At 40.4% G+C, this 72,089-nt stretch overlaps 2 protein-coding genes across 4 annotated transcripts; one reads left to right on the top strand and one right to left on the bottom strand.

Annotated features, from left to right (window-relative positions):
* Window positions 1–15,471: 15,471 nt before the first annotated feature.
* On the top strand, window positions 15,472–22,808 carry LOC147905110 (RING/FYVE/PHD zinc finger superfamily protein). The gene is made up of 8 exons (XM_087390217.1): window positions 15,472–16,855; window positions 17,225–17,727; window positions 19,058–20,350; window positions 20,513–20,698; window positions 20,911–21,226; window positions 21,323–21,396; window positions 21,639–21,761; window positions 21,916–22,808. Exons 1-8 carry the CDS (start codon window positions 15,832–15,834, stop codon window positions 22,405–22,407), a joined length of 4,011 nt encoding a protein of 1,336 aa, XP_087246343.1. The 5' UTR covers window positions 15,472–15,831; the 3' UTR covers window positions 22,408–22,808.
* Window positions 22,809–49,768: 26,960 nt separating this feature from the next.
* LOC147905109 (uncharacterized) lies at window positions 49,769–53,614 on the bottom strand. 3 transcript variants are annotated; one of them, XM_087390202.1, is made up of 3 exons: window positions 53,075–53,614; window positions 51,025–51,090; window positions 49,769–50,938 (listed from the first exon to the last, which is right to left on the bottom strand). In XM_087390202.1, exon 3 carries the CDS (start codon window positions 50,921–50,923, stop codon window positions 50,240–50,242), a length of 684 nt encoding a protein of 227 aa, XP_087246328.1. In that variant the 5' UTR covers window positions 50,924–50,938; window positions 51,025–51,090; window positions 53,075–53,614; the 3' UTR covers window positions 49,769–50,239. The 3 variants fall into 3 exon arrangements, with proteins under 3 accessions (XP_087246328.1, XP_087246338.1, XP_087246334.1); XM_087390212.1 differs by lacking the exon at window positions 53,075–53,614 and adding an exon at window positions 51,415–53,060; XM_087390208.1 differs by lacking the exon at window positions 53,075–53,614 and having other exon boundaries at window positions 51,025–51,397.
* Window positions 53,615–72,089: the final 18,475 nt, after the last annotated feature.

The raw sequence follows: 72,089 nt of genomic DNA, 5'->3' as shown, positions 1-72,089 counted from the left end.
TTTTGAATGAGTTGTTAGCCTTTTCATTTCATCGTGAACATCTTTATCTACTACGAGGAGATGTTATTGTTGGAGTGGCTGAAGTAAGTAAAGGTTGTCTATGTTTTTTACGCATGAAAGTGTTGTGTATGCAAGGCCATGTGTACGGATTCCTGCTGGTGAGAAAGCTAGCGTATCCATTATCAGTCCTTGTGCTCTATGTATTGTTCTAGCAGCAGGCTGCTTGGATTGGAAATTGTTGTCGAGTAAGAATACTTGTTTTAGAAAGGCCAATTTGTATTTCCCTTGTAACTCGAAATATAGGTGTCCATTTGCGATTGATGTTTGTAGTGTATGCATGATAGTTTTCTTAACGAGTTTCATTTCCAATTTTTGGATTTTGAAATCGAATCCATACAATATCATTATTGTTGTAGGCAGACATGTTCATGAAAACTCCATTTGCGCCATTGACTAATCCATCTTATTGGTTAATGTTTCTTGCATTCCTTCTTTGATTTGTATAGTCATTCATAGTCCATCTGTTGCTTTAGAGTTTTTTAAAATTTTGGACGAGATGTGGCTATCATTATTGAATGTATTGATTGCTCTGATATTATATTCTTTACCCATTACTTGCTGGAAGACTTTAAGATTAGTGTAGTAAAGGTGGGGGAAAGTATGGTCTCTAGGTGGCTCGCAAAGACATCGGTTTATGTATTGTATTTGTTCATTTGTATGTGTACATTTTCTAAAAGCGTTCAATGTCTGTATGAACTCATTATTGTGTTGACGCATTGTTTTTTTAAGCTCATAACATTGTGGCTTTGTGTGCCAATATGTATTTGCCATTATTTGTAATTGTCTTCTTCTGGTTTGAATACCCAGCTATCTCTCACTGGTTTAGCTTGATATAAATTGCCACAGCAGACGACATCGACATTTCCAAAGTATTCTGAATGGTTTCTTTTAAATGCTCTCATGCGAAGGTCTGCAAAGTCCAAAGTATGTCTTCCTACTAATGAAATTTATTAAAGACAATAAGTTGTAATTGTTTGTAAAGATGCATTAGTATGTCAAGCTTTTTCCTTGAGAGGGAGGTGAAGTTTTTTGTTTGTAATGGTAAAGGTAATGCGCCGTGTATAGTGAGGCCATTTATGTTGTAAGCTGCTTTTCCTATGTAAGCTAGCATTAATACATGTAGTAATTCATAATCTATATTTGAAATGGTTCGATTATAAACTGGAGCAAACCTTGGACTATAAGTAATAGAAGGTAATTTTTTTCTGTGCCTGCTCCACCAGTGAGAAACAAATGTATTTTTTCTGTTGGATGTATTCTTTTTCATATCATAATATCGTCAAATAGTTGTTTTTGTTCGTTGTTTAAGGAGCAAATCATCTTGAAATACTCATCATTGTGCATTAGGATTTTTTTCTTAACTGGAATAATGAAGTTGTCAGTTTTCAGTTCTTAATTTGTATTCAGCATATCAGATGCAATGTCATATGTAGGGAAGTTATTTTGTTTGAAGTCGTCATTGTTAATATTATTAGTGTTGTAGTTTTATGTTTGTGGAATGTTGTTTTTTTCTGGCTTTTAATCATCATTAATTTCTTGTGTGTATAAAGCCTTATTTTGTAGTATAATGTCATGGTTAGAATCGAAGGCTTGTTTCCAGGAACCATTAGTAGCTCATTGTTTTCATCATCTTTGAAAGGATAGTATAACAGTACTTGTTCTTGATAGTAATTTTCTGGATCCTTAACGATGTTGAATTTGATGAATCTTATAATTCTTGGTGTGCATCTTTTCCTAATGTTGCCATTGTCATAATTACATTCTGTTGCAAATGTTACGAGGCAAATGTCATCCATGTTTTTCCTTTTCGTATATTTATTGATGATAGTGTCACATGTTATGTTGGTGGATTGACTGGGGAGTTGCTGAAGTTGTTTTTTTCATTTGAGGATGAGTGATATGTTTTCTTGTTTGTTTGTATTTATAAAATAGAAGCTTCTTGTTATTCTGTGTAAAGGTAAAGATAAAGTAATAAAAGATGCCAATTGTGCACTCATTTTTTGTGCGTGTAAAAAAGTGTTTCCCATTTTTTTGTAATCTATCGTATGCAGTATTGTTCTCTTGTATGCAACTTTTAATTGTGTGTTGGAGGCTTTTTGTTATTGTATCATCCATTTTTGTAATGTATGATGTGCAGTATGTAGTGGCTGAATATGGGTCCAAGATGTATTGTATATCCATATTTGATTGCCACAAGAAACTCATTTTCGGATTAAAAGCGTTTGTGAAAATGTCCTTTGGCTGTCTTTTTAAGAATAGTGTCGGTTTCCCTATTTGTGATTGTATTGCTAGTATATATGTTGATATGTCTATTGCGATACTACCAATCCACTCAGTGAATGTAAGAGTTGTTTCGGTATCTATACAATGCAAATGTGTAGCAATTTCTATGTACATTGCTTTGTTAATATGGAGATCATTGGTGTCTAAAGGGGGTTAGAATCATTGTTTCATGTAATGGAGGCTTCAAATAATGGAATCTACAAATGTTGGTTCTATTCTTGTGGCATATACGTAGATGTGTGTTTGTGTATCTGGGTGTCCTTGATTTTTGATGGCAGCAAGTTTTTGTCACATGTTATGTAGGTATCAACAAAAGAAGTAATGGCATTATTATCGTCAATTCTGTATATTGGTGCATCTTCTATCCATATGATACCATGTTCATGTTGGCTCTCTTTGCTTTGGAATTTGTAACAAAGAAGTGATCGTGTATTTTTGCGAGTATGTCATTGTCTTTCATTATTAGTTTGAGGAATTGTTGAATTTTGTAAGTGTAATACCTTGCATAGATTGTTGGATTATACCTTATCAAGTCTCTTGTATCAGTATTTGTGTGTTGTGGTATTACATTTTGCTTGCCATTAGTTGGGTATATGTTATATAAACATTCTATCAAAGGTTCCCACAATCTTTCGGCACATGATAATGTCATAAACAAAGAAGGAGGGCCTAATTGTCTCATCGTTGAGAATGCATCTTTTCTTAGTATTTCTTTGTGATTTGGAGAGGTACGAAGGTTTTCAAAGTCTCTATAACCAATTTTGGATTTAGGATGGCTTCAATATTTGTATCATTTGAAACATCTTTAGTGCACAATACGTTGTTTTGGGGTGCACCTTTGCGCAATCGTACCCAAATGGATTGCATTACTTGATTGATGAGGACCTTAATTGATTTGAAAAATAAGTTGGGAATATTTTGTGAAAAGTTAAGGGATTTACGTGATGATTCCCATTTTGCAATGTCTTGATATGTTATTCGAGGATTTTGAATATGTCTTTTTGAGCCAAAGAAAAGCGTAGGAAAATTTAATTCTTCACTATTTTTGTCTTGAAACAGGCCCAATGGTCTATTGTTTTCACACAGAGCTACGTAGTTAATAGCAGTTTCGTAATCTATGACTTGTTCAGCTGTAATAATGTTATGTCTTATTCATCAATGTCATCTAGGTAGGATTGTTGATCATTTTCTTCTTCTTCTTCTATATTTTGATCAGAACATAGGATTTCTTGTAAATGATGTGTCCATTGTTGGTTGATTTGAATATTGTTAGATTTGTAAAGTGGTGTCTGAATAAGTGTATTTAACGCTCGCATAAGAACGGTTGGCCTAACTTTCCCAATGAAGTATGTGCTTTTATATTGAAGTTTCTTTTTAATTCTGAGTATTATTGATGAATCATTGTTAATAAATCTTGGCAAGATATGTTGAATTTTGCTTGTGTCGACCATGACATTTACAATGCTACCGTACATTCCATACTGGACACCATGTGTTAGTTCTCTTATTTGGTTGAATGCTATTCTTGGGGCAACTAAGCGTTCCTTAATGTCGTTAAGAATTACCACATTCGGCAATTCTGTATTTTGATGTATCTGGTGGGGTACAAAATACTTTGGAATGCTATTTAGTTTTATTGTTGTCTTGCATTCTATGCAAATACGCTGTTTCTTCTTTTTGAAATGAACATTTTATTATCTTTTGGCCATTATCCAAGTATGTGTGATCTGCTTTATGTATGTTGTTTGCTTTTTGAACAATAGGCGCTCATGGGACAAGCATTAATATTTTGGCGTGTCTTGAATTATAATAATGTATTTTTCTATGAACTTTGAAGAAGTTCCAAATGCTGTCAAGTATTTTTGCAATGTTATGCATTCATCTATTATGCATGTACACTTTCATTTGAGTGATGTCATTTTTGGTTGTGGGTTTGAAGTTTCTTCTAGAATAATTGTGGTTGTTGTCTCATTGGGATGTAATTGTTGGCTGTGTTGTTCAGGTTTGTGCTTATTATAGTTGTCTTTGTGTTGTGTCGTATGTTTTTTTTGCTTCTTTTTAATATCAAGAATCTTACGTTTGATAATGTCATTATGAAGAAATGCTTTTGAGAGTTTTTGTTTTGAGATATTGATTGCATCAGTAGAAGAAATGGCTGTGTTTTGATTGATTATGTTTTCTAAAATAAGATCGATGTGCTTGTTCTAGCGAGTAAACTTTGGGGTTATTATTTCCATTGTAGATGGAAAAATCAACATTTCTGGCCTTATTATGATAAGTCTTATTTTTTGTGGCTTTTGTGTAGGTTTTATTGTTTTGGAAGTGGTTGCAAGAATTTGATTCTGGGAATAATGTATTTCAAATTCAAAATCGAATGTGCAATAAAAAACATGTTGTAAGAACAAGTCTTCGATGCAATAGTAAAAATATTATGCAGCAGACCTTTACTGTATTGGGCAATGCTTTTGATTTGTAGGTATAGTTGTTGGAAGAGGTTAGACTTGAAGAATTGTAGCCCCAAATCGTTGTTTGAAATTCAGATTTTTTTGAAAGTTCTGTGTATTGTATGTACATGACTTTTTTCAATGCTTCTGGTGCGATATGGAATTCTAAAATGTAAGATACACATAGGAATATACACTTATTTTGTGGCTTAGGCCAAGGAATTCTGAGTCAATCTTTATTTGTTCAGAGAAGTCTACGCTTATAGTGTTCATTGTTTCGATTGTAGTGTGTGTGTGGTTGTTTAAAGATAGGTAGTTTAGAAGAGGAAAATATTAAATTGTCAAGAGATGTTGATAGTATTTTATTATCATAATTTGGCAATTATAATAAATAGTGATAATATATTGTTAGAAAAATGAGTGTGACATTTTAAATAGACAAGTGTTATGATAAATATAATTATGGCTGGAACATGGAGGGGTATTTAGAAGTGTAGGTTGTCCTAATAGCAGCAGCAGCTAAGCTTTGAGAAGAGTGGACCTAGTAAAAGGTTTGTGGAAGGCAAATTATTTAATGTTGAAGTTTGAAAAGTAGGTATTGTTTTTTATTTTATGAATAATAAAGGCACTGGCATTTTAAAATTTTAAATGGTGAACATCATATATTTAATAGAGCTTTGTTGTGGTTATATGTTTATTAGTAGAACTATTTGTATATGGAAAAAACTATCGTTCCCAAATCAAGTGTATATTTATTATAGAGAGTTTATGTTTATTAGGAGGCATTTTTTAATAAATGGTATTTGCGATATGCATGTATCAAATTATATATATGAAGGAATTGTACTTGCATAGTACGGTTACGAAGAATAGGGTGGTTTTAAATTTTGCAAAAAACAAGATAATACATTTATTAATTTCATGAGAAACAACAACTTGTAAGGTTACTTGGGAACTTAGAAGGAAATGTTGTTTATGAATAATATTGTGGCAATAAACTAAAGCCAGAATGAGTTTAACATTGCAAATACAATGTGTTTGTTAAAATAACAAATTTGTATTTGTGGAAAAAGAGGAACGTATTAGGATATCCTGGGTAAGGATATCTGATCTATGCATGAAGTTGTTTCTAAATTCTAAGAATGCATTAGTTATTAAATGGATTTTGTTTAGGGAGAAAAATTTAGATTTGTTGAGAAGGCGAAAAGAAATATGCAGTACGAATACTATCTTACAAAAAAATTAAAGTAAGGGTGACTTTAATATTATAAGTTCAATACTTTTATTTAAACAACAGTATCGTATTTAAAGTATGCGCACGTTACTTCTAAGTTGTCAAAATAGATTTTTTAATGAGTGAACTTCGCTTGAATAAAAAATAAATTCGAAAGTGAACACAAGTTTTTTCTATGTACAGGGTTTTTTTTTTTGGGTAGAGCAAAAGCTTTTTACAAAGTAACATGTAGCACCGAATGCTACTATGCTATGAAATAGTAATTATTAAAATTTATTAAAACTTACAAGAAATTCAAGGAAATGTTATTAAAAAAAATTTGGCATTGCAAAACTATCTAATGAATGCGTAAGAAGTTTAAATATATTCATTGCAAATAATTTTTCTTAAATGAAGACTAAATCAAAGAGCTAGAAATTACAACATTTCTTGTAAGAAAAAACTCTGTCTTAAATAAAGACTAAATAAAAGGACAAAAAATTACAACATTTGTTATAAGAAAATGCTCTGCGTTAATAGAATACTGCTATACAAATGTTTTTCCCTAAAGCTAATCATTAGAGAGTGTTCTCTCTAGAAATTAATTTAATATTGAAGATTATAGTATCTTCCATCCTTTGCTACATAATGTCTTCAAAAATGTGGGGCCTTCCATAGATAATGTCTTCCAAAGATCTTGGAAGACATAATCGTACTATACAAACGAGCACAAACAAGCTCCGAGCACAAACAAGCTCACAATAAAAAATGACAAAACACATTCTATACAGCATTAAAATCCAAATAGGTTACCACAAAGCAGGCAACTCGACTACCTAGACGTAAAAGACCAACACACAAAGGCCCATTTATGTAACCCGAAACTCAGAAAAGCCACCCATAAAAAATAGGCAATGCGTATTTGATAAGGACCCCCTTATGTAACCCAAGATCCTTCTATGAGTTCGTTGTTATCACTACACAAGATGAACTAAAGTTGGCGTAAATCTGAGTACCCCTCAGTATAATAACACTCCTAGTTACAGCACACAATTTCTGCAGATTCCACGCTCTAGCACAAAGCATTGTAGTAGTAGTGAGATTCGCCCCAATGTGCTGGTACGCAAACGTGATCTTACGATTGGTCAAACAGATAGTACAGTAATTCCCTTCCCGCAACATCCCTTTTAGGCAAAGACAAGGCATAGACGACCTATACATTGAGGAGGAAGGCTCACTCTTTTCGTAGCCCACAACAGATTCGCTTAGAGAACCCAGCAACTACAACAAACATCCGACCACAGTGCCTATTACTCCTTGCCCCAAATCCCTCCAAAGTTCCTGTAATCCTTCATATCTCATCGCTTACCTCTATGATTACTCAACGCATCATCTTGAGAGCGGCAGAATAGTATAGGAATTGAAAGATCCTCATCTTAAAACACACTCACTAGTTCGGAACAGATACACCAACCACTTCCGATTCATACCACTTTGTCAAGTGTTTTGGAAAAGAGCAAGCTTAGAAGCTAGCATATACAACTCACACAAACAGACTCACAAAATGCACTCAAAAATTCTATCGTATCCGATTCATAGAATCCTACAGTATCAACAGCGGTCCCCTGCTACAAACCGAAATAAAATCCATTGAGAAAAGCACACAAAAAAGTTGCAAAATACCTGCTACAACACACTCAGCTATCTCCATTTCACAAGTGCTCCCCATCAGAATTCAAGAACCTTCCTTCGACATTACGATTGAGTAGCTTTCTTTCGAACTCTCCCAAGGGAACCACAGTAGTGCAAGCTCTTTAAAGCTTCGAATAGATATATTAACAATCGTAACATAGATATCATTTCACTGCAATCACAGGGCCTTTTATAGGCAAACTCGAACGACCAAAAGACAAGAATAACAGATTCTTTTTCAATCTAACAATCTACAAAGTTCGCCCACCGACTTCACTCTTGTGATTGATCTAACCAACTCCACAACAATCCATACAACACATGACATAGCACTGGAAGGCCCCTTCGTTATCCCCTTTGAAATCGACATGCAACAATAGTGTTGCATGTTCCATTTATTTGGGTCCATGCAACTAAAAACCAAACTAGTGATCGTTTCGCCCCGACTCTCCAGGCGCATGACCCGCACAACGCCTTCTGGCCAAAATGTAACTCCATTTTGAGGCAAGCGATGAATGGACAGAAAGGCAAGCACCGAGCCAGTTTCGAGGACGAAAGAAGAAAGAGTAATGAGAGATGCAGGGAAAGAGGAAACGAACACGGCGGGGAGGCGAGATGCAAGGAAAGATGAAACGGAGATGGCGGGGAGGCAAAATGCAGGCTAAATGTGACATACAACCCTAACCAAACCACTAGCCATAACCTAACCCTATGGTATGCATTAACCCGAGTTGCGCTAACTACAAACTAACCACAACCTAACCTATGTGGTCCTACTAATCCGGTCAAATTGACCGGCTACTCGCTAAAACCCACATTAGCAACCCAATTACCCAAAAAAACAACCCATCTCTAAGACCCTTTGCAAGGCCAAAAAGGAGCACTAGGTCATAAGATTGTATCAGTTGACAAGGTCTTCAATTACAAAAAATTGCATCAGTAAAAGGTTGCTCATATATTTTTGTCATACCACGAGTCATATATTTCCGTCGTACCACTCATATTTTTGTCGCCATAGCTACTCTTCCACCATGCCTAGCCTACCTGCATATCAGTCCTCCGGTTGGACCTCTTGAATTGCCCAAGAGGTAGACAAAATCGAAGGGCTACAATAGGAACTGCTTGATGGATTTAGAGCTGCTTGTGTTAAACAAAGTAGGTGGTCTAGTCACCCACGTTGTAGTTCCATCAAAAATTGTCTTCCATTGCATATAAATATTTAGTGCTTACCCTGTAAATGTTTAGTAAAGCCTGTAAGGCAAACGGCGAAATTAGAAACGGACGTTCATAGAAACAAGCATAAATGTCTTTACATTACTGAACTTGTCCAACAGTTTTTGTAACATACAGATCGCTATGATTACAAAAGATTCATGTGGCATCCTTGACATGGAAGAGAATTGTGTTACATTGTTGGACAACTTCTCATCAAGTTTTCTTCTTGCTCTATGTTTCGTGATACTTCATAATTTGAAACACTGAAATCACATTGTAGCTTTTCTGTTCGGTGATTTATGTAAACTTTCTTGCTTCGTGGCTGTTCTGGACAAATATTCTCATTCAAATGTGTTGCACAGTCAGTAAGGATTGTGGTCATACAAATATTCATAAGCCCCAACTCCTTTAATATTTCAGTAAGGATTGTGGTCATACAAATATTCATAAGCCCCAACTCCTTTAATATTTCAGTCAAGTGAAAACTTTGTTGGTCTCTTGCTCACTCACCCACAAACCTATGCACAATCTGATTCTATCTCACAAAAACTGCCCAAATTTCAAGATTCCTCACCCATGATTTGTACATAGCGAGTCATTGCTTGGATACGGAAATTGTTAAATCAATTCCTCCCAACTTACAAAAGAGTTACATTAGTATTTGTACTTGTATCGGTACTGTAATAATTGTGAGGTGAATTGTCCAGGATTAGTTGTCCAGGATTCGTCAAAATGTCACTGCATTATTGTCTGATTAAAATTTCAGGTTTGCTGCCCCTAATCTATTGTCAGTTATGCTCAATTGTAATTCATTTACAGATATTTGTTGGGTAGCTACAAATACTCTTATCTGTTCTTCAAATATGAGTAGCGAATAAAAGTGATGAACATTATGTCTATGAACAAAATTTAGAATTTCCAACTGAAGCTATGGAAGGTTAAAAGTGGCAATTTGCTGAGATCTGGGCAAAGAGATCTGGGCTACGACTGGAAACTGCAATGATGCAATTCACTGTACAAATTCAAACAGAGATGGAGACTCAAATACCTTTTAAACTTAGCTTCATAATTGCATTTGTGAGAAGCTTTCAGATGGGCATTCAAAAAGGCAAACCGTCCATCTTCAAAGGTGGGGGGGAATATACATGGTGAGTTGATTATGTGGCCTCTTCAGCCTCATAGCTTGAAGCCGATAGGCACGAGCCATGTGTTGCTCTGTAGTGTGGCACATGTAGAAAGATAGGTGTGGCACATGTAGAGGGATAGGTGTCTCAATGTGTAGAGGAACATCTCCCCAAAGGACACGCCTTAGTTGCACCTTGAATTGGGCTTGCTGAATCTCCCATGCTTTTGTGCTTGCCTTGGCTTGCCACTCCTCAGTCCTAATCTTTTCCTTGGCCAACCTTGTTTGCTCTAATTCCATCCTCTTTCAACTCTTTTTGCCTCCTCTTTAACTCTTTCATTCTCTCCACCTACTCTTTTTTGGCATTCTTGGCCTGCATTCTATTGATATATTGATTAGATAATCCATGTATGCCTCTCCTTCTACCCTTGCAATGGTCATATTCTGACAAGGAATTTTTAGAAGGTCCTCTAGACATGTATTTAGTGTCACCCTCTCATGGGGGTATCGTTGTGCCCAATGTGCTGTTGAGACCTACCACAGGTGCTCCTTCCAAGTCTCCAATCCTTGATGTGTATGGACGTGACTCAGCTCCTCCTCCAAGTCTCCAATCCCTGGTGTGTATGGACCTGACTCATGTCCTCCTCAAACAATGCTTGGTATTTATCGACGTCTCCCTGTTGTGCATGAAATTAGACTGATATCCTCCTCGAACAATACTTGGTCTTCCTCGGGTTCTGATTGTTCTTTTGAAGCTGTCTGTAATGGCGGGTTGGGCTCTATAACAATAACTTGAATGCTACTACATGGCATGTGATCAAAACATAAAGCTTCTCTATTGAAGGGCCATATCCCGTTCACACAGCAAACGATTGTACACTCCTTTGAATTAGGTCTTAGCCCATATACTTGCCTTGAACCTTTCCTAGCAAGCACTTTCATTCCTCGGTCTTTCAAGCCTTGCACCCCTATCTCATCAGTATTCCATATGTTATGAGATGGGTATTGGTGTAGATTATACATTGTCCCCAAATTGTCATGGAATGAAGCAACAATTTCAGGATTGAGGCTCACTTCTCTTGAGTGATCAAGTTGTCCTACAACTCAGAGGGCTAGCTCTAGATGCCTTTTGTGGAAGCCAACCCACCAACTTTTGCTAAGGACTCCATTTGTGAATGGGGTGTACCGGGTTTGGCATATGGTGGCCACTTTCAGAATCAAGTCATAAACTATAATGCCTCATATTGACTCTTGCATTCCAAAGCACCATGCCACCAATGCCTTCTCCTCTTCGAGTTAGTACATGTGTTGCTCCCTTCCCTTTCTTTCTTGTTCTCTAGACTTGCAGATAAGGCAAACCAACTCATGCCTCATCATTTCAAACAAGCCCGCATTGACCCCCTCAGTCCCCACTCTCGCTCTACTCTTTTCTTAGAGCGAGGTTGTCTTGCTTGCACACGCAATTGCTGGAAGATCAACAACCAAGGCGAGTCATTGGTGGAGGAGCAACCCCTGGTGGGGGGTCAGGTAGCACTCTTGGCTTTCTGAATTAGAAATGGGAACTCCGGCTCCTCTCCTTGAATCTGGAAGATCAAGACCTTCTGGTTTTCATGTCACAAATGCAATATGTTTGGTGTTGTGTGTTCAAAAACACAAATCACTATATTGTATTGTGTGCTCAGAAACACACAAAACAATGTGTGGTTTGGTTGTGTTGAGAAACACAGAACAATGTGTTTTCTTTTGTGGTGAGACACACAAAAAACTATTGGTCAAGATATCCTGTCTAGAAACAAGAAGGAACGTCAAGAAGACATGGATTGGGGCATTGATTCACAATCAAAGGGTTGGAGAGAGGGCGCAAGATGGTCGATGCAAAGAATGTTGAGGATTAATGTGAATGTTGAGGATTATCACATTAAAGCCAGGTTGTGCTAGTGTTTAATGGTGGAGCCACTTTGCAGATATGCACATCCCCACTTGTTGAGCAAGGTCGCCTTTATGCCTGCTATTTGAATCAGTAGATTGAATGGTGAGACAAAAATGGTCAAGTGTGGGTACCAGTAGTGTGGCTACCCACCTCTACCTCAATCCTTCACGACAACTAGGTGCCTGGAGCAACTATGCTTTTGGCGCACTGTGTATAAATCCTTCAAGGTTTAGTTCTTCTTTTCTAGTGGCCAAGGTACTTTAGAATGTACCCGTGCCTTCTGGCGGATGCCCCTTAACCCTCCGATAGACATCCCCACCGGCTAGTATTCCTTGAATTCTGTTAAGAGCTTTAGACTAAGGAGAGGATTGAGCGGTGTTATATTTTTCAACCTGGATGGATATGAGAAGCCACTGCAATATATTATTTTGATGGAAATTATTATGACATTGATGACTTCCTACGGCTTGACACGGGGTATAAGAAGTATCAAAAAGTCTCATCCATTACAGGGTGCAATATGAGGGAAAGTCATTTCCATAGAAACTAACTTCTAGGTTTAGAAACCCATGAGACCTGGCATAAACCATCGCTTTCAAAATATTGAGATGAATGGCATGGCTTAAAACTACGTCTGAGGCTTATGTTGATAGACAATTTCTTCCCCTATCGGGACTGGCACAAAGACATTCCCAACTTCATTTTCGTCTCAACAACCAAAAAATATTTTTTGTTTTGATGTTTGGATTAAGGGAATTTGTTAGTTCCTCCCAACATAAGTATGCAATGGGATCCTTTTCCACCCTAACATAAGTATGCAATTGGATTATCTTCCAATTTAACATTGCAAGTGCTCAAAACAATGCCATTGTTTGTGCATGGCAAGTAGAGGGGCTAACCTCTTCGCAAGGAATTATCTTGAAGGTCAGTAGGTCATTGATTTCTTTCTTCTCTTTCTTGCACTATTCATTACAAGAGTAGATCCCATGTAAATTGACTTGGGGCATGTTTCAATATTCATGTCACACGCTGAAGTTGAGATAATTTGAGGTGTGCATTTGAATGTGTACATGGCTACCTATGTGTGTGTGTGTGTGTGTAAGAGAGAGAGAGAGAGAGAGAGAGAGAGAGAGAGAGAGAGAGAGAGAGAGGATGCACCATTTGACCTTTAAAAACTAACACACCATTTGAGCTTTACAAAAAATACACACCGATTGAGTTTCAAAAACTAACGCATTTAGTCTTTAAAACTCAGTTTTTAAAAGTCAAATGGTGCATTAGCTCTCTCTCTCTCTCTCTCTCTCTCTCTCTCTCTCTCTCTCTCTCCACTGCAGCCTTCTCTCCCCCTGCCCAATGCAGCCTTGAATTTTCAAGATTCTGAAAGTGTGGGTACTTGTCCTCATTCTCCTGCTTGATAATGCCCTGAGAGAAGAGAATACCTACACTTCCCTCCCAAACTTGCATGCTTTTCAATTGCGTTCTTTGATTTTCTATTTTTGTAATTTGGGTGCTTTGATAACTTTTTGATTTGTCGTCTTTAGTAAAAGGGTTTTTGCATAATCTTTGAGCTCTTGTGCTCTAGAGCTATGGCGTTCTCCCCATCTTTCAAGCCTTCGAGCTCAAGGCTATGGCATCCTATTCCTTTGCTTGGGTCTCCATTACCATAGTGCTCTAATTCCTCCTCCTTTGTTTAATTCCATCACTCGTATTGCCTTCTCTTCTTCTCTTAGTGCACTGCTTTCTTTTCTCCTTTTCATGCATTATCTAGTGTTCTTTTTCTCTATTCTTTTCATGTTTTTGCATTTGAAAAACCAAACATCCCACCCCCACCCCCCCCTCTCTCTCTCTCTCTCCACCTATAGGTGCGATCCCTACTCATCATGGCGCAAGTGGTGGGTGTGTGCCCATTTTTGTACTGGTCCCCCCTTTTTTTGGCCCTTACCAGCCCCTTATATCATTAAAACCCCCCCCCCCTCCTCCCCCCTCAAAAAGAAGAAGAAGAGTGTACTTCTCCACTAAGCATGATGAGGGTAGAGGAGGAGCATCAGTTAGTACAAGAATGGCATCATTAAAGAGGTTTATGAGGTAACGTGGTATTGCTAGGAGATTTTAAAATGGTGGAGGACCGAAAAGATAGGTGTCTTGGAAACGGGATAGTCACTAGAAGAGCTAAATGATGGGCTTGGGAAAACCTAAAGGATGCTCTCCATCTTGTAGATATGAAAAAACTCAAGGTATTTTCACTTGGACGAATCGACAAATTGGTGAACATAGGAGGGAAGCAAGACTAGATAGATGTTATGCTTTTGAGGAGTTGCTGACTAAGGGCGACAAGGTGAGCTCACAATTTTTTTCTTCTTTGATGTCCGTTCTATTAAAATGTGATTTGGATAAGAAGGAAGTCCCCATCTTGGTTCAAGGCTAATCTGAGCCTTTTCCTTTTAAAGACTATTCAAGGACAGATTTGTGAAATCTGGTTGATCCTGAGAGATTTGTTGCTGAGCCTTGACAGAAATGAATTGAAGCCACGCAGACAATCCTCAAAACTGCCAAGAAAAATAGAGCTAAGATAGCATGCCCTCAAGAAAAGCTCAATGATGCCCATAATGCTGTAACATGGCTCACAGCCAACCTCTCCACAGGGGCACAATCAACATGCAGTAAACAAAGCCTTAGGAATAGTGTCATGCGTAGAGTGATTATCGAAGTGAAAGTGAATGAAGTGTAAAGGAGAAATAGACATGATGAAGAAGCACCAAGGCAAGGTGATTTAAGAGCTTTCAGTTGCAAAGAGGGAATTCGGTAGGCAAGAACAAGTCATTTTGAATAATTCCAAGATTTATTTTAGGGGATGGTAGGCCCAGTGACCTCATTGTGAAGATCTGCTACATCTGCAGTGTCAGGTCTAGATGGCATGCACGAGATACATTGTGAGTGTAGAGGCCTCGAGAGCCTATGTGACTTCACAAAGAAATTTTCTCTAAATTTGTAAACACGGGTAAAGGGGCCAGTAAAGAGGCGGGTGCCTTTAAAATGTCATCAACCCCCCCAATAAGGAGGCAGGGGCCACCCAATGCTCTTCATAGAAAAAGATGGTGTGTCAAGCTCTCCTTTCACCATTTTTTGGACACACAGTGCCTTAGTACTGGCCCTCACCTGACCTGGCCCTCACTTGACCTAAGCTCTGGCACTCATAGATTTCTATCTTCCATAATTTTTTTGAAAAGTTTGAAAATAAAAATTAGCTCCCTATCACTAGCTGATGATTGCGATAGCTTTAAATGTGAATTTTATTTCAGGAAGGCCGTTTCCGCCATGGATTAGTGCTAAAAAGTGAGCCCTCCATAGTACCGGCCCCCTTACCCTAGGAGCAGTGGGTGTGCCTGCCCTCGTTCGAATCCTCGGGGAAGGTCAAGAGTAAAGTTTGACATGTACCCGAGGGTGAACCAAACCGCGAGCGGTTAACGGGTGACATGTGAGCATACCATTGAAGGATGTCGCATTTTGATGTCGTCTTCCACTTTCCAGACTTTCCCTCCTCCTCCGGTGTTGAGCGCTCTCATGGCGATGCTGGTCGCTTCAAATTCTCTGTTTACGGCGGGGATACACGAAACATCTCAGCTCCATATCTGTCTCTCGGAACAGGCCTTCTTTTGCGGTCTATAACGATCCCATCTTGTGCGTTCACGTCGGCAATTCGCTTCCAACCCGCTCAGACCAGTTTGATTTCATGAATTCCGCTCCTGCAAGCGCTCTACTGCTCCCAGATGAGTTATTCTTCCCTATGTGGCTCTGGTTTTTGACGGATTGTTTAGGTCAGGGCTCCCCTCGGTACGGAACAGATTAGGGCTTCGCACAGAATTTCCTTTCCATGAAGGGCCGCACTCAGCCTCCGTCCACCTCCGAATCGGACGACTGGGGGGACGAGTCTTGGACCGTAGATTGCCCTTGTGGTGTCAATTTCGACGATGGCGAGGAGATGGTGGATTGTGATGAGTGTGGAGTCTGGGTACATACTAGTTGTTGCCGGATTCTGAAAGGGCACACTTCATATGTCTGCGACAAATGCAAATTCAAGAAGAAGAAGGAATCCGAGGAGACGGAGGTGGCGCAACTGCTCGTAGAGCTCCCCAGCAAAACACCGGCATTCGAGGAAAAGATCATCGAAAAGACGGACTTTTTCCCGTTCCGGACTCCTGCGGATCTTTCTATGGAAGAGCGTGCTCATGTCCAGGGTATACCAGGCGGAGACGCTCGGCTCTTCGTTGGTGTATCTCCTGTATTTTCTCGCCAGTTGTGGAAGTACACCGGCTACGTGCCAAAGATGTTTCGATTCAACTATCAGGAAGTCCCGGAATGGTCACAGAACAAGTTAAATACGAGTATTCTGCTCGGAGACGTTGTAAATGGGCAGGTCGATAATCTTGCTGTCGGGAGCGTGACTGCGAAGCCTGAAGAGGACAGGGCTTTGGAAGCAGAGATGCAACAAGCAGTGGAAATCTTGACGGAGCACAATCAGTTGCCCAAGGAGAAGCAGGTCAAACGCGAACTTAGAAGGGATTCTAAGCATCGGCACAAGGTACTTGCATTGAAAGAAGATAAAGGGCAGCACCACAGTAAACGGAGGAGGGATGAAAGTGCAAAAAAGGATACGGCGTGCAGAAAACGAGTGAAAAATACGATGGACCCTTCTCAGGGTCTTGAGGACGCAGCCAAGAAGGTGTCGGAAGAGGTTATAGTTCCGCTTAGATCTTCTCGAAATGCTCCCAAGAATCCGAAAGCAATGAGGAAACTTGCGGTTCAGACTTTTATGGATGGTGCGGACGAGGACATGGAGACTGGCAACGATTGCTCGAAGGTAGAGATGCTGGGACGGCACGAATCTGACGCTGTTGGTGAGTTCTTCTTCCTAAGGATAAATCCTTCGAAATTTGCAGTGCGTGCATTGATCAAGCGCTTGCGTGCGCTGACGCTGATCCTCCCAGGTATCGTTAGCGGTTTGGAGGTTGGGATGAATATCCCGTTGTTGAGAACTGGGCAGCCGCTTGTTTTAGGTGCGTTGTAATTAGTAGGAACATTGTCATGGCCCTTTGACTGGTAGAGCTTCCTTTGGGCAAGTGGTGTCTCCGTGACATCGCATCTCTCTTCAGCTCCTGACGTTTCTGCTCCTCATACCTGCCTGTAACTGTTGGCCTGAATGTAAATGATGGTTTCGGATTTACTTTATCTGCAAGTTTCAACGATTGGCTGTATGTCTTTTGTAGGCCACACAAGCGGAGAATCTGGCCACATGGAAGCAGAGATTTTGCCTGGGCTTGATTGTTCAAAACCGTCAGATTCTTCTAGGAATTCAAGCAGAGATAACCTTGCTGAGGATGGCTGTGATGAGAGAGGGGAGAAGGGTCCTTTCGGCACGTCTCCTTCAAACTATGGGTCAGTGGCTGACGCTAGTTTCCACCAAGCAGCACACAATCACCAGAAAGAGGGAGAAGGCTCTATCCATCCAAAGGCGTCAAACAACGTGAGTTCAGCAGCTCTGGATGCAGATGTTTTGCCACAGAAGGAACTTTTAACCGATGACGGCAGTATTGAGGTCAAAACCACACTGGAAAATACTAAAGAAATTCTACAGAGCACACTGGGAGTCCCAAAAGAAACTGTACAAAGGTTGAGATTTAATAATTGTGTTGCAAGTATCAAGCAGCAGTTGGAGGATGTGACTGATGAGCCGCCAGATCCATGTTCAGGAAATGGGAAGTTTTTCCAGGTACTAAAACCTTGTAGAATGTCTAAAGTGGTTTGAGTATTGTTGGAGCAGCCAAATAGGGGGCGCCTAAAAAATTATTTTTGTATCTTGATTCTTGTGCTCTTTTGTAACGGCTACTTTTATCTAAAGCCATACAATGTTGAACTCTGGCTCCATGGGAGTTGAAATAGGCTTGCAGTCCTGAAAGTTGAACCTCTGTAACAGTCCCTGAATGTATTCCGACTGTTGAGCACAATGCCTTCATCTGATTGCATAAACTGAATGGCCAAATAATAGTGTAACAGCCCCAGACCAGACATCTCAAATAAAGCTTCAAGATCATTCTGGAAATCTGCCATCTCTCTTCATGCATATGAGCAGCATATCATCCACATACAGATGATAATCAACAAAATCCTTGTCCTCGACATAGAAGGAACTCTCAGTGGGACTATTCTATAGACCCTACCCTGATTGGTAAAAAATGTGTGAATTTCTTCTGATACCAAGTCCGTGCGGCTTGTTTCAGCCCATAAATTGCCTGATGGAGTCTGCATACTTTATGTTTCTAACCAGGCATCTCAAAACCTAACAGGTTGACTCACATACACTTCTTCCTGCAAGTGCCAATTGGGAAAGACTCTTCTAATATCCAACTGATGCACTTTCCACCCAAAATGAGCAGCCAATTAAACAACACATCTGATATGGCCATCCTAGATGTGGGGGCAAAGAATCTATCGCTAGTTGATGAGAATAGTTGTTGACAACTAATCTTGCCCTGTACTCGTCAATGTTAGGTTCAGCTGTAGCATATAGTGAACTCATCCATGCTGTATGAGCCACCTGTTCATCTTAACCAGCCCTTGTCCTACTGGAGAGGGGCAGAAAGTCTGCTGTTCTGCAGAGATTGTAACAGCAAGCTAGGGACTGTTCTGGCTTTCTGTGAAGTAGCTCTCCCCCTCTCTGACAACGTTGCACATCCTCATGTGATAGGCTGATCCACATACCTAGTTAGTATCTCCTTTTGTTTTAAAAGTTTGGATTATGCTTCATGTTTTGGTTTGTTTGGTAGCCATTGCATTTGTCTTCAAGCATGTTCTGATGTGTCCTTGTATGAGAACATCTGTTTACGCGAGTGGGTGCTGAAGAAGTCTCTATGGATATTGTAGAAGGTTACGCCTTTTATGAATGGGCAACTATCATCAGTTTATCAATTGCACTGTCTGTTACACGTGCTCCTGGATTCATCAAATTGTAAAATATTAAAATTATAAAGGCAGGAACTTTGAAGTCCACCATCAGGGTAGAAGGTGCAGAGATTTCTTACCTGGTCAAACTACTTTTGCAGGAGGGCTTGTCGACATCAATGCAGCACCGTAGTCAAGGCCATCCTGTCCAACCAGGGAAACATCTTGCGCATGAAGAAGGCATCATCCCTATGAAACAGCCAAACTTGGCACAAAAACAGCCAGCTTCTACTGAGATACATAGCCTATCTCAGCCGAATACAGTCAAGCATCCAGAGCAGAATCGTTTGAAAGGTATTAAAAGCAATCATCAAAGGCATAGTTCAATTGCAAATGCAGCACGTTCCTCAGACGAGGAACAAGCAGGTCACAATCAATTAACTGAGCAGCACGTGGAAGAATTGTTGTATTATTCAGTTGATGAGCAATTGTCAGCCCATGATGAGCCAGATAAAGATCTCAAGACCAAGGCTCACGACCAGGAAAAAGTAACTCAATCTTCGCCAGCACAGCAGGTTTTCCAGCAAGAATCTTCTGTCTCCATGAGTGTAGCGGGCCATCCACATTTTGAGGAAAGCCCAAACACTAGTCCTTTATCTACGCAGACGGCACCTTTGAGGTCATCGAGTTTAAATCTGTCATCATCCCCAACATCATCTTGTCCTGGAGTCAGTTCCAAGCAGCAGGGTGTCACAAAGTTGAGTTCTGTATCACCGCCAGCTGAGAGGACTGGCAATGTGGTCCTCGCTCAACCAGTGCCTGCTTCTAAAGTGACCCTTGGCTCATCAGTTGCATCTACGAGTAAGGGTCATGCTTCTTTGGCAGCTAAAGCAATTGATTCCCCATCTAATGTATCTGCAAAAAATTCTACATCAGCCAAACACAGATCTCGCACGAATAGTGCCATTGATACCAAAAAAGTGGATGTTGGAAGTACAATCACAAAGACTGCAGTAGCAGCAGTTGCAGTTGCACATGAGGGGCATGCTAGTGAATTGGCGATGTCATCTCCAAGGCACACCAGTAAAGATATGGCAAAAGTTCCAGTGAATAATGCCAGTAAAGCGACAGTTTTGGGGAAGCCGATACCTCTCCCAGCTCCTGCAAAGATTCCTTCCCATCCAAAAGCCTCTACTTTACTCGCATCAAAACAGAGTGGCCAAACTGCTAAGCAAGAATCTGGGGTGCCAGAGCAGCCAAGCTTGCTCCATGCTAAACAACCTTCAAAGTCAGTTTTAACTAGCATGCCTCATAAAAGTGAAAAGTCAAGTACGGTATCTGGAGCTTCAGTCTTAAAGACATCAACTGTGCCACCACCACAGCAGCCTGCGGGTATCCCAGATCGACAATTGCCAGTGACAAGTGCGGCAGCACCAGTACTAAATGATGAAGAGGTATGGTGCCCTCGTCTTAGAAACATATGGTTGTGTTTTGGTAGGCGGTGCACAGTCTTTTGCTCGTTCTGGTTTTGAACTAAATGATCAGTGCCTTTTTCTAGGGTTTTGTCATTAATGATGCAGTATCATTTACTCATTGTGACTGCCATGTTTTTACAGCTTGCATTATTACTGCATCAGGAGCTGAATAGCTCTCCACGGGTACCCCGTGTGGCTAGGGTGAGACAAACTGTTACAGCTCCCCAGCAACTTTCTGTGGTGCAAGCTTCATACCATTCTGCTAAGCGACCTGCTGGGGTTTCTGTGCCGGTTGCTTCTAATGCAAGCCAGAAGGAACATCATTCAGTATGTAGACATCTCTATCTTATTTGTCTCTGTCATTTAGACGTCTTAGTCGATGAATGTATTTGACTGTCTTTTTTTTCAGTTAAGCTCTTATTTGGCTGATTTCAACTGACTTAAAATAGTTTTTTGTTGGATCTGTGGGAGGCTCGGTATTAATGTTTTTTGAGTTCAAGAAATACCACTTTTTACCTTTGGTCTTCTTTTGCTCTCAGATCTCTAGGAGGAGGATGAGAGACGATTCTTCTAGAGAAAGCTCCCGTGGGGCTGATGATGTACCCAAACCTGAGGCATTTGGGAGCAAAAAGCTAGATGACACTCTGGCACATGGTGGGACTAGAAAAGATAAAGATGTAGCTGATGGCTGCAATACACAAAAGGCAGCCTTGACCATGACAGCGGATGTTAGTAGGCATCTCCCACCTGGGCTGGGAATTGTGGAAGGCCATTTAGCAAGTGATCTGTCAGGTGCTAATGACTCAAATGATGGAGAGAGAAGGGGCTCAGCTGATAATATCCTCACACTTCCAGGTGATTTTCTCTCTTGGTAGCTTGGGTTTGCACTTCATATGTTGCTGGACAGTTTCAACTGATTTATCTGTGGCGATTCTAATTGTTTTGTTGTAGGCCTTATAGAGGAGATTCTTAATGAAAAGGGTCATCAAGCTTCTTACGATTATATTTGTGAGGCAGTACTTCCTGTGAGTTTTAATCTCATAATCTTGCTATTCTATGTGAGAAAAGCATCAATTTTGTATACTTTGCCTAACCTCAGTGCAAGAACATAGTTGGATTTATCATTTGCAAAGTCTAAAATGCATGGGTAACCAAGGTGGACCTTTCTATTGATTGTGAAGTTAAGTTTGTTTCCAAGGACTTCATGGGATGATCAGACCTGCTACCATTCATATCTGGTTTTTTATATTCGGTTTTTGGTGTGCAGCATTGGCCCAAACTTCGGAAGCACAATGGTGAACGTTATGCCTATACAAGCCATCGACAGGCTGTGATTGATTGTTTAAGGAATCGATCAGCTTGGTCCCATCTCATTGACAGGGGGCCCAAGGTAAAGAATCACTAGGGGCGAAGATTTGTACAACATCTTTGTGGAAAATGTTTTTCCTTCATGTTGGTTTTAAAAACGATATAGAGCTGTGCCATTTTGGCTTATCTTCTTCCAAGCTTAAGAACAGTTTTTTGTTGTCATATCTCCTGGACAGACAAATGTGGGCCGAAAAAGGCGAAGACCCGAGTCTATTGTAGCTGTTGAATCTGAAAATGCAGAGGAAGCGGAAGTGAGAGGTCTCATTCATGATGATGAAGGGGAGGATCATAAGTCCACAAAATCTCCTAAAGAAGTTGAAGTGGATGGAAGTGAATGCTGGCCACCCTCTGATAGTGGGAACGATATTGATATGAGTCTTCCAGAGGAGGTGCCGAAAGGCAAGCGCAAGGCTAGACGCCGGAGGCGACTTGCTGTACAGTCCAAGGGATATGGGGCAAGAAATCGCCACAATAGGGAAGACAGGTCAGGAGAAGCCACAGCAGTATCAGAAGAGGATCATGAACGGGCACTGTCCCCTTTGAGTGAGGAGGCTGCTAGCAATTACAGTGAAGAAGAAGAAGAGATTCTTGTCCACCGTGGAGGACGTCATTTGAGCAGACGTCAGGGAAGCAGTATTGATAGTGGAGAAGATGAAATGGATCTATAGTGCCAATATGAATTCCTGACAAGGGCTTTAAAAAAGGTGGCTGTACAATACATAAGTTTGTAAGACTCAAAATGTAAGCTCTTAGATGAGCTTTGTTGTATTTTACATGTTCACGAGTATGCAGACGTACCTCTATATAGTAGTATATTCTTTGTATCAGCATGCTACTGTTATCCATCCCCTCCATCCCTTTGATGCACATACAAGATGTAAAGAACCTTTGAGAGATGTGGCTGTGTCTTCTTCACCTCTGAATTGGTTGAAGATCAATGACAGGGGCTTTACTCAGCCAAGTATGTGAAGCCAGCTTGCTATTCAGCTTTAAGCTCTTGGAAGAGCTTTGTGTTATATAACATGATGATTATGCAATGCCCTTGTGAGTTGTCATGCACTTTGTGTATGGAAAGTCAATATTTTTTGCATCAGCATATTTTGTCTTCTCTTTACAACTGTTTAACATAGGGAGTTTTTGCGGAGATCTTTACCTTTGAATTGCTTGAGGATTTGGGTAAAAGATCAAAGTAATAGTAAAAATTTGTATCTACACTCTTTGTCTTGAGTTGCAAAGTAAAAGATTAAACTATTAGTAAAACTCTGCCTTGAGTCACAAATTTTGTATTTACGCTCTTTGGACATTCATTATCTAATATTCTCCCTTCTTTCCCAATTATTGTCCCACGACTTCTTGATCATTGATTGATTCCATGAGGAGCCTAGAGCCCAGATCCAAAAATAATTGTTAAACTCGAGCCTTCTCCTCATGAATAAAAATATGTGCGCGCATGTAGTGGGGGATTGCTAATAGATTGATTGAGAAAAGGCGCGAGGTTAAAGATTGGTTAGGTATTAGTTTGTTGAGCTTGTTTAATCAAGTTGTGCGCGATATTTGGGATATTTCTTAATAAACTTGTGGAAAAGGTCATACGTTTTTGAATCGCAACCTATTTTGTCCTGACCCACAGCTAGAGCGAGTTGCTCAACGGGCACCTCTGATTGACCCCGTTGTAATGATAGGTAGTGTAGAGATTATATGCCTTAATAGGTTGAAGCATAGAGGTTATCATAAGTGACGAGATCCCAAAAGAATAAATAGAATAATAGCCACATCAAGGGAGGATGCTAGTTGGAAGAGTGTTGGATCTAAAGTATTAAGGCTTCATCAAGATGTTGACTCGGCAATGGAGTTTGAGGGAAGTCATAATCGGTCATGCAACTTGTGTTGTGTTCTTGGTCAAGTAGGAAAATCGATAGGATGTGTAGGGCTAGGGTTTGAGATGCAGAATGTAGGCACTCTAGTGCATCGATCATGCCATCCTCTTAGTGTCATGTCATGAATATATCACACAATCGCACCATTGAATGAAGGTAGGGTTGGTATCATGGTAGGTAGGGAGGTGAGAAGAAACAAGCAAAAATGGGAATCAAGGTAGCCCCTCAATCTTGTAATAGGGAGGTTGCTATAGAGTGTCCATGTTGAGTTTCAAACTTGAGGGCTTCCAAAAATGCATGCTGCTTACCACTAGTTTGGTAGCAAAACAGGACATAAAAGTGGATGTGATAGTTCATAAAAGTGTCTTAGGACATTTTTCTGTCCATCTACAAACTAGTGTTAATGTAGGTCCGCTCCCCTCACTTAAACCATCCAAAGAGAGTTAAGAAAAAGAGGTTTTGTCAAAGGTTTAATTTGTTATCGGATTGTTTTAGCTCACACCCCCACACTGATCTCCTGGCCAATTGCAAAAATTAACACTTTACCTTGATCGATAGTTCATGCCACCATGCTAGATCTGCAATGTTAGAATAGGACCCTTTAACATTAATTAAACAAGCAAAAGGACAGACTTACATACATGGGATGTGAAACTAGCAGTTGCTCATATCTATATTCCTGCACAGTAGCAATCTAGCCTATCCATCCTTCGTCCAACTAGTTGACAATATCCAAGTCCAATGTTATATATTGAAGTTGTTCACAATGGTGCATCCATTTTGTGTAGCTCTCTAGAGTCATCGATTGTAATAGCTATTGTTGTCAACACTTGGCCCCCCATTGCAATCGCTCTTGGCCCTAAGCTAAATGTCCTTAGTAGATTCCTTTTAGTTTCCAATAACTTAGTCAAGATTCCCCATAGATTTCATTACCTTTGATGTACTTTTTTGGTTACAATGACAAATTGTCCTAATATCCTATACATCACTTCATTAATGAAAAGGGTTCTAGTTAGTTACAACTTCTAAAGGGCATCTCAAGATCCCCCATAGATTTCATTACCTTTGATGTACTCTTTTGGTTACAATGACATTGTCCTAATATCCTATACATCACTTCATTAGTGAAAAGGGTTCTAGATAGTTACAACTTCTAAAGGGCATCTAGACTTGGTAAAAATTTTGGTACTTTGTTTATGTACTAACTGTACAACACTAGCTTTGTAAAAAAATGTCAAATACTTGATGACAAGAACGATATATCGGTTTAGCATGTGGATATATTGGTATAACTTTCTAAATTTTCAAAGGTCGTTTGAATGCAAAAGGTTTCTATCTCATGTCTAGGGAATATATACTTGTTGGCATACATGAGTCTTGCTTAAATATTTTAAGGCAATGCACAACAATTTAGCTAATAGTAGCTTCCCTGTTATTACCTCCTTGGAGAAGCACCCTCCTACCATCAATTGTAGGTGTCTTATAGTGTCTAATGTACCTAGGTAGTCACTCTTTACCCATGAACAATAGCACATGCATTAAGAGGTAGGATATTATTGATATTCACTGTGTAGCAAGGTGTTTTGTAGGCCTCCTTTGAAAGAGGGACCACCTTGAGACAGAGGGTCTCCTCAAATTTTGATTTTCACCCAATTTGTATGTTATCCTACTATGAGTTGACAAATTTTTATCGATATAATCAATCTTTGTGTCTCTAGAGCATAGCTCTCTAGGGAGCCTTTTGGCTAAGATCAAGTGTGGCCAATTTGCATGTTGTCCTACTATGAGTTGAAATGTTTTTATCAATATAATCAATCTTCGTGTCTCTAGTAGCTTAGCTCTCTAGGGGGACTTCTTGTGTCAAACATCCCATACGCATCCCATAAGCTTGAAATAAAGTCTACACACTTTAGTAAGAAATGTAAGTGAATGGGAATGAGCTTTGATTGATTTTAATATTGGAAATTTATTTTCTAAAACAATATGCATAACATCTTTTAGGGGAAAAAGCAATTTATAGTTTCTCTAATGACATCTTGCAGATACATGTGATAAATTAGTAATCAAGAGATTGAAACAATATTGAAGAGCGCACAATTTGGTTTGTGAAATGTAAATTATATTTAAACCTATGCAAAGAAAATGCATGTCTCATAAATAAAGATATCTAAATTTAACGTGAAAATAAACCAAAATATCAAATTTGACACACTTAGATATATGACTATGCAAAAAGTATTATGAAAAGTTCAAAACATTTTGAAGATAGTTGTCATAATATGTGGATTATTTTCTCTTCCAATGCATTTCTATAATTTTCCATGGGTTAAGAAACTAGACGGGGGGAAATATGGGTATATCTCGAAGAGCTTGCAAGAAATTCACCCCCTACATTGTAAGTGAAACTATGATGACGTCGGCCTCACTACAAGGCGACACCCCTCTAGGGAGAGGTGGCCTACTATATGCAAAAAAGTCCCCACTCAAGTTTGTCATATGCTTTATGAAAGTCCATCTTTAGAAAGCATATGTCTTGTGGGTGTCCCTGGCATATTCACATCCTTTCTAGAGGATTATATTGCTTCTAGTAAATGTTTGCCTTTAATAAATCCTTTTTGTTCCTATAAAATCAACTTGTCCATCTTGGTTTGAATTCTATGAGTAAGGGCCTTTGTAAAGATCTTGTAGCTATAGTTTAGCATGGTTAGTGGCCTCTAGTTCTTCCATACAGAAAGAAGTCTACACCTACAGTATCCTGGAAAATCTTATAAAACTTAATGGATAGACCATCCTCCCTGGGAGTCTTGCCATATTTCATTGAATTTGTTACCTCCTTAATTTACTTAAGGATCACATGAGCTTCTAAGTAGAAGTTGTCAGAGTTTTGCACATACTTTTCTATGGTTTCTTGACATTGCCTTCTTGTATGAATTACCTCTTCATCAATAACAACAAAGGTAGAGAGGAGAGCTTGAAAGTGCTAATATGTAAGAAGAAGGTTCTCTTCTATTGAAGAAGCTAAAGAGTTATCCTCCGCAAAAGGGGTACCTCTTCATTCGCTTGTTTCCTTCTAAGTAATTCGAGCATTTCTTTGGTTGGTCAATCTTTCTGGACAAGAAGGATTAAGGCTATGAACTTGATCATAAAGATTGAATTTGTGTCCAAACTCATGCTAATACGATCCCACGGATCGGTTTCCTAAGTGTTCTAGGAGCTTTTTTCCTTCAATTTTCTCACTCGCATCAATAGAATTAGCTCTATTTTCCATATTTAAAGAAATTTTCATATCAAAATTTTGTTTTCTGCATTGAGAGAAAATCCATTTGCTATTGAATTTGTGATTGTGTTTAGTATCTTCAATGGATATTAATTTTGTTTTCTTTCTCCTTTGTGTAGAAGCTTAAGATTGGAAGCAAGCAGGTGAATGCTAGATAGTGACCAAGGTAGTCTTCCCTAGATGTGCTAAGCGCTTGACAAAAAGCAGAACTAAGCTGAGCTCCTTAGTTGTACAAGTCCAAGCTATTCACTTTGGGTGGTCCAAGGTAATTTTGGGTGGTCCTAAATTACCTTTAAGAAGCTCTTGGTAGTAAATCAATCCCTCACCCTCCTCAAGCAACAATGCACAAGAATCTATAAGGGAAAACACTAACTTCCTAGTCAAACTAGTTTGTTATATGTTCCAAACTCAGGTACCATCTAGGGAATTAGCTAAACCTCAAGGAATCCAATCGATTATCTTGTGGCTTTTAAAGCGGAAACCTCCTACTTGCGCAACTACTTATCTATGAAAAATGATAAGAAAGATGATATGAAAGTTAATGGATGAATGCTCTTAACTTATAAATGGAAATTTTCAAAAGTATAAAGTAAATTAGATTAAGCTTAGTCGCCTAACATATTAATGTATAAACATTTGTATTTTATATTTTAAATCTCTTAAGAACAAAATGAAAAAATGAAAATCAACCAAGTATTGCAAAAAACTTGATTGCAATGACACACATGAACCAAAGAAAAGAGAACTCATATTAATAAACTATATATAGAGAAATATTGTGAATACTTTTTTCATAGAGCAATAAAACTCTAAACATCTAGAACTTGTTCATCACCAGCATGCTCCTCATCTTTCTCTCAATCATGTTGGTCCCAAGTTGAGGAGTGTCCCTCTGGCTGTTATTGACTCTTCCAACCCCGCCAGGTGCGATTCTTCATTCTTAAAGGAAGTTGGGGCTCTCCAAATGCTAGTAACTTTGCTCCCATCTCCTTCCCTATGGGCATATCATTTACTATGCATACCTGTTGTTGCAAGATGAATGATGCACCCATTGTTGCAAGATACATGATGCTTGCAAGGGATGTACCACGCAATGTCTATCCTTGTCTTGGCAAAAAGGTCACAAATACATTCATCTTATACTATAAATAGATCCAAAGCTTGTTGATTTAAAACTGTGGCTCTTCGTATGGGTTGAGGATGAACTTAGTATTGTCTACATACCAGAGCTTTCATGTCACCGCTCATCTCACTATTGGAAAATGAAATACATTATTTAATTTTTGTCTTGGACAATGCAAATTGTTTTACAACAGCTCTCCATTAACGAGAAGAATCCAATACTCAAAGTTATCCAATACTCCATTAACGAGAAGTATCCAATACTCATCATCTCAAAGGTATGTATCATCTTGTTTTTAGGTACATGCTTTACGTTTGTCTTTACTTTGTAAACCAAATCAACAAATACAAAGACTATAACATGTTTAAAGCTATAGCAACAACTTCTAGAACACATTAAAGATGATAAACTAACTTGCAATAAACTTTTCAGATTGTACTCTCCTGAGAATGTTGGTCCATGAGTGCTTTGGTCACAGAAGGTGCATGAGTTGTCAAAAGAAAAATAATAATGCTCTAATTCGTAGCTGTGTTGTGCACCTTGAAGGCCAATACCATAGCACCAATCTACATGTACCCTAAAACTATATCATTTACACTTCCCTTTAACCTAAATCCCTAAGGGATGTATGCAATGGCTAGCTTTTAGTCCTTCTTCGGAATATTTGGTGCAAAATCCATCTTGTGATAGCAATACATATTGTGGTAATTAATCCTAAAAAAATTTGAGAGAGGACTAAAAATTTTGCATCTTCTTGTCAATTAGTACAAGATAAATGCCCTCTCTCCTCTCCTCCTCCAATCATGCATTGTTAATGTCTACAACAAAAAACCTCTTCTTGCAGATCCCAAATGGGACTAGATCTAAAAGCTGACGGAAAGAGTTGGCCATATCTAAACATGGCATATAAACTCTTAATCTCATAAAAGATGAAGCAAAACTCCTTCTAGAATGAGCTTGTCATTAGTCCTCACTCATGAAATTAAGGTGCTCATTGTGGAAATATTGGATCCCTTTTTTACCTTGGTATAGACTACTATTGTGCCATATATGCACGCAACAATGTTCATCATATGTGTGCTAGCATGTGGTAATTGCATCAATTTTGACATGACATGCATGCAAGAAATGATAGGAGAGCATCGAGAAACTTTTTTTTATCATCATAAATCCCTACAAGTCATTCAAGTAAAGATAAACAAGCCAGCAAATCTAGGTCTAGCAAAAGGGCTATTTATAGGTACAGACAATAGCAACAATCTAGTCAATAAGGCCAATCCATGGTTAGCCTATAACTAGGGGATGCACCTGGTCGACTTAGCTAATTCAGTCACCTAAATTTTGGATTAGCCAACCTACTCTGAGAGATTACTTCCCTATACAAAAGGGCCTAGATAGGGGGCCAAATACAATTTAGAGAGCTTAGACTAGGTTGCATCCATAGCATTTAAGAGGAGCCTGAGAGTCTACTTAACCTGCAAATCAGTGTGCATTAATGGGAGCACCACATACACAAACTGTTCCTGCAGAGCTAAATTCCAAATGAATATATTGGAAAGTTTTTGGTACTTGAGATTGATCTATAGATATAGTCTATTTTGACTACACATCTGATTTCTCTTTTAGTCTAAGTTGCCCTCTTTATTTCCAAGTAAGCGCATGTATGTGTGTTTTGTTACATATCTTGAGATCTTGGGGTGAATCTTAAGCTTTGCTGAGTAGTTTGGCCTTAAACAAGAAACCTACCTCTACTTTCCTAGTAGTTTAAACAATTCTTGAAGACACAGTGCAAGAGAGACACATATCCCTGGTAGAAGCTATAAAAATTATCATGGGTCATTGTCTTCATCACATGAAGAACACATAGCTTCTAATCAAAGGGGAGCAAGGAATCGACAAGGTAGTGGTGGCTTCAATAGAGAAGGATCAATACTCTTATAGAAAAAACTAGTATTTGCATTATTGTGGAATTCTAGGCAATTATGAACTTGAATGTAGGGATAACAAAGGGATATTACTATGGAAAATACGCAAAAAAAAAAACAATCATGGTACTATCATCAAAATAAAAAATAATTCGCCAAGTTTGCCAATGATAAAATTCAAATCCAATCCCAAGACAACTAAGTTCAAAAGGGATCTCCACTTCATCAATCTTCTCTTTTTGTGCAACAGAGCTGCTCTCTCCTCCAAAGGAGCTATAACTTTAATCCTCTCAAGTGCTTTCTTAATATCCGTGTTAATATTCAAGTTGCAACATATTGACAAAGCAATGAGAATGTACCACCATACAAAGAGATGTAACTAATGAGACCACACCCCAAATAATCAATAGGAAATAACAAAAGATGATGAAATGGCTCTCACATGAAAAATAAGTAGACCCAAGCCAAATACCCTCTCCTTAAAGGGTACTCCCTTTGACCTCCCTAGTCCTTGCATTTTTTGTCACTTGACGCTCTTGGGAAGTCAAGGATATCATGAAAGTTTGTGCATCGCATTTACAAATTTTGTTAGCATTTATGAGCTCACCTCTTATGCTTGGGCTTCATCACAGTGTGCTCATTAAATCTACAAACATAAAATTCAAAAATAAGATTAATCAAAAATTTGAAATAAGATAGGAATAATAGATGGAAGAGTAAAAAAGTCTTATGAATTGATCCGTTGGAGTTCTACAAGAAAGGAAATCTCACTAGTTTTTTACGGGGTAGTTAAAGTGAACACGACCATAACATGTCATGCTCTAGTCGCTCTGTATGACTTGGTAATCACTAACATCTGATCCATATTTTCATGGTTTCTCTCCTACACTTACATTGTGTCTAAAAGGTACTACAAATCAAGTCTAAGTCCCAACTCCATATTAAATAACTCATAAACCTCCCTCCATGTTGGTGACCAAGATTGCCTCATTCCTGGTGTAGTCTCAATCTCTTCTCTGCTCTCAGTGTAGATAGAAACTATAAATGCATCCTTCTTTGGGATACATCCCTCATACTAGGATGAGAACTTAAGTGCAATGACATCACTTATAAACCCCTCACTCTAGCATACGTAATAAGTCTTTACAAGGCGATTCTAGGGCACTCATCAGAATTGAGAAGCCTCCAATTGGAAATGATGTCACCCCCACTTGCAAGATCCAATCTAATGTCATCAATGAAAGAGTCAGTCCCATCTCCCTCTCCATCCAAATCATGTACATCTATAGATGTGTCCTCAGTGATTTGTATGAACTTGAATCTCTGATCTTTCCCCACAATGATTCCCATCCTCAATATCAATATGTATAGGAGTCTTCCTCTTGCATCCTCTTTTCTTTGGAGGAGAAGAGACTTTCTTTTCTCCTCCCTCTTGTATTAGAGTGAGGAGCTGTACTTTCCCTCATATCGATCTGCACAAAAAGATTTCACATCTAAACTTAACATACCCAAACTTCTCATACAAAAGCATAAGAAGATAGGAACAAATGTCCACATTGGACTTAGCACAACACCAAAACTGATAATGTCTTTGGAAAATAAATAAAGAAATAAATAAACATTGGTGCAAAATATATAATTTTTTAAGTGCTATTTTTCTTTTGTATCCCACTTTTATTGCCGTATACAAATAAAAAATGTCTATTAAAATATGAAAATGTTGTATGTAAATAGCCTTGGCTCATCCCTCCTTCTCCATTGACCTTTGCCAAATTTTTGCCAAACCATAGCTTTTTGAAGAGAGAAAAAGTGGGAGGAGGAGCCTTCAAGGAGGTTGCAATATTGTGGCATCCTTCTAGAAGGATATGGCAAGGGAAGCATTTGCTCTTACACAAAAAAGGGAGGAGGATCCTCCTAGAAGGCCGTGATATAGAAGGCCGTGATATCACGGCCTCCTCAGAGTCCCCTCCTCCCTTTCTTTTGCTCTTCACTTGCATGAGCTGAAACGGCCTTCTCCAAGCCCTTGTTTTTTCGGCTAGCAAAAACAATACATGTGGCTAAAAACAAGACTTGTCCCAATTGTTATTTAAAAATGTATATGTCTTAACAAAAAGTGGTTTCTTTCTCCAAACCTTGCAACATCCCTCATATGGTTTCCATAATGAGAAGCCTTGCTTTCACCCTTCTCTCCCTTTACCCTTGCAAGACTTTTGCCAAACTTTGTTTTTTGAAAGGCAAAAAAATGGGAGGAGGAGCCTTCCTAGATGCCACGATATCATTTGGAAAAGAAAAGCTCTTGCATATTCCCTCTCAAAAGGCTATGGGTTGGAAAATAAAAGCTCTTGCATATGACTGATGAAGGGTAAAAAAGGGGGAAGGTGTTGTACATGGAGCGTAATCATTTTTTAAAGGTGGTTTTTAGTCGTGCTTTTGACGCAGGTATGCTTATACCCACTCTATGAAGGGGGGGTGTAGGGGGGGCAATGCCCCATATTACTAACATTTGCTAAGGGGTTCCAAGGGGGGCCGATGATAGCTATTAGGCCCCCCTTAGTGGGGGTTTCGAGGATAGCATCCCACAAGCCAAAAATATATGAAAATTGGTGCACGAGTTGTGTGTGTAAAATAAGGGTGTGGCTCATATAGCATGAGAGCAATGGATATATTGCTTGTATCTTGTATCTTCTTTTTGGCTAGATAAGAAAAACGCAGGACTAGCTATTTCTCTGTGGACAAAGTGCGGGTGAACCATGTATATCATTGTTTCTCTTTCTCTTCCATTCGTTGTGGTTTTTGTTTTGTGTATTTACGGATTCCACTTATTGCATTGTTGCTCCTAACACGAGGAGCCTTCCTGGAGGCCATGGTATCATGGCCTCGTGGGAGGCTTCTCCCTCTTCTTCTTTTTTCCCTTCATAGGGCATTTGCAAGAGCTATGATGGCCTTGCTCCAAGCCCCTTAGCATCAGATTTTTTGGCCGGCAAAAAAATATATGTGTATTCCCTTTCCTCTTAAAAAATGGGAGGTTCAATAGCCTTGCTTTCACCCTCCTTCTCCCATGACCCTTGTTAAAACCATAGCCTAAAAAAGGCAAAATAAAGCATGGAGTAGCCTCCCAAGAGGTCATGCTATCACGGCCACTTGAGAGTCTACTCGCTGTCGTGGCCACTTGAGAGTCTACTCCACCCTTCTTTGTCTTTAAAAGTCTATGGTTTGGAACATTTTGGCTCCTATACATGCTCTATGGAGAGCCAAAAATTTTGGGGGAGGAGCCTTCCACAAAGCTACAACATCACAAGCAAGAGGCTCTTTCCTAGATTTCTTTGCTGCTCATAGGGCATGTGTAAGAGCTAAAATTTTCTTTTAAACAAGCCTCTCAACATCCCATTTTTTTGACTTGCAAAAAAAAAGTGTACCCCATTTCCTCTTTCTCCCTTGACCTTTGTAAAAATTTACTAAATCTTTTGTTTTGAAAGGCAAAAAGAAAGGAAGCATGGAGCCTCCTACGAGGATGCAATATCATGGCCTCCTGGGAGGCTCCTTCTTTTTTTAAAATGGCTTTCCAAATGCTATGGAAAAGATCTTGCACATGCCCTATGGAGGGCCAAAAAAATGGGGAGACGAGCCTCCTAGGAGGATACAAAATTGTAGCCAAGAAATTGGGGGAGGAGTCTTACGGGAGGCTGCGACATCACGGCCTCCTACGATGCTCCTCCCCCCATCTTTTTTGCCTGCCATAGGGCATGTGCAAAAGGGAATATGGCCTTTCTTGTAGCACTTTAGGACCTCATTTTTTTGGTTCCTTCACCCTTATGTGAACAACCCATCCTTCATCATTCCTTTTCCCTTGACCATTGCTAAGCCATAGCCTTTTTGAAAGGCAAAAAAAAAGGGAGGAGATGCCTCCTTGGAGGCCATGCCATCTCTTCTTCCTGGAAGGCACCTCCTCCCCTTCTTTTTCCCTTTTACAATGGAAATAACTTGGGAAAGGAAATCGTTACCATCAACCATTTTCTCCCATGTGTCATTTAGAGGTGATCTCAATAGCATCCCTTGCCCTCTGCTTCATGTAACAACAAAAAATTGGAAAAAAGCCCCTATACTAAGTACCCTTGTGAAGGTTTTAAAAAATGGGAGGTAGTGCCACATGATATTGTGGCCTGCTAGGAGGCACTACCTCTGACTTTTTTCATCCTCACAAACAAGCTAATCTATGTAAGTTGCTTACAGAGGAGCCTATTAAAGGCCAAAAAAATTGGGAGAAAGTGTCTCCCCAAAAAATTTCCTTGTCAAGGCAAACAATGAAAGGGAAAAGCAAGGAAATTCTCACCTTTTTTGGTGGTGGAGGTTTTGATCAAGTCTAGACGTAATTTGCAATACTAGCTACAATAAGGATGGTTAGAGAGGACACCTAGTTGGTCAAAATGGAGCTGTTACTATTGCACAACAAGGGGAGGAGGGGTGATGAAGGGAAAAATACAAAGAGAAAGAGGAGGGGCGATGAGGAGGGAAAGAGAAGAAGGGAAGGAGGAGGGGTGAAAAAGAGATGCAGGAGGGGAAACAAGGAGAAAGAAGGAAAGAAGGAGGGTCGGCAAGGGGCAAAGGCAGCAAGGAGGCATAGAAAGAGTAGGGAGAGGAGGGGAGGCAAAGAGAAGGGACAAGCAAGGGTTGCAAAGATTCCAAGGAGGAGCAGGGGAGGCAAGGAGAAGGGAGCAAAAGGGGCTGCAAAGATGAAGAGAGGACCAAGGGAGGCAAGGGGAAGTGAGGATTAGGGATCACGAAGGTAGGAAAGTCAAGGGAAGAGTTGGAAAAGTGGAAGGAGAAGAAGGGATACTGTGGAGAAGGGAATCCGTAGAAGAGGTGTGTTGAGATTTGAGTCAAGAGGATTTTGGGGGAAGAAGGGAAGGACTAGTTGGACTTTACAACACCTAGTTAGCCCTAGCTGCTAGTTAGACTTTGGACTAACTAGTGGACACTATGTACTAACTAGTTAACACTTAACACAAAGTACTAACTACTTAATACTATCGAGTGACTTAGCACTAATTACTAAATGACTTGTTCCTAGACTCTACTCACTTCTACTAATGCAAACAAGACTCTAAGACTTTGTATGAAGATCTACTATAATCTATATAGGATGAGTGAGAATAAAAGGGTCACTTATGGCATAGCCCTCCTACGGTCCTTTGTAATACTTAAGGCATAGCCACCCCTTGGGCATTCAATTGTGATATCTTGCAATCTCATGATGAGGGGTGAAGGGTGCCCAGCCCATCCACTAAAAAGTTCCCTTCATTGTTGCAAAAAAGACACAATCATAAAATGAAATGCAAAACAATCTCGATACCGCATTCAATGCATTACGTGGCTAATATTAAAACATAGTTGTACATGCCTGCAAATTTTGTATGAGCTAGAGAGCTACCAATAGATAATTAAAAATTCAATTAAGAATAGGACATTTCTTATCATCATGTGGCCACCATTTATGTTTGTAAAGATTTGATGAGGCTATGCCATCTTGGCACTTTTGGATTGCTCCTCTCTTTCTTGGTTTCTCGTTTTTATATCTCTTTCTCTCAACCATACTCGCTTTTTCAATGCATTACGTGGCTAATATTAAAACATAGTTGTACATGCCTGCAAATTTTGTATGAGCTAGAGAGCTACCAATAGATAATTAAAAATTCAATTAAGAATAGGACATTTCTTATCATCATGTGGCCACCATTTATGTTTGTAAAGATTTGATGAGACTATGCCATCTTGGCACTTTTGGATTGCTCCTCTCTTTCTTGGTTTCTCGTTTTTATATCTCTTTCTCTCAACCATACTCGCTTTTTCAATGCTCTTCTTTGCCTCCTCACCATTCCTCATCTTTTTAGCTTAATCATTGGTCAACTTCCTATGCCATCCTTCCTAGTTATCAAGCATGGTGCTTAGACTTTGGAAATCCTATATGACATTGCTTTGGTGAGGTTCTCTTTTGTAGCTTATTGATTTCTTTGGTCTACGAAGTAGCAAGATTTTTCTCAAAGGAGTCATCACTTTAGGATGTTGCAATCATACAACAAACCCTTGAGTTGGAAGTTAAAGTAATTGGATTCAATCTAAAGTGAAAGTCTAATTGTGTATTCTATATAGTCATGGCACAAGAGACTATACCTTCTAGTAAATCTAAGGACACTATAAGTGTTATCAGCTTGCTTGAAAGACCTCCCACTTAATACTGCTTTGTATCTTGCTCTAGCGAGTGCTAAAACTATGATGTTTGGGATGGATCAAAAGTTTAATGGTCATGTTGGACAATTTACACTACAATCTCTTTCAAAAATGGTTCGAATAAGTAGTTGTACAGGCTACTTAAGGTTTTGCAATTGAGATTTACTCTAGAAGCTTGCAGAAGTCTTTCAATGGAATGGTTCAAATAAGTAGTTATGCAAGCTACTTAAGGTGTTGTAATTGATATTGTTCTTATATGGAGTGGACAAGACTATACAAGGAGACACAACAAAGAAACATGTCTAGAGAGTCCAATGATAGAGAATGTAGTTCATTGGTTTGCATTCATTGTGGTGAGATACCCATTTGTGTTGCACCAAAAAAGCTTATACTTACTACTACATTCCACATGATTGTAAGCATACTATAAGATGTGATATGCATGTGGGAGCTCATGAGCATCTATCTGATGAGGGGAGTAGTCAAGGTTTAAAAAAAGCACGTGGATGAGATGGTATCGTACTATGTTAGAAAGAATCCTTTTGTGTGTTGCACAAATATTAAAGTAGGTGTTGCCAAAGTTGTTGTTATGGACATGTTGATTTTTGGTAGAAAATAAGCCATAAAAGAGTTGGATGAACTTGGTTTTCAATAGGTTCTTGAGACAATCAAACCATTGTCACAAATAAGGCAGATTCAAAGACCCATGCAGCTAGCTAGACATGGACTTGATTCATTGCTAGAGTTGAATGGTGCATATATCCATTTTTGCAATGTATCATTTTACCTAGACAACTCTCAAGTGATCAAAGACCTCATATCTTTAAAATGTCTACAATTGGTCAAGAAGCTTGTCTTGACTTAGTGAATAGAATGAGGCCAAGTGATAGCTTGGGTCAACAATGGTTACTCTTTGACCATATCCACGAGGTTAAAGGATGGTCTACCATGGGTGCCCGTGTGTATGACCCTTTCATTAGAGAGCTTCTCATCATTACTACATGTGAATTCATGTGACCTGCTTGAATTTAAATGTGTTGACTCACATGACACAAAGAGATTTTATATGAGATATCACAACTATTTATAAAGGATCACAAATGGGAATTGACCTCAGATGCTAAGAGGACTGGCTTTGTGGGCTATACCAAAACATCTATTTGTGTTTGATTCATCTCTCTATGAATGATGTCGCATTGATTCACTTGCATCCTCTGCAGCTTTGGCATGCCTTAGAAGAAATACTTTGTCTCTATTCTATTCCCCTGGATGTGTTTGTTTATCTTTCACCTTTATACTAGTCTACATGCCATGGGACTATTCCATCTCTACTGTGTTTCTTGGGCTTGCTCTGGTCTCCCTACTTCCAAATTTTACCTCCTTGATTCAAAGGATCAATAGTCTATGGCAATACATCTTCACGTTCCTGATGTCGTTTGAGTGCCTCTCACACCAATTTATGTGTTGTCATCTTTGGCGCCTTTTTTTGCCTCAACATCTCAAAGATGGGATCATTGCTTGGAATGTTTTACATGGTCTATGTCTGTATTGCCCACCGCCCTTTCTTTTTTTGGAGGAATTGTAGCTCAACTTTACTCGTAGTGCCAACTTGAGCTCTTTTCCACCAGCCCAATAGGGTTGCCAAATGAGAACCCGAGAGTTTTCCATGATTCATTCTCCTACATTCTAACTGTATGAATGGGCATCATGGTTGCTCAAGTAGAAGAAAAGTGGAGAGGGCAATTTCGATTGGTAGAGATGGATAGTCTTGCATCATTCAGCTGGCAATTCCTTCCTATCCTACCCCTACTTGCAACAAATGGCATTTTTGTGTGAAACACATTGGTTGCTTTGCAAAAGTTCTTTTATTATATTTCCATCAGCGGGAGAAAAAGCTTTTACAGCTCAAGGCTACACCTATGAGTGATTAGAACATTTGCACCATTGATGATTGTGGTAGCTACAGTGTTAATAACTCCTTGCATTTTCTGCTTGCCTTTTCTTTGTCTTGTTGGTATATACTAAGCATTGTGTTTGATTATGCTAGCAAGGTACTCCATTGAATTACTAGATTTGATGATGGAGTGAGGTGACAATTGAGGTGGCCTATTAAGGTGGCACCTGAATAAGGCTGACATGGTAGATGAATGCCACATGCTAATTGTTAAACATACCTCTACTATGTGTGTATCCCTTGCGATTGCCTTATTTACAACCACCTGTCTTGGACCGTTGACCCTATATACCAAATATCGAATGTACCATGTTGCCTATGTATCATGTAAGTTCTATATTGTGAAATTTTGAAAACCATTTGGAAGCTAGTTGGTTGTGAGAAGAAAATAGAAGGATAGGATCGCTGTCTAATAGAGTCGAGGAAGTCTATGGAGGCACGGTTCTAGTCCGAGTCACCATATGGATTAGTGCAGCTCAATGGATGTCAATGCCTTAGGTTGATTTATGGTCGCACAAACTTTGGAATTGAGGTGGAGAGATAGTTGCATGGCACATAGACTTGTAGGGGTGTGACCAAGCGATGGGGTGTTGGGGATTTCAAGGGGATGGGCCGTCAACTATTGGATCAAAACAAAGGGCTAGCATTGCTTAGCTATAGTGTGCAATGGGATGTTTTGATGGAGAAGGCTCGCGATTGTTGAATCTTGTTCGAGGTTTGGTAAGCAAGGATGACATGTTTACTTTTAGAATGATTTGTGTTTGTGAACATCATTTTCAACAAATCAGACTATGTACTTTCGGATATTTACCTTTGATAAATGGAAAAAATATCATCAATGATGATGGATTTAAAAATGTTGCAAAATCTTACATTACCATGAGTACTATAATGAGCAAATTCAATGCAAATTTACAGTGCAGTAATATTGCTATCATCGATGGGGTATTGATAGTTGTATTGCAATTAGATGGACTTTACTATCAGTAACATATCTGTTACTGGTGGTATTATTATCATATCGATAGTACTAATTCTACCACTTTTATATAAAGACCCCACTGGTTCAGTTTTAATCACTTTCAATTTGATAAGTAATTCTTTTCTTCTATTGTTAGCCCCATGCTAGTGCCTATCCTATAGAGTAGTCCTTGGCCCCTATGCTCACAACGCATAAGAATTATATGGTACCACTCCTAGGGTCATCTCCTTGTACTCTCTCTCATAAAAAATTCATGCACTCTATCTGAAGCACTATGTACTACACATGGATTTTGTATATACAGATAATGTATCCAATTTTCAAACTTCCACATAGTTTTAAAGCAAGATTGAAGTTTTTGCTAGCACTAAGCATAATCATGCATTAACATCAAAGAAAAACAAGGATGTTAACCTAGTGCTTTGAGAGCAACTATAAGAGCAAATCAATAGCTTGTAGGAGAGAGAGATGGAGACCATCATAAAGAGTGCAGATAGATGACACAAGAAGATTGTAAAATAGAATGCCCAAGCTTGTGAGCTTGCCAGCATGGTGGGTTGGGAGTCAGAGATGCATTTATTTTGTTTGAATTGCAAATTGGAAATGTGCACATACGATTTAGGGACATGTGTGCTAAAAGGCCATCATTGTTAATGACCTCAATGAAGCAAAGATGAAACAATGAGATGTAGTATGGGATGAGCATAAAGGTAAAGTCCTACAATCAAACAAGAAGAACTACCAAATTCATCCTTAAGGTTTGGAATTGCAAAGGAGCAAGCTAAACAAGATGAGGGAGGCGTTGTAGACTTAAAACACTGGGTTCTTGGAGATACCATATAAAGGTTAAAACAATGAGCTAGTCACATAGGAATTGTGACTTTTTCCATAGTTATCATAGATCAATAGATCCAACAGATCTTCTGGGGGAAACATATTATATCTGGAACATACGGAACTGCCTATTGGATCCACCTAATAGGTTGTCCCTATTTCTTCGAATAGAGGTCGTATGCTGAGAAGCAATACAAGGGTCGTGCATATGCTCATAGATAAGAATCATGAAGTGAGATGGCAATGCAAATAGTACACTTGTTCTTGTGAGAATCATTATGAGTACCAGAGAAGAGCTGATCTAGACCATGACACTATACTTCAATGATGGGATCCTATCAAAAATTTTCCTCTACTTTCCATATTATGAAGGGTGCTTTGGGTATTACATTGTTGTGCACTTGAAGGGAGGAGCAAGAAAGAGGGTGTAGGGAGAAAGAAAATTAGAGGATGCAATCAGTGCTTAGGAGACATGTTGTGAAGAATTATTATTTTTGTGTCAATGTGTACCATCTTATCCATGCTCTCTTGACTGGACTAGCATGATTGCATCAGGACTAATGGTTCCACACAAACCTTCACCCTGTGAACATCTTCCTCACTGTTACTCCAAATGTCATGTTATGATTAGCCAATTATAATAGAGGTAAATTATTTGTACATACATTTGTCATGATGTAATAAAATCACTTTTTGAGTCTCATTTTCAAGTCTCTTGAGTCTACTTTCCTAAGATTTGCAAATGTCTTGTAGCATCATCATGCATCATTTCATGTTGCATCATCATGCATCACATCATGTAACATCGTCGCATAAGTAAGCAAGTAACACTTAACTTCGGTGGGGGCCATTGATATTGTAAACAACAATAAAGAGAACACAATAAAAGTGGCAACAAATGCAAATATGGCTTTCAAAAAACAAGTGCAAATGCATAAATACACATCAATACAATCTCTAAAAATATAGCACCTCACACAAATATAAAGGCAAGTTGTGCCATCTCCCAATCCAAAAAATTCGACAAAAATAACCTCTTGGAAATATCATTACCTTACACAATTTCCTTCGCATTCATTGGCTTGCATTTGTGGTTGACCAAGGATTACCAGAATTTGAGTGACCACATTTGAATAAGGTGGTGGTTTAAGTGATACAGTCATCTCGTTCATTATAGGAAGACAATATGTATATGAGTTTCTTCAATTGAAAAATCCATCCACCAAAAGATGCACTAAGCAAGCTAGTTGTGGGTGAAATGAAGAATTTCATAAAATTTTCCAAAATCAAGCCATTCTAGTCTACTTAATTATGTTCCAAATATAACCCTCAATACTTGCGGTTGATGTCCTACCCATGATGTTTTTAATAGTGTCTTAAAGACTAAAAATCCAAAACCTTATGTGCATCTAAATCGCACAAATCAATTCACTCTACTTAAGTTATTGATGTACCAAATAGAGGCAACTCTCATTCATTTATGGAAAAGGCCATGTCTACATGGTTTTTTTGAAAACAAAAAGTCGATACAGATATAGAAGCAATGGCCTTTGGACCATATGTCCAATATGGAAAGTACAAATTGGTTAATTAGCTATCATTGCTTCTGTATGTTCCCAAAAATTACTTTGTAGATATACCACTAGTTAAATTTATTTCTTGAAAACCATCTCTAAAGATATCCTTCACTACTTTATTTATGGTTGATGTCTTTTTCCCATGATATTTTTAATGTCCAAAACTTCAAGGAAAAAAATTGGGCAGTTAGTTTTCATTAAACAACAATAGTCTTTTAAAGATTGAAAGTCCAAAACCATTTGAGAATCTAAATCAATGGGAATATATACAAATCAATATATTCTCCCCAGAGTTGACTAGCTCGAACATGACTCAATGCGATTGCACTTCTTTGCATGTTTGGTCCTTGCACATGCAGACTTTCATCCCCCTCAAGCACAAAACCTACTTGTTGCAATTGCTGTCATAATCCTTTATCTTTTTTTTTCAAACCAGATCTATTCCCAAATGTTTTCCTGCCATGTAGGCATTGCAGTGTAAACTTTGCAACACAGACATTGCCAAGTTTGTAGTGGTGGCCTTATATAAGCTTATGTATTTGATATACCCTAGAGCAGCCATCATACTTGAGTGCTTAATCTCTCACAAATTCACAAAAGGAACCAATCCAATGCCCTGATGTTGCTATATGAAAGAACCCCCGCAAGAGGAAACCCATATATCCCACCATGCCAAACATTGGGAAACCTATGTATCCCACCATGCCAACCATGGCTCAAGTGAAGGCAAATAATTATCATTCACATGCAAAAGTTTCCACCACTTCTTTAGTGCCTCTTTACAAATCTTTCCACTAGCATCATCTGACTTTGCTCTCTAATTTCTACACATCTGCTTATGCTCTTCTTGAAAAAGAGGCCTAATGCATTTCCTTGTGTGCTTTATCATGATCATTTCCCAATGGAAAACCATATGTTCCTCTTAACCCTCCATCACCTTATCATGTCCACCATTATATCTTGCTCTAAATTCAAGCCAATTTGAACATGCCCCAACTACCATAAGGCCGCTAAATTCAGGTAAAGAGAACATTTTTTAATATTTGCTCATTGATGAGCTACCTGAACTTTATGTGCACCAATGTCTTCAATATTCAATTATTAGCATATGTAGGCTTGGGTAAATACCATGGGGGTCTCTCTAGCTATAATGGCATGGGATTATGCCACATGGTGAATCTTCATGCAATATTCTATGTGGCTGAGAGGCTTCTTAAAGGATGGCTCTTGGAGGTTCCCAAGTATCTCATCTCCATTCCAGTTGGTTTGTGACTCCCTCACAACTCCATAAGAGTCGGTTTCCTTTCCCATTGGCAACATCATGGAGACCATCTCATGATCGGCAACTTCTCAATTGGTGGACTATGATAGGCTAGAAGTGTTGGTAGAAGGTGGTTCTTGGGACCTGTTGAACTGCTCTAGGCAAGAATTGACACTACTGCAGTCTATATATCAATAGATTTTTATTGTATGCATGCAAAAGAGCTGCATGTGTTGCCTCTACTTTATATTTGTTTGTGTGATAGTCTCCTTCTATAGGTATTGGAGCATCTATAGAATTCTCCTTGTCATTTTATGTAGTCCAAATCTAGTGTTGTATGTGACTGAATGCTTTGGTAGTATCAAGGCCATTGTAGGCTACAATGGCCTTGTCATTTTATGCAGTCCAGATCTAGTGTTGTATGTGACTCAATGTTTTGCTAGTATCAAGGCCATTGTAAGCTATAAAAAGCCTAGTCAGAGGCTGCAACACAAGTTTCTTAGCATTTGAGGTTGTTTCCTAGCCGCCATCCTTTAAAAACAATTGATATTTCATATATAATCTATTTGTCTCACGTGATTGGATGCATGTTAGTTTTAAGTATTTCATTCCTTGAAACCAAAAATTGGTATCAGAGCTATCATTCCACAACCTACTATCTATTGTCAATCAATATGGTGAGTTGGTCAAAGTCAGGGTTGCTAGATACTTTCATGGTAAAATTCAATGGTAGAAATTTTCCGTCATGGTAGTTGTTCATCCAATTGCTTCTCATTGAAAAAGGTATTTGGGGAGTTGTATTAGGAACAAAGAAGAAACCTACTAATAACTAGGGCTTGGAGAAGATGCAAGCATGGGATTTGAAGAATGATAGAGCTTTAGGCTTAGTGTAAAGGGCCTTAGGTATGGGTTACTTTCATCATGTTGATGTCCTGAAGATCGCTGCCTAGAATTGGAGCATGTTGGAAGCTCTCTTTAGTTCTACAGTGAGGAATGCTCAAACAAGAGATTTCTAGTCTTCAAATGGGATAAGGAGAATCATTGGTGACCTATCTTAATAAAATGCAGTCCATTATCAAGAAATTACAAGCTCTTTCAATTAGAGTTGAGGATGAAGATGCCAAGGTGGAAGTTTCCCACCCAGGTACTCAGAGATTGTGACCATTTTGAGATTGACTGTTGATACTTTGAATTTTTAGGATATTATGTATATACTTCTAAGCGAGGAAAGAAGAAACAAAATGAATGTGCTTGTTGGAGGTAGTGAGCTAGCCTATGTAGCTAAGCAGAAGAGGAAAATCAGAGGTGGTGGAGGTAAGAATAACTCACTGATTTGTGAGTATTGTGGATGTGATGGTTTGCTATAAGAAGGATTTTGATGTGAAAACAAGAGACCTGAATGGAAAGGCATGTGCTGTTGAAGATGGGTAAGATGAACATGTTGCTGGACTTGTAAATGAAGAAGGACCTCTTATGATCAATTTGGATGAAGACTGTGCTTTTTGAAGACAAACATAGATTTTGATTTTCTTTCAATTTTGCTTTACTTCCTTTGGAGATAATAGTATTCTCGTTTTTGTTATCCCAACTCAGTTTATGGGGGGCTTTTAGCATTTGCAAGCTTGGGTAAACCTCATGGGGGCCTCTCTAGCTTGAATGGCACATCATTGAGCCACATGGCATTCTAGCTGCACGAGACCAAAAGGCAATGTAATAAAGAAGCATTAATGAAAGATAAATTCACAAATGCATGTTCATGGATGAAGGAAAAAGTCTAGAATGTTGACAAAGCAAAGGACAAACACCTAATCATGAGATGGAGTGGAGAGGAATTGAAGGAGCACACCAGGATCGCACAAGAACAAAAGAAGGCCGACAACAACTAGGTGGTGAAGAAGGCAATTCCAAGACTATATGGTCATGGGCAGAATATTATTACAAAGAGGAACCACATAGGAAGAATGGGCCAAAAGCATATGAAAGGGACAAATTGGATCTAGAAGATGGTAAACAAGACACCAAAGACCAAATAAAAAAGGATGAATGACACCGACCAAAGCAACAGGTGAGGACAAATGAAAGGCATGGAACCAAGGACAAGAGCCAACACTAGAGATAAAGGTCAATGAAAAAAATCCAAAGAAGGGCCAAAGACAATGAAAGAGATCATGGACCCAACACAATTGAAAATAGAGGTAGTTGACATTAAAGGGCTACAAGGTTCCAGGGATGTGCCCTCTCTAGAAACAAACCATGACTCCCTTGAAGCACACGAAGTGTACCATGACTATGCAAGACAGAAAGAAGGCTAGCAGCAGGAATGCGAACAAAAGGTGTCTTTTCAAATGTAGGGTCATGAAGACGAGAATGCATCGAATGGGGTCCATGAGAATATGAAAAAAAGTAGGGGGCATTGGGGTAAATGTTAATATTAAAGGAAGGTAGCAATAAACTATAACATCGACAATGAAGGCCAAAGACGAGGAGCAAAGATGAAGGACAAAGCTTTCGAGATAAAGCTCAAAGAGCAACTAATTTGCCCAAAGGTGAATAGGGCCAAGAAGGAACAACAAAGTTCTAACTCTAAAAGTCAAAAGGCAAAGGCAAAAGGCCAAAAAGGATGGAAGTAGAAGGAAAAATACGGAGGATGACACTAGCAATGAAAGCAAAGGCAACACATCAAGGAGAAGGCAACAAATGAAGGCAAAGGGCCCAAAGCATCAACCAACAAAGCAGTAAGACCAAACGGCTACGTATCCCCAAGAGACAATGACCTGACAAGCACTAGTTGGTGGGATCAAAGTGAGGGAAAACTCTTTCTTGGAACTAGCACTACCTTCAGCACTCCATTCTCCTCTTTTCCAGCTTCAATTCTAGTTTATTCATGTTGTTTTGTGTTCTTGTTTGATTGGCATATAGTCTTTTTGTATAGGCTTGTGATTTGAACGCGTGACAATATTTCAAATGCATGCATGCATGAAGAATGTTTCTCACAATCTCTTTAATGTTGATTAAAAAAGAAATTAAAAGTGTGAGCCTTGCTATCCAATTTGGGAATGGTTGCAAAAAGAGTTTAATGAAAGGATAGATACACCAATTCAAAAGAAGAGGCTTTGGCTTGGGAATTCAAATTTTGGTAGAAAAAAGTCTCAGCGAGCCCTCCTCCTAATTCATAGAGAGATGGGTCTCCTTCCATTTTGCCCTTCCAAAAATGTGCTTATGCCACATGGAATCCTCTAGAGAGTGTGAGTCACTACATTCATCACTGGAACTTTGCAAGATCCATGGGCCTATGGCCCACATAGTCTTGTTATTGGTTTGCATAGTCTCCCAATGGCCCTTCAATGTAGAATCATTGCTAATTCTAACCCCATACTATTACAAGATTTATATGCCTAGTCAATTGCAGCCATCACGCTTGCATATCCTCAATCAACCTATTCTATAGCTACTCATTGGGCTTGTTCGATCTTATTCCTTTTTCCATTTATTAGTCTTCTCATTGGCCATTTCTCAATAGCCTTTTCCTTATTGGTTTTCGTAGAGGAAAAGACCCTAGCCTACATTTAAGGCTCCCACGTGGCATATCATCCCCAAAAAAGTTTTCACTATGCTATTTCATCATTGATGTATGAGTTGGACCCAATCTATGTGACAACTTCACACACTAAAATCAGAAATTATGCATGGCATTTTGATGCTCTTGTAACCATTTTTATGATCATTACTCCTAGGAATTTGTGCACCTCTCAGCCTTTCCTTTTTAGCATATGGGGCCATATCTTGGTCAATTTCTATCATATTTCAGTGTAGCTTTAATCAAGATTTAAGAATACCAAATGTTACTCTTGTAAATTATTTCTTAGATTCTCTATATTCTATAGAGATGTCAGAATGAGACTATAGGAGTAATCAACAAACATATTACCTTGTGCCCTCTTCATGTGCACTCCTTTCTTGACACACACAAAATCTCCAAAACTAAATTGTATCTCTTGCCTAATTCTCCATGGAACATCACAACATTGCCTTGCATCTATAGTTTTCCCTCATAAGTACATTGTCCATCCCCATTCAAGTCAGTCCTAAGGGCATCTAATCCAACCATTAAGCCTTCCCCTATAGATTGAGGTATAGAAATGAACTCCAAGTGTTCACACAAAAGGCCTTCAAAGAAAGCAGCAAATGGATAGAGTGTCCCAATGCCAATGGAGTGAAACCCTTCTTGTACATTAGCTTCAATACATGTCGTGGTCATTGCATGGTTGGTAATGCCTACTCACTCCATATTCTTTACTTGTCAATCAAAGTTCCTCACTTGAACCTACTGCTCTCTTGCCTTAGTACTTCTTGAAATATTTGAAAATGCCCACATCAAAGGGCCAAAACAAATGAAAGGTATGAGTGTGAGGGTGATGATATATATTACTCATTTGCAACCTCCCCTCTCATTCATGTGTGCCAATTGAACGATTTGAAGATAGCCATGTCAAAATGGAACAAGTTAGAGTAAGTTATAAGTTGGTAGGGTGGTGACATCTACTCCTCCCTCCGTAGCTTTTTACATAATATCCTAGTATAGATTCCATTAGGATAACCTCAAATAAATTCTTCATCCTAGTTGAGAACATCTATTTAGTTATCCAAGCTTTTCTTTACATTGAGAAAGCAACACCATCCTCAAAATCCTACAATCATAAAGATGGGTCTAGTTTTAACTAACCCTCAACAAGATGAAAAGGAAGTTTGGGATGCCTTCTTTTGGAACAATAAGTTTCATCTCTATTGATGATCCAAGATGGATTTTGAGGTCAATTGCTATGGAAATGAATGAGGGAAATTGTGGGGAAGTCAAGAAGGTAAGTGATATTTTAGTGTTGAGAAAGATAGTGGTAAGCCCAATGAGGTTTTGATTGAGATCATTAAAGGAGGAAGAAAAGCTACATTTGAGTGAGATGAGATGCAGGGCATAGATGGTAAAGGGTTCATCATCCTTGCTCACCAATGCACATAATTATGTCTTTTCATCGTTTACCGACCTCATCTCTTCTTGCCTTAAAGAAATTAAACCTATGATTACCCTTAATGGCCACAAGCTTCATCTCGCCTACAAAAGATTTTTTAACGTCAATACCGATATGGGGTATCAATTCCAGTCTTCAATTTTTTTCTTTTGAAAAACAATGTTTATACTCTACAGATATTGCAAACTGTGATGAGGCTATTTGTCACCATGGGGATAATAGTCTCATGTATTGCCTTTCTTGTATTTGCAAAATGGTCTCATGCTCGATTTCAAAGGTTTTTACCTTAAGAACCATCGCTTCCACCTTCCCAAAAATGATAAGGTTAGAAAACCATGTCCCTTTGACACCTTTCTTAGCTACAACCATCTAATTCCTAACCTTTGTATTGTCCAAGTTGGTTCTTAATGTTGGACTCAAACAAAAGGAATTCCCATGGGGTATTGTCGCTCCCCTCTCTAGTGTCACCTTTATTTAACAACCTTTGAATTCAAAGTTATTTAAAAACTCGTCAATCTTGGCAAGCCTGGTCTTCTCCCCCTTTTTTCTCCTTTTTTGCTACATCTCTTCATAAATAATCCTCTTATTATTCACTTTCTCAACCCCTCCAATGAAAGTTGTGTTTATGTGCTTTGTAAGTGCACATGAGAAAAGGAAGAGTATCAAAAGAATGAGGGAGGTCAAGGTTGTCTAATGGAGGATAGAGTACCAAAAGGAGAGGTGGGAAGGACACTAAATTCTTGGGAATGAATTCTATCTAAAGCTAGTCTCTAGACTAGAAATTTGCAAAGGATGAGAGGAGTTTGGGAAGCTTTAGTTAGGCCCATAATGTATACATGGGTGGAGAGCCAAGAGACTTTTCTTTAAGCACAAAATCTTTTCTTTTAAAATTTTAGGAAAGCGTTTGTGAAAATAGCCCCAAAACCTTTGAGAAAGGTGATTGATGAAAGGCTAGGAGTCAAAGTTTAGACAAGAGCATACATCATTAAAGCAATCATCAATAAGGGATTTGAGTGCAAGGAAAGGGTTTGAGGGGGTTATGGGGATACGACTGAGACTCTTCTTTATTTGTGAGTGAAGGAATTTGTGATGGAAGGTTGGTTCAAAGGTGCAAACATGAGGTTGGTCATCAAAGTTTTTAAGACCACCTTTGAATCTATGGGGTACATTCACAAACACGACGAAAATTTGTTTGATAGAATTGCATGATTGGGATTCTGTACCAAACACTTTTTTTGCGGGGGGGTGAAATCCATGTATTTTATCTTACAAGAGCACACACACACACACATACATATATATGTATGCATGTCAACCATATCAACTATATCGACATAATGAGCAAAATTAAGCTGATGTAGTAATCTGCAACCTTTCAAGACAATGAGATTTTATTTAATTTTTGAGTTTATTTAAACACATTGCATGTCACTAACATGCTCTCTCTTATAATGCACATACATACACTCCACCACGACAATGTGATCGGAGACGCACACATGACAGGCACAAGTTTCAAGGGGTAGGGTAACACCATTGTCATAGTCCCAAAAATACAAATCTTACAGAGCCTATTGTTTTGTTGGAGCAAATCTCTATAAAGCCACACAGATTGTCATTATTTCAATATGAGAATTTGTGAACTAGAGAAAGACCCTCGAATGAAGTTTTTCAATTTTTGGGTCAAAAATATGATTTTTGAAACTCTTATGATATACAAAATAAGAACAAAAGTTACAGCCTCAATTTAGTCACTAAATCGATGAGGCCCACTTACATTATGTGTATATACATTAAGATAAATCGAGGAACACACAAACAAACAGTAATACTCTCAAACTCATGATAGTCATCCACAAAATTAAAAAGTATCTGAACATCCTGCTTCAAAAACATGACAGCTGAAAACAAAACCCAGCTAAATATGCTGGCTAAAGGCTATGCCTCATCAAGTTACCAACTTCAGCCTAGGAGCTATCTTTATATATTAATTCCTGCCTCTGCCTTTTTAAGAGCCAATATGGATAGACACATAGATGACAAAGCCCTACTACAGGAAAATCGTTCTGCAAATGTTAATTCATATCTGCAAATTGCCACTATAACATAATTGCAGCAAACGAGTAAGTGAAAATTCAACTGTACTATCACCAATTTCCAAGGATTTATGCGTTCTGACATGGAAGCCTCACGAGGAAATCCTGCCAAATAACATGAGCGGGTGAAGGGGGGAGAGAAAGGTTGAAGTGTCATGTGTTTCTTTCACAAAAAAAAACATGGCTTAGGTAGGTGTTCCAGAAGCCCAACTGTACAAAGGGACCAGGTCACTCATAAACCTAACCAAAAGGTTCACAGTCAAATGAGGAGCAAACCATTCCCTCCATAGCATGCAGCTTCTGCATTAAACCTTAAGCACTCTGCAATTGCGCATCTGACTGAATTTACATTTTCTGTTGTAGGCCAGGTTCATCTGGGTGTGATGGAGAAGCTGTATCATTCCGATCACATGGACTTGCAGCCAGCTTAGAGGAGACAGTTTCTGGCTGTGCCGCTACACTTAATACCTGTGCAGACCCTGTTGATGCTGCCAGAAAATGTTGCGGCTGATAGCCTTTCAAAGAAATCTGAGCAGCAGCAGGGGTAGTGATATAGACAGGTGGTGCCAAAGGTAGCCGAGGCACAGGAAAGGATAGCGCTGGGCCTGTGATTGCTGCAGCCGGATGCATAATAGGGAGGGTCTGCTCATCCCTTCTTATCAACCTCACACTGGGTGCAATGTCATTTGATTTGGATATGGGAACAGAAAGACTAGGTTCAAACACTACACCTCGAAGTACAGTTTGAGAGTCTCCTACTCTAACAGTGAGGAGGTACCCCGCATCAAAAGACCCATCCAATACTCCATGAACTTGTTGCCCAATAAAAGCACTATCGACAATAGCGGGCCATGTTACATCACCTTTCTTCCGCCTAGGCTTCCTGCCTCTCCCATCTGGTTTTTGCAGAACTGTGCTCTTTTCCCCCAACGTTGGAACTGTTTGATCCTTCCGGGGCCTTCCTTGCTTCCGCTTGGGTGGCACCACTACACCCAGATTGGTGCCCGTGTCAGGTCTTTCTTCACTCATAGTTTCCAAAGGAATCTGTGTGCACAAGTTTACAAAAACAATATTATACATATATCAGCAAAAACAGTGGACTTTAAAATCATAAATTAGCGTCTCGTCACCTCTCTTTAAATTGCCTTCACCAGATTCTGGCCAGCACAAAACGCTTGCAAAGACTATCTCTGCACCTGCAGCCATGATACAACGGAGGACTTACAACAGCGAAAATGGGTACAAAACCATCAGTAAAGAATCGCCAGTGCACCGGCAAATTGTGATGTCACGCTATAACATCGCGCTAGATTATACATATATGATTACCATTGTATCCTATAGGTTAGTTCTACAATCTTCAGAAATGACTCATAAAGGTAGATTCTATCAACAATTTCATCGCATACAATAAGGACAACTTTGCCTCACCACAATAAAACCATTTATTGTTGACAATAGCCATATCATCGAGCAAGTAAAACTAAACTTCTAAGCAAGAAAGAAAGGAGTGCAGAAACCTTGTTAATATGGATATGTGTCAAGAATATCTGGGTTATGCTCACTTGTGTTTATAAACTGTCACACACATCTCTGTGTATGTGTAATGAGCGTCTGTAAGGGCTCCAAAAAATTAGAAATAGTGCCATGCCAAAGGCTAGTACCACAAAGAAAGGTTCGTTAGAAATTGGTCTACGTGAACAACACATTTGCTGTAACATTTCAGCTGAAAATCTCGAAACATCAATGTAAGCAGCCAAAACAGGTCAAGAAGTGAGATTGTCAAGAATTCCACTGGTCAGAAAGAGTTACTAAGGCACAGTGCCACAACCTGCTTACTAGTCCCCAATTCCTGTCGTAGACGACTCCAATTAAAAATCAAGAGGAACATAGTAATTCCTTCCTTACAAGAAATCTGTTTAAAAGCTAAAACCCCTGGACTTTAAAATCTCAGGCATGTTACCACATACACAAGAAGAAAAGTTCAAGGAGCATGCATAGCTCACAAGAAGAAAAGTTCAAGCAGCATGCATACCTCAAAGCACACAGGTGTGCATGGGTGAGAGAGGAGGAGAAAGAGGCAGAGCAGGGCATGGAACGTGAGAGAGAGTGGGGAGGAAGAGCAGAGACAGAGAGAGAGAGAGAGAGAGAGAGAGAGAGAGGTTGTTTACTCCCCCCAAAAGAACTCCTCAACTTCAGCCCCCCACCCCGTTCTCTTCACCCCTCCCCTCTCCTCCCGTGATAATTTATGGGGGGTTTTGGGGGAGACTTGGCGGGTAAAAACTTGACTCCAAGAATATCATACAGCCATGAAAAATCATAAAGAAAGCTTACGACGGCCTGAAACCTCAAATTTTCACAAACCAAAATCAAAAGCCCGGTGGCACACATGGCAAACCTTGAAAAGGTTAAAAAGCTTCAGGAAGAAGGCTTAGCTGGATTCTACAGGTAACTTAAGGTTTCTAAAACAACAATGGAGTTAAGGATTGTTAATCCACCAGCCTTATCAACAATTTCAAGATGATCATGGGACGTGCACAGGAAGGGAATCCATACGACCTGCCCAAAAAAGAAGTGTGTTATATTTATTTGCCACAAAAAAAAGTGTGATATTTTCGTAGAAGCTCTGAGACGCTCGGAAAGAAGTACCATGAACCTTATGAGCAAAGCAGCCTCGGGGGACAAATGTTAAGACCAACGGCACCACCTGTTGCTAAAACGCTCTATTTCAAAGGGCGAAAAGTTTAAATGTTCGAAAACTAGAAGCAGGACGGACTTGACAAATGTCCACTAAAGACAAAAAGAGCTTGGCAAATGTCCACTAAAGACAAAATGAAAAATTTATGCCGTCCCGATTCCTACTACAAATTCTTTTCGAAACAGATTTTCCGATCGTGCACACCTCCATTCCAGAGTCCACAAGCACACGAGAAAGAAAAGGCAATTAATTCACCAATTCAGCAGGGAAATTTCCCACGCATTCGACTCTCTATGCGCAGAACCCAAAGTTGCGGGGCTCGCTTGCTACAAAACATGCATGTGAATAAACGGAGCCTGGTGCACTGCTCAGAGCATAAACGGGCCGGGCTGAAGCCCAAGCCCAGAGACGGCCATAAAGAGTTCACAGCCCTTCCAACATACACTGTGCCCAAGGTTCTCCAAAGCACCCATTTTGCCTACCTTGTGAGCTGCACACGGAAGGAAGTGCTTTCCTTTGTCTCCTGGATTCAGCTCCGCAACTTACAACTCCACAAGGTTCTAAGCACGGAAAAAAAAAGGAAAGGCACCCAATTCTGACATCTTAAGAGTTCAGTTGAGACTGAGAAAGTGGAGCAAAATGCACTTCGACACGAAAGCGGGAGTCAGCACAAGGGTCCCTTGGTCGCTGGAGGACGCGAACTAACTATCCTAGGAACCTCGGACTAACGGCTCATTTGAGAGTTGTACTGTGCTTCAAACATTTTGAATTCAGCCCCACAGCAAAAATAAACTCTGCCTGCAGACAAGGCTCTGGGGTAAAACCAAAAGCGTCCAATTCTCGTACTGTCGCTCAGCTGAAAGCTCTAGTTTTGGTGTGTGTTGGCTTGGCTGCAGGGGAGTTGAGATTGCTTCCAAAAATTGAAGGCTTAACGGAAGAAGACGACTCTCGATGTGGCAAATTATGACATTGATTTTCTTTGATTTGCCCTAGCCTAAGGTCGCCTCAAAGAATTCAAAGTAAAGTATTTTAGGGCAAGATTTAGAGCTTTACATGATGCCTAATGCTTGGTGCTCTCCACACGCCTTCACGTTTCACCTTCTTTGCTTTGACCCTTCTTGGAGATGTTGGGGTAATGCCTCATTTATGTGCACTTGTTGTTGGAGACATTACAATTTTTGCTTGGCCTTGAGGTGCAGTTAAATCAATCTTGAAGGCCATACAACGGTAGAAGAGTCAAATCACAAATCTCCTCAAATGGATGTTGATGAGACCTTAGCTACTCTTAAATTTATAGCCACTAGTATAGAGAGGATGCCTTTTATGCAAGAATTTTATGCATATAGAAAGGATACCTTTCCTAGATCGAAGAGGTTAATGGTTGAGGAGGAGGGAACAAAGGGAGAGAAAACAAGATGGGAGGAGGAGGAGGAAGAGGAGGGAGTGCAAAGTATGGGTTGCAAGGGTGAGGACATATGCTAGTACATGTTGAAAGTGTAAGGGAGCATTTGTTAGGTACTCAGCTAGATAGTCAAGGGCAAACAAATGGATAGGGTTGCCATAACCAATCATCTCATCATCATCATATGCCATCCCATAACTGGTCATCTCATCATCATATGCCCCATCCACACTAGGAAGCTCACTAGCTAAACCAATGGACCAGTTGTTCTCAAAATAATGTTGGCTCCATAATCCAAACTAGCTAGACTATTTTAGTTCCCTAAACTATTTAGCAAGCAGCTTAAACCAAGTACCTAGCTCAATGGCTAGTAAGCTTGCAAGATCAAATGGCTAGTGGGGTGGCTAGTTAGGGGTAACTAGCTGGTTAAGACTTCCCATAATTGATAAGCTTAAAACTAGCTACCTTGGACTTACTAGTTAGCTTGTTGTTTTAAATCAATGGGCTACTTATGTTGTGAACGAATGTTGTGAAAGAATGGACTTTGCACAATGGGGACCCATGATAATTTAAAAAATTGTATGATACGCTTACGGATGCAAGTTAATTGTCTACTAGAAATAATGTTCACAAAAAAAGATGAAAACGTGGATAGCATTTGATAAGGTTGTCACTTTTATGAGACAAAAGATGATACCAAATAGAGGATCCTAATATTGCATAATACTGCATGATATGCTTTCCTATCATATTGAAAAATTATTCATTATTTTGGGCTCCTCCAAAAGAAAACACCATAGCTGATGTCATCCTATTTATAACCAACTAGTCTAAGCTATGCACCCCTTCCACATTACATAGACCATCTCTCTGTTAGATATCAATGCTCCACTCTCGTGTAACTACGCAGGAACCAGCTAACTCTACTTGTAAGCCCCCATATGAGGAGAAGGCATTTGAGTAGCTCGGTTATTCGGTAGGTCCTGGTTTGGACACCAGATGGGGGCCATGTGTGGCCTGATGACTGGACGGCTTCAGATAGAGTTGGCACACTGCCAACTAGGCTACATGCAAGTGCGGGAAGGCATCCCATGACTGACCACACTCAGGTTAGACGGAGCATTTCTCGAGGCAGCCCACTCTCGAGCTGCAGGGCCCTTGTTTGGAGCCCCAGATGATCTCAGATGGCTCTATTCTGTGCCACGGTTCTAATGTGTGGTCGGTAGCCTATTTCGGGAGTGACCTCCAGTCGGTCGTTTTGGGCCTACTGGGTCGGTCTCCCAATTGGGTCTAACTAACTACGATTGGTGGCTATATAAGAGCAAGCCCGTGAAGCCCATCATCATCACTGGCTATAGCAACCCTGATTCCTTAGCATCTAGCCTTCGTCCTCTACTGTTTCTAGCATGCCATCGAAGCTTCTCACATAGGAGCGCATGGCTGGGAGGCAGTGCCATCTATTGTATCAGTTTTACAGTAATCAAAATTTTGATTCTCCATACTATCTGCTTTTCTCTCTTGCATACGAGATCTTGTTATCTATTGAGCACAAACGTTGTATTGTTTTCTTACATGGTATCAGAGCTTGGGCTCTAGTAAGAAGATTTGGTAGTGTGTTTCTGTTTGCGAGCAGATTGTGAGATGGCCCAACCCGCAAGACTACGAATCCCACCGTTCGGCGAAAGCGAAAAGTTGGATGGCACTAACTATCCACTCTGGAAGCTCAAGATGAAGACCATCCTAAGCGCATACGAGCTTTGGGATACTGCTACTAGGGTGGACGTGAAGCCGGTTGCGAGACCAAATCCAGCCAATGCAGGACAACAGATAGTACCAACTGCAGATGAGATTCTCGCGTGGACAAGAAGAAATGCAAATGCGCTGTGTTCTATTATCTGTAGTGTAAGTGATTTTGTCATGGCGTTAATTCAACATGTCACCACAACGGAGGAGGCATGGACGGTCTTGAAAAATCAGTACGAGACCACGAATCAGACGCGGATTCAAAATCTGGAGACTCAACTCGCGAACGAGAAACTGTCTGAGTCTGAAACAGCAAAGAAGTTCATCACCAGGGTAAAGAATCTGCGCGATCAGATGACTGCGATTGGCATCACCATCACCAGCGAGAATCTAGCACAAAGGTGCACACGGATTCTCCCACCAAAGTACGACGGTCTTCTTACGGCACTGAATACGCAGAACAAAAATCTGCCCCTCAACTTTGAGGATTTCAGCGTGATGCTTCTGGAGGAGGAGATGCGTCAAAAGACGAGGACTGAAGAAGATTCGACTTTCTCGACTGGTAAAAGAAAGGTAAGGGTAAGCGCTCTAGTAACCCATCTTCTTATGATGATAAAAAGAGAAAGAAGAAGATCAAGTGCTTCTATTGCAACAAGGCAGGGCACAAGCAGAATGAGTGCTAGAAGAAGATTGTAGATGAGAAGAACCGAGTAAAGAAAGAGTCCAGCAACAACGCGTAGGTAGTACCAGTAGAGCTGTTTGTAGCAATTGAGGAGATTTGCACGGAGGCAGTTCATACACCTGTGGATGAAACTTGTATTATTGACAGTGGTGCATCACGCCACATGACCAGTCGGAAGGATTGGTATACATCTCTACATCCGGTAGGGAATAACATCTTGGTAGCAGTCGACAATGATGCAAAATGTCCAACAAAAGGAAAAGGTACGATTGCTCTGAAGTCAGATGGAGTTGTAAAACAGTTGTTCGATGCTCTTTACGTGCCAGATATCAAGAGGAACTTGTTGTCCGTTTCTGCGATCACGAATCGGGACCTCAAAGTTCACTTCGATAAGAATGGCGCATAGATTTTGGATCTTCAAGGGAAGGTCATTGATAAAGGTACACGGCGCAACAACATCTACGAACTCTCAGCTTTCAGTACTCGAGCCGATGTGAGCAACACTAAGCTATGGCATGAGAGGTTTGGTCATCTAAACCTTAGTTCTTTAAAGGAGATGCATAAAAGTGAAATGATTGCAGACCTACTAGAAATTATAGACCTGCCCGATGTATGTGAAGCTTGTATGATGGGCAAGTAGCATCGACAGCCCTTTCCTAAAGAGGTCAATAGGGCAAAGGCTCCTCTAGAGCTCGTTCACACGGACCTCTGCAGAAAGATGGAGACGGAAGCTTTGGGTGGTTCCTACTACTTCATGACGCTGATCGACGACTACAGTAGAAGGATATGGATATACTTCCTGAAGACTAAAGATGAGGCTTTTAGTACGTTCAAAGAATGGCATGTAATGGTCGAGAAAGAAACGGGGACGAAGGTGAAGAAGTTGAGATCAGACAGGGGTGGAGAGTTCACATCAAGTGAATTCAAAAGTTACTACAAAAGTCACGGGATCAAGAGGGAGAAACCCCCGCCACATACACCACAGCAAAATGGAGTAGCAGAGCACAAGATGCGCGTCATCTACGAAATGGGCAGGAGTATGATGAAAGGGAAAGATTTGCCAAAGACTTTCTAGGCTAAAGCATATAACACGATCGTTTACATTCTGAATCGTAGCTACACGAAGGCTGTGAACGGGATGACTCCACTCTAGGCCTTTTCTTGTAAGAAACCTTCAGCTAAACATTTCAGAGTTTTTGGATGTGTCTGTTTTGTGCATGTCCCTGATGCTAACAGGACCAAATGGGAACCGAAGAGCCGGAAGTGTATTTTCTTGGACTACAGTGAAGAGGCGAAGGGTTACCGTCTCTATAATCCTGTTACTAAGAAGGTAATAGTAAGTCGCGATATGGTCTTCTCTGAACAGCCACATCAATTGGAGGAGGATGTTAGATATCAATGCTCCACTCTCGTGTAACTACGTGGGAACCAGCTAACTCTACTTGTAAGCCCCCCATATGAGGAGAAGGCATTTAAGTAGCTCGGTTATCCGGTAGGTCCTGGTTTGGACACCAGATGAGGGCCATGTGTGGCCTGATGGCTCGACGGCTTCAGATAGAGTTGGCACACTGCCAACTAGGCTACATGCAAGTGCGGGAAGGCATCCCTTGACTGACCGCACTGAGGGTAGACGGAGCATTTTCGGAGGCAGCCCACTCTCGGGTTGCAGGGCCCATTTGGAGCCTCAAATGATCTCGGATGGCTTTGGGCCAAATGGTAACCATAGGTTAGTTGCTCTGTTTTGCACACCGGTTCTATCGTATGGTCGGTGGCCTATTTCGAGACCGACCCCCAGTTGACCATTTTGGGCGGACTGGGTCGGCCACCCAATTGAGCCTAACCGACTATGACTGGTGGCTATATAAGAGCAAGCCCATGAAGCCCATTTCATCACTGGCTACAGCAACCCTGATTCCTTAGCATCCAGCCTCGGAGGTCTTCTACTGTTTCTAGCATGCCATCGAAGCTTCTTTCACAGGAGTGCATGGTTGGGAGGCAGCACCATCTATTGTATCAGTTCTACAGTAATCAAATTTTTTATTCTCCATACTATCTTGTTCTCTCTTACGTACGAGCTCCTGTTATCTGTTGAGCACAAACGTTGTATTATTTTCTTACATGGTATCAGAGCCTGGACTCTAGCAAGAAGATTTGGTAGTGTGTTTATGTTTGCGAGCAGATTGTGAGAGATGGCCCAGCCGGCAAGACTGTGAATCCCACCGTTTGGCGACAGCGAAAAGTTGGACGGTTCTAACTATCCACTCTGGAAGTTCAAGATGAAGACCATCCTAAGCACATATGAGCTTTGGGACACTGCTACTGGGGTGGACGTGAGGCCGGTTGCGATGGATCTAGCCAATGCAAATCAACAGATAGTACCAACTGCGGATGAGATTCTCGCGTGGACAAGAAGAAATGCATATGTGCTGTGTTCTATTGACTACAGTGTTAGTGATTCACTCATGGCATTAATTCAACATGTCACCACAGCGGAGGAGGCATGGACGGTCTTGAAAAATTAGTACGAGACCACGAATCAGACGCGGATTCAAAATCTGGAGACTCAACTTACGAACGAGAAGTTGTCTGAGTCTGAAGCGGCAGAGAAGCTCATCACCAGGGTGAAGAATCTGCGCGATCAGATGACTGGGATTGGCATCACCATCATCAGCGAGAATCTAGCATGAAGGTGCATACGGATTCTCCCAACAAAGTACGACAGTCTTGTTACGGCACTGAATACGCAGAACAGAAATCCGCCCCTCAACTTTGAGGATTTCAGTGCGATGCTTCTGGAGGAGGAGATGCATCAAAAGACGAGGACTGGAGAAGATTCGGCTTTCTACACTGGATCAAAGAAAGGTAAGGGTAAGGACTCTGGTAACCCATCTTCTTCTGATGATAAAAAGAGAAAGAAGAAGATCAAGTGCTTCTATTGCAACAAGGTAGGGCACAAGCAGAATGAGTGCTAGAAGAAGATTGTAGATGAGAAGAACGGAGTAAAGAAAGAGTCCAACAACAGCACGCAGGCAGTACCAATAGAGCTGTTCATTGCAACTGAGGAGATTTGCATGGAGGTAGTTCATGTACCTGTGGATGAACCGTGGATCATTGACAGTGGTGCATCACGCCACATGACCAGTCGAAAGGATTGGTATACCTCTCTACAGTCGGTAGGGAATGACATCCTGGTAGCAGTCGGCAATGATGCAAAATGTCCAGCAAAAGGAAAAGGTACAATTGCTCTCAAGTTAGATGGAGTTGTGAAACAGTTGTCTGATGTTCTTTATGTGCCAGATATCAAGAGGAACTTGTTGTCCATTTCTATGATCACGGATCGGGATCTCAGAGTTCAATTCGATAAGAATGGTGCACAGATCTTGGATCTTCAAGGAAAGGTCGTTGGTAAAGGTACACGATGCAACAACATTTACGAACTCTCAGCTTTTAGTGCTCGAGCAGATGTGAAGAACACTAAGCTGTGGCATGAGAGGTTTGGTCATCTAAACCTTAGTTCTTTGAAGGAGATGCATAAAAGTGGAATGATTGCAGACCTACCAGAAATCTCAGATCTACCCGATGTATGTGAAGCTTGCATGATGGGCAAGCAGCATCAGCAGCCCTTTCCTAAAGAGGCCAGTAGGGCAAAGGCTCCTCTAGAGCTCGTTCACACGGACCTCTGCAGAAAGATGGAGACGGAAGCTTTGGGTGGTTCCTACTACTTCATGATGCTGATCAACGACTACAGTAGAAGGATATGGATATACTTCCTGAAGACGAAAGACGAGGCTTTCAGTAGGTTCAAGGAATGGCATGTAACAGTCGAGAAAGAATCGCGGAGGAAGGTGAAGAAGTTGAGATCAGACAGAGGTGGAGAGTTCACATTGACTGAATTCGAAAGTTACTGCAAAAGTCACGAAATCAAGAGGCAGAAACCCCTGCTACATACATCACAGCAAAATGGAGTAGCAGAACGCAAGATGCGCGTCATCTGCAAAATGGGCCAGAGTATGATGAAAGGGAAAGATTTGCCAAAGGCTTTCTGGGCTGAAGCATGTAACACTGCAGTTTACATCCTAAATCATAGCTACACGAAGGCTGTGAATGGGATGACTCCACTGCAAGCCTTTTCTGGTAAGAAACTTTCAGCTGCACATTTCAGAGTTTTTGGATGTGACTGTTTTGTGCATGTCCCTGATGCTACAAGGACCAAATGGGAACCGAAGAGCAAGAAGTGTATTTTCTTGGGCTACAGTGAAGAGGCGAAGGGTTACCGTCTCTATAACCCTGTTACCAAGAAGGTAATCGTAAGTCACGATGTGGTCTTCTCAGAACAGCCGCATCAATTGGAGGAGGATGCTTCGTTCCCAGACAACCAAGACCATGATATCCATCTAGTACCGCCACCAACAGCAGACCGAACTCCCCCAACGGTGCTTGGGAGGATTCAAGACAAAGAAGATGAAGAAGAGCCTATAGAACCACAACGGCAATGGCCGTTCCCGAAGTGGGTAAAGCAGCTTCTGGACAGCAGAGAACCTCCAGCCATTGAGGAGGAACCATCCGAACACCACCGGTCCAAGAGATTAGAGGAGTAAAGAAGGGCGCAGGAACACTTGGTCAACTATGCTTTGATGACATAAGTGATCCGTGCTGATGAACCCAAGTGTCTTGAAGAGGCACAGGGTGATGATAGGTGGATGGAGGCTATGCAGTCGGAGTATGGCTCCATAATGAAGAACAACACTTGGGACCTTGTGGATCGACCACCAAAATGCAAGGTAATCGGAACCAAGTGGCTGTACAAGACCAAGTACAAGTCTGACGGCACGTTGGATAAGTACAAGGCTCAGCTCATGGCAAAAGGATTTGCACTGGTACATGGTTTTGATTATCAAGATACTTTTGCTCCCACAGCTCGACTAACCACAATTCGTAGTGTTTTGGATTTAGCTGCCCAAGGAAGTTGGCCCGTGTTTCAGATGGATGTGAAATCCACCTTTCTGAATGGAGATCTCAAGGAGGAGGTAAAAGTAGAACAACCACCAGGTTTTGAGATCCCCGGTTCAGAAGGTAAAGTCTGCAAACTGAAGAAGGCACTTTATGAGCTGAAACAGGCCCCACGAGCGTGGTACTAGTGAATTGATGCCTACTTTCTACAAAACGAGTTCAGAAGTAGCCCATCTGATACAAATTTGTATATCTTCAGAGAAGGAGGCAGGTGTATGATCGTGGTCCTTTATGTGGACGACCTTGTCATAACAGGGAACCATGAAGAGAAGATCTCACAGACGAAGCATTTGCTAAGAAGAGAGTTTGAAATGACAGACCTTGGACTGATGCATTTCTGTTTGGGGATTGAAGTTTGGTAGGAGCCGAAACAGATCTTCATTTCACAGTTGAAGTATGCTGGAGAGATACTGAAGGCATTTGGCATGGCTGAGTGACAGTTGGTACCCCTACGGAGGTTGACGTGAAGCTCTCAAACGAGGATTCATCACCATTGGTGGACGAAGCGAAGTACAGAAGGCTTGTGGGCAGCTTGATTTACCTGTGCAACACACGGCCGGACATCAGTTTTGTGACTGGTGTATTAAGCAGGATTTCCAATAAGCCCTTGGAGGGCAGGGGTGCGGGTGCTGAAATACATCAAAGGCACACTTGATTATGGCATCACCTATACCAAGGGCAACATCTTGATCGGATTCTGTGACTCGGATTGGGCAGGAGACGTGGACAGTAGGAGATCAGTGACAGGGTATTGTTTCTCACTTGGATCTAGAGTTGTGTCATGGGTCAGCAAGAAGCAACCCACAGTTGCTCTTTCTTCTACCGAGGCCGAGTACAAATCTTCATGCTTTGCTTCTTGCGAGGTAGTGTGGTTGAGGAGGATTTCGGGGGACATGGGTGCAGTGCAGAACAAGCCTACACAGTTATCATGTGACAATCAGAGTTGTATGGCGATTGCAAAGAACTCGTTGTTCCACGCTCGCACAAAACACATTGAGATTCAATATCACTTTGTACGCGAGCTCATCATGGATGGAGAGGTCGACTTGGAGTACTGTCCGACAACAGAGAATGCTGCGGACATCTTCACGAAGGCTCTTGGAAGAGACTTGCTGGAGAGGCATCTTCATCGACTTGGCATTGGGCCGAAAAAGTAAGTTCACTTGTGGGTGGACATTGAGGGGGGGTGTTAGATATCAATGCTCCACTCTCCTGTAACTACGCAGGAACCAGCTAACTCTACTTGTAAGCCCCCCATATGAGGAGAAGGCATTTGAGTAGCTCGATTATCCGGTAGGTCCTGGTTTGGACACCAAATGAGGGCCATGTGTGGCCTGATGGTAGACGACTTCAGATAGAGTTGGCACACCACCAACTAGGCTACGTGCAAGTGTGGGAAGGCATCCCTTGACTGACCGCACTGAGGGTAGATGGAGCATTTCCCGAGGCAGCCCACTCTCGGGTTGCGCAGCCTGTTTGGAGCCTCAGATGATCCCGGATGGCTCTGGGCCGAACAGTAACCATAGGTTAGTTGCTCTGTTTTGCACACCGGTTCTATCGTATGGTCAGTGGCCTATTTCGGGACCGACCCCCAGTGGACCGTTTTGGGTGGACTAGGTCGGCCACGCAATTGAGCCTAACCGACTACGACTGGTGGCTATATAAGAGCAAGCGCGTGAAGCCTATTTCATCATTGGCTGTAGCAACCCTGATTCCTTAGTATCTAGCCTCCGTCTTCTACTGTTTCCAGCATGCCATCGAAAATTCTTTCATAGGAGTGCACAGTTGGGAGGCAGCGCCATCTATTGTATCAGTTCTACAGTAATCAAATTTTTGATTCTCCATACTATCTTGTTTTCTCTCTTGCATACGAGATCCTATTATCTGTTGAGCACAGATGTTGTATTATTTTCTTACAGAGGATGCTTCCTTCCCAGACAACCAAGACCAGGATATCCATTCAGTACAACCACCAACAGCAGACCGAACTCCCCCAACGGTGCTTGGGAGGATTCAAGATAAAGAAGAGGAAGAAGAGCCTGTAGAACCACAACGGCAATGGCCATTCCTGAAGTGGGTAAAGCAGCTTTTGGATGGCAGAGAACCTCTAGCCATTGAGGAGGAACCATCCGAACATCGCCAGTCCAAGAGATTAGAGGAGCAAAGAAGGGTGCAGGAACACTTGGTCAACTACGCTTTGATGACAGAGGTGATCCGTGCTGAAGAACCCTTGTCTTGAAGAGGCACAGGGTGATGATAGGTGAATGGAGGCTATGCAGTCGGAGTATGGCTCCATAATGAAGAACAACACTTGGGACCTTGTGGATTGACCACCAAAATGCAAGGTAATCAGCACCAAGTGGGTGTATAAGACCAAGTACAAGTCTGGCGACACGTTGGATAAGTGCAAGGCTCAGCTCGTGGCAAAAGAATTTGCATAGGTACATGGTTTTGATTATCAAGATACCTTTGCTCCCACAGCTCGACTAACCACAATTCATAGTGTTTTGGCCTTAGCAACACAGGAAAGTTGGCCCGTGTTTCAAATGGATGTAAAATCCACCTTTCTGAATGGAGATCTCAAGGAGGAGGTATACGTGGAACAACCACCAGGATTTGTGATCCTCGGTTCAGAAGGTAAAGTGTATAAACTAAAGAAGGCGCTTTACGGGCTGAAACAGGCCCCACGAGCGTGGTACCAATGGATTGATGCCTACTTTCTACAAAATGGGTTTAGGAGGAGCCCATCTGATGCAAATTTGTATATCTATAGAGAAGGAGGTAGGTGTATGATCGTGGTCCTTTATGTGGATGACCTTATCATAACAGGGAACCATGAAGAAAAGATCTCGCAGTCAAAGCAGTTGCTAGGAAGAGAGTTTGAAATGACAGACCTCGAACTGATGCATTTATGTTTGGGGATTGAAGTTTGGCAAGAGCTAAAATAGATCTTCATCTCATAGCTGAAATATGCTGGAGAGATACTAAAGGCATTTGGCATGGCTGAGTGCAAGACAGTTGGCACCCCTATGGAGGTTGACGTGAAGCTCTCAAATGAGGATTCATCACCACTAGTGGATGAAGCGAAGTACAGAAGGCTTATGGGCAGTTTGATTTACTTGTGCAACACACAGCCGGCGGACATTAGCTTTGCGACTGGTATACTAAGCAGGTTTTCCAATAAGCCCTAGGAGAACCATTGGAGGGCAGGGATGCGGGTGCTGAAATACATCAAAGGCACACTTGATTATGGCATCACCTATACCAAGGGCAACATCTTGATCGGATTCTGTGACTCGGATTGGGTAGGAGATGTGGACAGCAGGAGATCAGTGACAGGTTACTGTTTCTCACTTGGATCTGGAGCTGTGTCATGGGTCAACAAGAAGCAACCCATAGTTGCTCTTTCTTCTGCTGAGGCTGAGTACAAATCAGCATGTTTTGCCTCTTGTGAGGCAGTGTGGTTGAGGAGGATTTTAGGGGACATGGGTGTAGTGTAGAATAAGCCTACGTAGTTATCATGTGACAATCAGAGTTGCATGGCAATTGCTAAGAACCCTTTGTACCACGCTCGCACAAAATACATTGAGATTCAATATCACTTTGTATGCGAGCTCATCATGGATGGAGAGGTCAACTTGGTGTACTGTCCGACTACAGAGAATGCTACAGACATCTTCACGAAGGCTCTTGGAAGAGACTTGCTAGAGAGGCATCTTCATCGACTTGGCATTGGGCCAAAAAAGTAAGTTCACTTGCGGGTGGACATTGAGGGGGGGGTGTTAGATATCAATGCTCCACTCTCATGTAACTACGCGGGAACCAACTAACTCTACTTGTGAGCCCCCCATATGAGGAGAAGGCATTTGAGTAGCTCGATTATCCGGTAGGTCCTGGTTTGGACACCAGATGGGGTCCATGTGTGGCCTGATAGCTGGATGGCTTCAAATAGAGTTGGCACACTGCCAAGTAGGCTACATGCAAGTGCAGGAAGGCATCCCATGACTGACTGCACTGAGGGTAGATGGAGCATTTCCCAGGGCAGCCCACTCTCAGGCTACAAGGCCCACCGTTTGGGGCCCCAGATGATCCCGGATGGCTCTATTCTGCGCCACGGTTCTAACGTGTGGTCAATGGCCTATTTTGGGACCGACCTCTAGTCGGCCATTTTGGGCTGACTAGGTCGATCTCCCAATTGGGTCTAGCCAACTATGACTGGTGGCTATATAAGAGCAAGCTCGTGAAGCCCATCATCATCACTGGCTATAGCAACCCTAATTCCTTAGCATCCAGCCTCCGTCCTCTACTATTTCCAGCATGACATCGAAGCTTCTCACATAGGAGCGCACGGCTGGGAGGCAGTGCCATCTATTGTATCAGTTTTACAGTAATCAAATTTTTGATTCTCCATACTATCTGCTTTTCTCTCTTGCATACGAGATCCTATTATCTGTTGAGCACAAACATTATATTGTTTTCTTACACTCTCAAGTTACAAAGTATAATCTATTGCATGCAACTCTTGAGGCATTGTAGAATTATCACTCCAAAAATCCTTTAATTACATGTAAACCTAAAGCTTTGATGACACAAGCATTGTGGTTATGCCAATGACATATTGTCAATTCTTGAAATCCTCCACTAACTTTGACACCATAGCTAATGTCTGTCGCTTACATAGTAATAATTGCAAGCAATTGCATTGTAAGTTCATGCCTTTGAGGCATGCTCCTCTATCTCAAATTAGGAAGTATTTTTTGGCATTTTTTCTCCCTTAAAAAAACATTGAAATGTGTCTTCTGTTTCCTTTGGTATTGTTCCATCTATTTCTTCCTCCTTTAACATCCTCCTCGTACCTTGATTGGGTCTTTCAAATTTTCTACCTTGCAACCTCTATCTAGTTCTCTTGTCTATGGAAAGCTTCATGGTATGTATGATTTCATACATAAATGAAAGTGAATGAAGAATATAGGGTTTGAGACCAATTTGTAAAGTGAGCAACAAGCTAGAAAATGACTCAAGAAAATGACCAATTAAGGCACCTTTGAAAAAAAAATAGAAACTAGGGCACCTTTGTGGTTGATTCTAATCCAAAACAAAGTACATGCCCTTAACAAGATAACAACAGCATAGAGGGGAAGATAATAAGAGCAAATCAAGAGGGAAAGAGGAATTTGAAGTATGGACAGCAATGCATGGAAATGAATAGGAGTACTATATTTACGATCTACTTGAGTGGAGCCATGATATTTCAAAAACCAACAAACGAGTTATTAAATAATTAAAAAGGTAGAAAATGATAAAATAAAATGTGCGCCATGATTTGCATCATTTAATTGCTAGGTTGGAATTATGTAGCAATACTTGCAACATGTATGATCGACCACACAACATAGAAATCAAGTCCACATATAGCAATACTTGCAACATGTATGACCGACCACAAAACATAGAAATCAAGTCCACATGCATGTGTAGTCAAATATGTGCCCAAACGTGTGTTCTTAAAGTTCACTACCAATAATGTAGGGAACCCCCTTTTTCCTTGAAATAGGCTAAACAAGTACATGATTGATTTTTTCAAGGAAAATTGGCTTGTAATGTTTATTTGTAATGTGAAGTCAATCAAGATCCTTTGCCTACAAGGTCAATGAGTTTGGTTATGTCCCTCCTATTGGAGGGGATAATTATTGCTATGGCTAGAGTCTTGGAATGCTTTGATTCTATGCATGGAAGGAGAAGATAGGCCACTTGCAATTATGGCATAGCTTGCAATTGTTGTAGGGACTTTTGTATTTTTTAAGAAGTCCTAATTAAATATGAAATATTGTGAAACATCCCTATGGAGCTTGTTGGTGTCTCCTTTCATTTGCCTCCGATAGTGTCGTCTTAGATTGAGTGCAATGATTTGATCTACATGTACAAAAACTTATTTCTAGGCTAGGTGAGTGTTGAATGGGAAAATATTACTATTTTTTTAACTCAAATCTCCCGCAATCCATTGGTAAATCTTTTCTAGCAAGTCCAAACAAGGACAAACCAATTTGTGCATGTAGGATTTGAGTGACATACAAAGCAACATGTAGTTACGATAGTGCCCTTGGTGGCTAAATTTGTTAAAAGGCCAAGTGGACTATTAATAAGCCCATCTCTTTTCGAGGCATACATAAACGTTGCATAAAGCTCTAAAGGTATTGTCTATCTATGCAAATTGAAGGAATTCCATTGGTTTTTATAGTCCCAATTTCATTAAGGAGACTGCATAGAAAAGTCTCAAAATATTTTCTTAGACCTAATACACATGTAGCTATACTTTTGCAATCCAAAATGGGAAAAAGGATCAAATAAAGGAGATGTTAATTTCCAAGGAAATGTGCACCCAAATGAGGTTAGACAACTCAAGAACTTACATAATGCTTTAACTAAACTAAGGGCTTTCTTTAATGTATAGATACTTGAATTGGTTTAGCTTTTTTCTTCAAACATTGTATCACTGGCTTTGTTAGAGCATGACTAAAAAAAGCCTATCACATGAATGAGCAAAAGTGTACATATTATCTACACATTGGGTAAGGTGAGGAGTAAGATGGTCCCATACTGCGTTGAGCTCATTTTGACGATATTCCTTTGGAGACTCTAGTACATGGATGTACTTCAAAGAAGGTTCCTACATGGAACCATTTGGAGGTGAACTTGGTTGGCATGTGCTGTTAGTTTACAAAAAATTACCTCAGAGACATAGGCAACTTTGTGTGCACTTTGTACTCCATACCCAAGATGCATGATGTAGTGAGGTTATAGCACTCCTCACCAAATTGCCATCAAATTGTGGTGTTCACTCCAAAATTAGGGGAATGAAATGGGCATCAGGTAGAGAAAACAATACCTATTTGTGAAGATTTCCTCTAATTCCAAATTGGTTTGAAAAAAAATCAAATCTTACATTTATGTTAATGTAGACTAGTGCTTGGTGAGGATCACCTTTGTTCAAGAGGTGTACAATTCCATGGGGTTGGGCATGTCATGTATATGAGGACCAAGTGTGGCAAGAAGACCTTGGTGATGACATAAATTTCTAGCAATAGATATATGTTACACGTAAACATTTTGAAGCTCATGTTTGTTTTGAATTCTTCTATATTGTATTTGTAGTAAAAGGACTTTAACGCACTTATTATTTGTGATTGTAGAGTAAATCCCAATGAGGTCATTTATATCCAAAAGAGGGAAGACAATAGAAAACCTTGTGGGGGTGTTAGGCAGGATTTGACCTATGTAAATACATCATATCCATGTACATAAGGGAGAAGGATACTATTGTGGAGATATTGTTTTGGACCCTTTGGCCAACATGGTGGAATTTTTTCATAGCAAGCAAGTGAAAAGGAATTCTTTGACAATTGAAGACATACTACATTGAACAAGTTTGTGTTGAAACATGCCTCTATAGAGTTGTGATGTACAAGATTGTTCTCATAGCTATTTGATTATTGCTTGTGAGAATCATAGTATATAGAGTGGAACTTGATGCCTTACATCTAGTGGACCCATTATCATTATTCCTTATGGTATATAATTTTGTTCATGCATTTACCATAATAACATAATCATGAATTTCAAAATTTAGCTCATTCTTTTGGGAATGACATTTGGCTAAGTACCTCAATGTAAAATTTTGTTGTATAAAGATCATAGGAAGAGATTGCCATATGGAGTACCATAATATGATACTCTCATTTTCATAGTATTTTCGTGGGAGTACCATGGATGGATGGTTGTATGTCATGATGTGAGAGGTTATAGCTTATAATGACCCATGAAAATGGGATGATAGGCATAGACGCTACCTTGCTATGGCTATGTTTGAAAGGATAATGATGGATATTATGACCCTCAAAAGGCATGATATATGGATCATTGATATTTCGAACCTTAGTTCCATGCAAAATGATAAAATGACATTTGGCTAAGTACCTCTATGTAGAATTATGTTGTATAAAGATCATAGGAAGAGGTTGCCATATGAAGTACCATCATATTATACTAGAAGTCTCAATTTCACACTATTTTCATGGAATACCATGGATGAATGTTGGTTTGTTACGATGTGAGAGGTTACGTGCATGAACAATCTCATCCTAGAAACCTTTCCATTAAACGGCGGCCATAATGCTATGAGATCGTAGGGTTATAATATAAACATTATATATAACTTGTAATGACCCATGAAAATGGGATGAGAGGCATATATGCTACATGACTATGGCTATGTTAGAAAGGATACTAATAAAGATATTATGACCCATAAGGAGGCATGATATATGGATACTTAATACCTCAAACCCTAGTGTCGCTTGGCATATGTATTTGAAGTTTTCTCTACCACTAGCTAGTACTAGTTTATGTCTGGAAATGAGTTTCGAATTTTGATTTGTAATAGTTTCCAGTATACTAAACCCCTACCCTCCAAATGATCATTACCTATATCAAGATGTCAAATAAATTAGTTTTTGTTCTATGCATCAATATATTTTGAAAATAAAAAACACAAATATGTAGAGGCATAAACCAAGGCAACCTTACCCATTTGGAGCTAAATGTGACCTTCATGACCATGCCCACATCCTTTGCAATCTTTTCCTTATACAATTGTAATGTCCTTATATGATTGCAATGTCCTTGAGTCCACCATGTTGCAATCCATGCCTTGAAGTTGTGGTGGTCCAATGCTTTGGAGATGCAATAGCTTGACACTGTCCTCGTGTAATGTATGTTCATTGTACCAAAACACATTCTTCTTTCACAAATAGGAAGACTTCTCCCTAGCATGCAAATTTTTACCTAAATCCTCATGAATCATAGTGAAATTACCTAGGTTTCTTCTCCTTAAAATATAGAAAGAAAGAAAGAAAGAAAGAAAGTTTATTAAAGTCTTCGGAAGATGGGTCTATGAGACTGTGAAAAACCTGATACAATGAGCTGTAGTAGTGGAGCTACTAAACAAGCATCCACACCAATGCAGAATGCAAAAAAAAGCAAAATGGCAGTACTAAGTCCTAAGCACAACATAGTCATATCCCGACTATATATATCAATCTCAACATCATCGTCGGCATCATCATAGCCATCATCATCATCATCATCAACAACAAGACATCAAGATGGATGAGGCTGTAAAAGTGAAGGCATGAGGTCAGCAATAGAACGCTGTCGCCCCCTCAAGGGTGCAATCTTGGTACATCTCCTGGTCGTAGCCCTGCATCTAACCAAGGCCACTATGACCCTCGTCGGTCAGGCTCCCCAACCCTAAACAAGGAGGGGATATCCCCAAGTATGATCTGTGAGTCAACCCTCTGTCTAAGCTGTCGGGTCATAGGCTTCAGGTCACGGTCATGTCAAGGTCTTGCCTTGTGGAGGTCTATGTGATTTGGCTGAAAGAATTCGATGATAAAGCTTTGAGAGTATCAGTCAAGGGAGAAGTCTACTCCTGTCTCCATGCTCAGAGTATCCTATCGCGATGTCTGAGCATCTCATGAATGAAACCAACCGAGCATCGCTGGTTTGGGTAAGAGAGGACATGGGCCAACATCCCATAACTATCTTTGAAGAGGCAGTAGAAATGCCCTCGGATCTCATACTAGTAAACAAGACACTTGAAGATGAAGTGCTCCTCTGTCTCAATCTCCTCCATGTCACACAGTGTGCATACTCTCCCTGGGTAACCGCTCTGCTTGGCTACTCTCGATACGAAGACTGTGTGAAGAGACCCGAAACTGCCTAAGGGAGATCCTTGAAATTTAATTTGATGATACCTTTGTTGAGGTGAGAAGGAATAAGCAAAATATAGCCATGACGCTACTAAGTAAAACAGTCAATTAATGGTAGTAGTAGATCCATGATAATGGAACCTTGAGAGACCGAAGGAGTAGCGATGACATTATCAAAGAAAAAACAACTCAAAGAAAGGTGTACAGTTATATGCTAATAACACAAACTAAAAGAATGACCAGTTTACATGTTAGGACCACCGATGGCACAAAGCGATGGAAGATTTATTCCAGCCAAAAGTCTAACCTCAAGAGTGGCATCACCGAACTGTCCGAGAAGGAGAAGGCTACCATAAGAGCCGCTCAAGCCAGAGGGAGTCATCAAGGGAAAGAGAGTAGGAGACCTCTCACGTTAGAGGGAGACGATTGTAAGCATGGAGGAAGCTTGTGAGGAGAGGTAGAGCAAGAGGCGAGAGTAGACAATAGACTCTTGCATAGAGGGAAGAAGGGGGGATAGCCATCGAGAGCAAGAGGAGCGTAGTGGGCAAAAAAGCCTCAACTAGGTAAGGGGGAAGAGGAAGTGAAGGCTCGAAAAAGGAGAAAGCTTACAAGGGTTTTGCAAGAGAGAGCTTGTTGGGTGAGTAACGCGAACAAAGAGAGAAGTAGGGTAAGGGTATCAATGAACTCATAGTCAAGGGGAGAGGAAGCAGCGAGAATGGAGCAACTGGACGAGATGCTCAAGAGAGGTAGGTAACAATGGAAGGCTCATGAGGACTATAATCATAGTACTTCTGGTCAGTCACACAGTAAAGGTGCCTTTGGCACCATGCTACCAAACTATAATATCCTAAGGGGTACCAGAGGGCTCGTTGTAATCATAGGACAGTGTATCT

The sequence above is a fragment of the Dipteris shenzhenensis genome, chromosome 2 (genome assembly GCF_047967505.1).
Source record: "Dipteris shenzhenensis isolate YYH24624 ecotype China chromosome 2, Dip_SZ_1.0, whole genome shotgun sequence".
In the NCBI taxonomy this organism is placed as follows: Eukaryota; Viridiplantae; Streptophyta; class Polypodiopsida; order Gleicheniales; family Dipteridaceae; genus Dipteris; species Dipteris shenzhenensis.
Note: the sequence above shows the minus strand (reverse complement) of the source record. Positions and strands in the feature narration are given on the sequence as shown.

Excerpts from the sequence above, each read along its gene's own strand:
- LOC147905110 (XM_087390217.1), top strand. The coding sequence starts at position 15,832 with ATGAAGGGCCGCACTCAGCCTCCGTCCACCTCCGAATCGGACGACTGG. Across the intron at positions 17,728-19,057 it reads GAAATGGGAAGTTTTTCCAG|GAGGGCTTGTCGACATCAAT; the intron begins GTACTAAAACCT and ends CTACTTTTGCAG. Across the intron at positions 20,351-20,512 it reads CAGTACTAAATGATGAAGAG|CTTGCATTATTACTGCATCA; the intron begins GTATGGTGCCCT and ends ATGTTTTTACAG.
- LOC147905109 (XM_087390202.1), bottom strand. The coding sequence starts at position 50,923 with ATGAGTGAAGAAAGACCTGACACGGGCACCAATCTGGGTGTAGTGGTG.